Source organism: Eublepharis macularius, chromosome 4, assembly GCF_028583425.1.
Source record: "Eublepharis macularius isolate TG4126 chromosome 4, MPM_Emac_v1.0, whole genome shotgun sequence".
Lineage (NCBI taxonomy): Eukaryota > Metazoa > Chordata > Lepidosauria > Squamata > Eublepharidae > Eublepharis > Eublepharis macularius.
Genome location: NC_072793.1, coordinates 166,455,183 through 166,519,865, shown reverse-complemented (window position 1 = coordinate 166,519,865; position 64,683 = coordinate 166,455,183). Strand labels below are relative to the sequence as shown.

At 46.4% G+C, this 64,683-nt stretch overlaps 2 protein-coding genes and 1 pseudogene across 3 annotated transcripts; all 3 read right to left on the bottom strand.

The window, feature by feature from the left end:
- Positions 1–6,984: 6,984 nt before the first annotated feature.
- LOC129329379 (zinc finger protein 883-like) lies at positions 6,985–37,761 on the bottom strand. Of its 2 annotated transcripts, none has more exons than XM_054978926.1 (4): positions 37,684–37,761; positions 33,847–34,017; positions 12,582–12,708; positions 6,985–9,706 (listed from the first exon to the last, which is right to left on the bottom strand). In XM_054978926.1, the coding sequence occupies exons 2-4, from the start codon at positions 33,919–33,921 to the stop codon at positions 7,845–7,847; spliced, it is 2,064 nt and encodes a 687-aa protein (XP_054834901.1). In that variant the 5' UTR covers positions 33,922–34,017; positions 37,684–37,761; the 3' UTR covers positions 6,985–7,844. The 2 variants fall into 2 exon arrangements, with proteins under 2 accessions (XP_054834901.1, XP_054834902.1); XM_054978927.1 differs by lacking the exons at positions 33,847–34,017; positions 37,684–37,761 and adding exons at positions 12,805–12,975; positions 16,098–16,175.
- Positions 18,759–33,657, bottom strand: LOC129327007 (zinc finger protein 850-like). The gene is made up of 3 exons (XM_054975376.1): positions 33,624–33,657; positions 26,950–30,746; positions 18,759–19,189 (listed from the first exon to the last, which is right to left on the bottom strand). Exons 1-2 carry the CDS (start codon positions 33,655–33,657, stop codon positions 28,297–28,299), a joined length of 2,484 nt encoding a protein of 827 aa, XP_054831351.1. The 3' UTR covers positions 18,759–19,189; positions 26,950–28,296.
- A 5,722-nt stretch (positions 37,762–43,483) lies between the features above and the next one.
- On the bottom strand, positions 43,484–63,465 carry LOC129329414 (E3 ubiquitin-protein ligase TRIM41-like; annotated as a pseudogene).
- Between the last annotated feature and the right edge of the window lie 1,218 nt (positions 63,466–64,683).

Sequence of the window (64,683 nt, the reverse complement as noted above, 5' to 3'; positions counted from 1 at the left end):
GCTTGCTGCCTATGTTGGTCACTGCTGAATAAGTCCCAGTTTATTAATTCAGTAAGGGAAGACCTTTTCATGGACAGTCTACAGGCAAGGCTGGGGCATATCTGAACACTTTCCAGGAGTTCACCTTTCCTATATTAGGGCCTGCAATCAAAGAATGTGGATCCCACCATGACAGAAACCAAAAGCCATTTTTTTCTGAAAGGGACACTTACATGTTTACAGGCAGTCTGTTACTATATTTATCATGTATGGTAAGTTTTAAGGACCTGAAAATTGCACTAGAATTATTTTCTTGCTACAGCTTTAGAATATGAATAAATAAAAATAAGTATTCCATTGGTGGTGAAAGGTGTCCTCAAGTCAGAGTTGACTTAAGGCAACCCCGGGTGAGGTTTTTACGACAAGAAACACACACAGGTTTGCCATTGCCTGCCTCTACAACTCTAGTCTTCAGTATAGGTCTCCCATGCAATTATTAACCAAGGTCCACGTTGGTTAGCTTCTGAGATCTGATGAAATCAAACTCACCTGAGCTACCCAGATTGGGGCAATTATTTCATTAGCAGTAGAAAATAAGTAATTGTTCTGAAAACCCTGTATCCCATCTAAACTAGTTCTGCCTCTCACTGGAGCTACATATCCTGCTGGTAGACACAAACTGCTGTAGATAAAGCTCCCTGCATGCAGAAAAATAGTATATCATGGAAGAAACTAGACTGAATCTTCCCCTCTTGGCATGCTAAAATTTCTTCTGTGGATTTTTTTGGCCCCCCCCCCCGAGGATTTACAGGCTCTCTCAAAGTCCAGAGAGGACCCAACCATTTCCAAGCTTTGCAAATACCTAGTGGGAATTTTACAAAGCAACATACCATTATAATGACCTTTTAAAGCAATTACTAATTTACAGACTTTTTTAAAAGTAAGCTCTTTTCATCAAAGGGTTATGCGAGAAATGGTACTGGCTACATAATGCTCCTTATAACTCTGCAACAAAAAGGAGAGTTACTTTTTAAAAAATGAATCTGAGAACTGGTCCATTGTTGTAATGGGCAGGGGGTGTGGTGGTAGAGAGTGTCCTCAAGTCATAGCTGACTTATGGAGACCCCTGGCAGGGTTTTCATGGCATAGGTGGTTTGCCATTAGACAGGGGGTATAGACGTTTTAATATCTAAAACTATAGTGGTCTGTTTCCAGTTTTTAAAATCCCTCTGGTGGTGGTGGGAGGAATGGCATCAGTGTATTTCTCTTCCCCTTAATTTTAATTTTTAATATCAATCATTCATGGACTGTATTACAGTCAGTTCCTGGTCTTGTTTTAGCAGAGAGAATAACACTTCTCTATCAGCAGAGAGCTGCCGTAGCATAGTGGTTAAGTAGCTGGGTAGCAAATCAGCACTCTGCTCATTCGACTCCCACTACTGATAATCTCTTACCTTGAAAACCTTATGATGACACAATCCAAAATGAAAGAAGATATAGTGCTGGAAGATGGGGGGCCCTGATTGGATGACACTCAGAGCTAAGCTACAAGTGACGCCTGACACAGGTTGGACACTTGTCAGCTTCCCTCAAGTTTTGATGGGAAATGTAGGCATCCTGGTCTTGCAGCTGTAATGGAGAGCCAAGCTGTAAAACCAGGACGCCTACATTTCCCATCAAAACTTGAGGTAAGCGGACAAGTGACCAACCTGTGTAAGGCGTCACTTGTAGCTTGGCTCTCAGTTGGCTACTGGGGAAAAGCAGAGGACAAGTACGAATAGTGCTATTCTTAATGATGGTGATACACATAACAAGAGCATGGAATGTGAGAAGTATGAAACCAAATAAGCTCAGAATCATAAAACAAGAAATTGAATGTTTAAACACATCTCAGGCATGAGTGAACTGAAGTGGACTGGATTAGGACAATTTCATTCAGAAAATTACGAGCCTTACTCTGAAAATGATGAACTCAAAAGAAATGGCATTGCTGTTATAGTGAGGCGAGATTTAGCACAAGCAATCAGGAGGTATAATGCACAGTCTGACCAAATAATATCTGATACCAGGGGAAGCCTAACAACATACGGCACCTCCACACGTTCATTGGGTCTGCAGGACTGGAAAGAGATTGAAAGGAAAAGGGGGAATTCCTTGTTGCATCCCCTCGTTTGGAGATATTAAGGTGAAAAAAGGATATTCAGTCTGGATCCATCTTTTGCGCCATAGTGGTGCCACAAAGCTGTGGATCCATGGTTTGTGTGGTTCAATCAGGCACTGCAGTGATGTATGACTGGATGGTGAGTTTTGGTGATCTCTGTATAAAAATCATGTTGATCCATAAGGAACAGTGCTGCAAGTCCTATTTTTGTAGGGAGGGGGGCACAAACCAGTGAATCCATCTTTTTGGTGGTGCAGTCTGTAGTGACCCCATGTAAAAACCTTGAATGAGAGCAGATCAATGTTTTTAGGCAGCTTTTGCAAGCTGCTCCACAAAGCACTGGATTCATTATTTTTATGATGTTTTTCCGAAATGGGCAGTGTAGTAGCCAAGAATGCAAATACCCAGATATTCGGGATGGTGAAAACCAAGACCAACTGAGAAGAGCTAGAGGAGGAGCTCTCTGCATTGGGGGAGTGGGCAACCATGTCGCAAACTATGACAAGCCACATCTTCTCCGTATGTTCCTGCCTGGGAATTAAGATCACAAGGAGAGGCCCAAATGACTGTCCCATCAGCTAAAGAAGCTCACCTGGTGGGTACACGAAAGGGCCTTTTTGGTGGCAGTCCCACAATTATGGAACAGCCTCCCAGACAGGGCCCCCTGGCCCCCTCACTGCAGATCTTCAGAAGGCAACTGAACATGTTTTTATTTAGGGCTGCTTGTAATTAACTTTGCTTCTATGTTTCTTTGTCATCCGAAACTGTATTTTTATGCATTCTGTGATTCTTATTTTATTTATAGTGTAAGCCACCTTGAATTCCTGCAAAGCTGAAAGGCAGCTAATAAGTATTTTTAATAAATACATTTATTATTCTTAAAGAATAGGGGTAAGTGTAAGGTGATACACACTGGAACAAAAAATCCATGTATGCTGATGGAGTCTGAACTGGCTGAGGCTATATAGGATTCTAGGAATTGGCCTTACTGTATGAGACCTTTGGTTCTTTGAAGTCAGTAGACAGACAGTGCCCGTCTACTCAGATAGGCAGTGGCTCGCCCAAGCCTTAGGCAGCGGTCTCTCATGACATCACCCACTACCACAACCTTTAACTGGAGATGCTGGGACCTTCTGCCTGCCCAACGGATGCTCTACCACCAAGCCATGCCACACAAACACCCATGTCTGGAAGAGACCTTCGGGCTGTACTGGAAAACTTGATGAAATGTCAGTTCAGTGTGTGGCAGCAATGAAAAAGGTAAACTCTATGCTAGGAGTTATTAGGAAAGGGATTGAAAATAATTGGTCAATATTGCAATGCCCTTGTGTAAAGCTAGGGCAAGGCCTCATTTGGAATATTGTGTGCACTTCTGGTCATTGTGTCTCAAAAAGGACATTGCAGAGCTGGTGAAAGGTCAAAGGAGGGCAACCAAGGTGATTAGCGGGTTTCTGGTGGGCATTGGACTTTTCAATCTAGAAAAAAGACAGCTATGGATAGACATTGTAAAGGCTTTTCAAAGCATGCATGGGGTGGACAAAGAAAGCTTTTTTCGGTTTTCCTATAATACTAGAACTTAAGGGCAACACAATGAAATTGTTGAGAAATATGATCAGGACAGACAAAAGGAAACGTTTCTTTACTCAACAAGTAATTAAACGGAGGAATTCTCTGCCAGTGGGCAAAGCAACAGCTGTAAGCACAGATAGCTTTAAAAGGTGGTTAGTCAGATTCCTGGAAAGGGGGCCCATCAACAGCTGTTTGCCATGGTAGCTCAATGGAACTTCCATATACAGAGGCAGCAACCGTCTGAATCTCAGTGAAACTCAACCTCAAGTGTTCCGATTGTTTGGCCCCCCAAGAAACTGCTTCGCCACTTCATGAAACAGGAGACTGGACTGTTTTTAGGTTCCATTATCCACTTACCCAGGTCTATTGTACTTTATAAACAGGGGAGATAATGGGTAGCAAATTATTAATGACCACTCAGAAGGCCCTATGGCCGAAACATGTATAGTCTGGTGATTGTGTCTGGTCATTTGAAAGAGATCTGTTCACACCCTTGTATGCATTTTAGATGTGTTCATTTTTTGTACTGTGCAAGGGAAAGGTGCCCAAACTGGCCATTGTTTTAATTTTACTTTACCATTGTGGGGAAACAATACAATGGGCTCTAGAAAGGACAGAATAGAGACAGGCATTGCCCCCTCTGCCCTGATCCAGTGAGGAGGGCAGGGCAGCCAGGCAGGCATTACCTCCCTCCCCAGCGCCCCGTTGGAGGGAGGGCAGGGTGGCTGGAGCACTGTGATGGCAAGTGGGCTGGAGGCATGGCAAGGGGGGAGAGAAGGGCTCTGCTGCACCTCTCAGCCACCCAATCTGGGTTGGAGTGGGTGGGTGGGAGGGGGAAGAGAGAAGGAGGCAGCCGGGCTGCTGCACCTCTCAGCCACCCAGTGTGCCCCAATCGGGGTTGGACTGGGTGGGTGGGCTGGAGGCACAGGGAGGGGGGAGAGGAGGAGGCAGCCAGGCGCTGCTGCAGCTCCTGGCCACCCAGTGCGCCCTGATCCTGGTCAGACTAGGCGGGCTGAAGGTGCGGGGACTGCAGCCAGGGAAGGGGGAGCGGAGCTGGCAGCCAGGTAGATCCTGTGCCTGGCTGCCACTGGATTCAGCCCTGACAGCTGAACCGTGCGGTTGGAGAAGGGGGAGGGGAGCAAGAAGTGTGCTGCTGCTGCGCTGGCCTCCTGGGCAAGCTGTTTCTGAAGACTCACCTGTCATCCCCACTAGGGGCGCAAGAGCGCACCTGTGCTGTGGGATCTGGGTGAGTTGTCGGAAACCTACTTGTTGAATTATGTTATAGGATAGTCTATTTAGATATTTGTATTAGTGGTTCATTGGTTTTGTGTGTTTTTCTCATCTTTTTTGTGTTACCCAATTCATTGTTGACTTTATTTTTCTTTGTCCAATAAAAAAAATAGTATTATTACTAATATTAAATTTTATTATTAATATGATGATTAAAATGGCTACATGCTCCACTACTGAAGTAGTAGTTACTAGGATACAAAGGAAAAGAGCAAGAGTCCAGTAGCACCTATAAGACTAACAAAATTCGTGGTAGGGTACGAGCTTCCATGAGCCACAGCTCACTTCAGATGCAAAGGATTCTTGTGATTCCAGTGGGTTCCCAAACACAGCACCACAGTTTAGAGTCACAAATTCACCCATTTATGAGTTACTGAGCCTGCTTTGGGTGTGAAAACCACCTCCAGAAGTACACTTCCTGTCAAGCATTTTAACTTTTAGTAACTTATTGAGCCCCCAAACAGTATCCGCCTAAGCAGGAAAAGCAGTTGTTCCCATTCCCTTTTGGTGTCTTCCCAGATGAAAGTTCATGACCTTCTCTATGGGACTGTCTCTCTGCAACCCTGGAATTGTTTTCCTGGCCTGAAGAGAGACTCACAAGTGTACACCTGGGTTTCCCCAACAGGCCTCATAGCGCATCCCTGTTTAAACATTACACAGGACGTCAAACCCAAGCTGTGCACTTCCATAAATTATGAAGAGATGCTTCAAACTTTACATCCTTGTGAACACAAGGAGCAGACTTGGAAAAGCCTATCACAGCCTCCCATCTGCCTGACAGTTATGATGGGGATAATCCTGACACGCTTTATACCCTGGGGAACCATAGGTTATTCTTCATAAACACGTGGAGGGAGGCGGTAAAATTGATCTGTACATGTGGTTAAAAAACCCCCATAACTGATCTTATATGAAATGAGATTTTGAGTTTCCCAAGAAACTTGGGATAATAGATAGAGACTAGTGTCATGAGCCTGGGCCTGTGGGCCTCAAGGAAGCCTGAGACCTTGAATAAATTTCCAATAGGCCTGATTGGCAATTCCCCTACAGGAATACATTCCTTCCCTGCATTAGGATTGGACTGTGGGGAATTGGAGGGGAAAGGAGGGCCAATCGGAAGCAAAGAGGCAGAGCCAGGGAAAAAATAATATATGGTCTTGGGTCCCAGTGAGAAAGGCAAATTATGAATAAAAATAAATAAATGTATCTAGAGAAAACGGTGCATAACAAGATACGCTGCATGAGATATAGAATTTGGCCTCAATGAAACCTATACCTCATGCAACATCATAAATTTATCTCCTAAGCTAATACAATGTCTGCCAAGTGTTTTCTGCGCTCTTTTTATAAAACGGATTGTGAATGTCATGAGTTTAGGGAAAACATTACACACTTGTTAGACTTTACATATAGACTCTGTGTTTAGAGCAACTCTCATCTAAGGTATGCACTTTATACTGTACCAAGCACACAGACACTCCCCAGCTAGCTGAGCAATCTGTTGCTTCACAGGCTACAGCTTGTGAAGCCCTAAAAAGGGTGAAAAGTGGGCATTAAAGGAAACTGTAAAAGATTCACTATACCTCCTTGCCATGACAATGTCTTCTAGTCCGTCCCAAGTACAGCTGTTGATGTGTGAAGCAAGGCCTTCTCCCTCCCAAGCGCTTCTCAGGACCTGCAACAATCTATGAAAGGAGCCAGACTAGGCTACAAATGAAAGTAAGTACAATGTTTTGGTTACAGTGTTAGATTGGGGTTGGGAAGGCTTGGATTCAAATTCACCTGAGTCATAAAGTGCACAAGGTGAGTTTTAGACCCTGAATTTCTCCCTGTCTGGCCTGTCTTTTAGGGTTGTTGGAAGGAGAAACCTAAGCGGTAAGAGAATGGTGTATGGGGAATTTCTACTGGAAACAATTGGATAAAATAGTATAAAATGTATAGGTATTAAACATTTGAAAGTGTTGTAACTCAAGAAGGCACTTTTTATAAACGACACCCTGGTCTCCCACAACCGGTACCAACATTATCATCACTACAATACAATGGCTATCAAACACACTAACAGAGAAAATCAATGATTGAATTTGCCTGCCTATACATTTCAGAAATTAGACAGGCAGATACCAATAAAAATCAGAAACAGAAAAGCATACCATACCTCAGTTCTTGTGTTACGTGACTCCAATAAATAATAAACACATGCTGTTGCTGAATAGATACTTCTGGTCTAGATGTTTCACCCCTTAAATGTCTATACAGTTGCTTTATTCATAAATATCATAACAGATTTACTTCAATCAACCTCCCAGTATTCTGTAAAGTTTCCAGTTTCCATGATGCTCGCAGCTGTCAACAAATTCAACATCAGTTACCTGCCATTTCGTAGCACTTTTGTTGATGTAATCCAAATTATAGCTAACCTAGAAAGGAAACCAACTACAAGTATACATAACTAACATAACATGGCTCTAATGAAAGAAAGGTTGTTTACAAAAAGCAACAAGATAGACAAAAAGCCCTTCTTATAATAGAAAATAATTGTGGATTTCTGATGTAGCAATGACAGATATGACTCCTTTGCAACAGAGAGCATCTTCATTTGCACAGATTCTCTCCGGTATGAATCCTTCAGCGAGAAGTAAGGTGTGAGCTGACACCTCTTTCCACACGCCAAACATTTGTACAATTTCTTCCTGGTGCGAATTCTCTGATGAGAATTTAGACGGTCCCTCTAAATGAAACTCTCTCCATACTACAAGCATTTATACAGTTTCTTCCAGTGTGAATACATTGGTAAATAATGTTATGAGCTCTGACTGAAACTCTTTCAACAAACCAAGTATTTTTACAACTTTTCCACCGTGTGAAACCTTTGATGTGAAGTTAGATTGGCCCTCCGACTGAAACTCTGTCCACACTCCAAGCATTTGTACGGTTTCTTTCCTGTGTGAATTTTTTGATGAGTAGTTAGACTGTAACTTCGACTGAAACTCTTTCCACACTCTAAGCATTTATATGGTTTCTCTCCTGTGTGAATTCTTTGATGTAAAGTTAGATAGTCTTTCCGAATGAAACTCTTTTCACACTCCAAGCATTTATACAGTTTCTCTCCCATGTGTATTCTTTGGTGAGAAGTAAAGTGTGATCTCTGATTGAAAGCCTTTCCACACTTCATGCGTTCATACATGTTCTCCCCAGTATGATTCTTTTGATGCATAGCAAGGCTTTTGCTGTGACTGTAGCTCTTTCCACACTCCAAGCACTGATATCGTTTCTCCCCTCTGTGAATTCTGTAATGTGATGTTAGACAGTCCTTCCTACTGAAACTCTTTTTACACTCCAAGCATTTATACGGTTTCTCTCCTGTGTGAATCCTTTGGTGAGATGTAAGGCATGAGCTGTGACTGAAACTTTTTCCACGCTCCAAGCATTTATACGGTTTCTCTCCTGTGTGAATCCTTTGGTGAGATGTAAGGCATGAGCTGTGACTGAAACTTTTTCCACACTCCAAGCATTTATATGGTTTCTTGCCGGTGTGAATCCTTTGATGACTATTAAGTTTTATGCTCCTGCTAAAGCTCTTTCCACACTCCAAGCATTTATATGGTTTCTCTCCACTATGAATCCTTTGGTGATAAGTAAAGTACGATCTCTGCCGGAAACTCTTTCCACATTTCAGACATTCATACGGTTTCTCCCCAGTGTGAATCCTTCGGTGGATAGTGAGGTATAAGTTGCAAATGAAACGCTTTCCACAGTCCAGGCACTCATATGGTTTCTCCCCAGTGTGAATCCTTTGGTGAATAGTAAGGTATGAGTTCCGATTGAAACTCTTTCCACACTCCAGGCATTCATATGGTTTCTCCCCAGTGTGAATCCTTTGGTGAATACTACGGTCTGAGATCTGACGGAAACTCTTTCCACACTCCAGGCATTTATATGGTTTCTCCCCAGTGTGACTCCTTTGGTGAATAGTAAGACTTCTGCTGTAACTAAAGATCTTTCCACACTCCAAGCACTTGTATCGTTTCTCTCCTGTGTGAATTCTTTGATGTGAAGTGAGATGGGCCCTCTGACTGAAACTCTTTCCACAGTCCAAGCATTTGTACGGTTTCTCTCCTGTGTGAATTCTTTGATGTGAAGTTAGGTTGGCCCTCCGACTGAAACTCTTTTCACACTCCAAGCATTTGTACGGTTTCTCTCCTGTGTGAATTCTTTGATGTGAAGTTAGATTGGCCCTCCGACTGAAACTCTTTCCACACTCCAAGCATTTGTACAGTTTTTCTCCTGTGTGAATTTTTTGATGTAAAGTTAAATGGTCTCTCCGACTGAAACTCTTACTACACTCCAAGCATTTATATGGTTTCTCTTCGAAGTGAATCTGTGAATGAATAGCAAAGCTTTTGCTACTATAAAAGCTCTTTCCACACTCCCAGAATTCATACAGTTTCTCTCCAGTGTGATTTCTCTGGTTTTCTTTAAAACTTGATTTGCAGTCTGGTCTTTTCCCACTCAGAGGATACTTGTTCCTTCTTCCCCCCTCCTGTATTTTGCCTTCAAAGAGGATTTCCTGGACATCCCTCCTTTTGACAGTGAATGACTTCTGCTTTCCTTCTCTCTTCTGTCTGCCTTGATTCCCAGCTTCTTTGACTTCTACCTCCTGGTCTCTTCCTACATTCACTGTATTTGGACCCTGTTCATCACCTTCTGGAATACAGAGAGAAACCCAATAAAAGCCCAGGAAGCAGTCACCACATATCAGGAACAGTCATATGTGAATGGGGGCTGGGGGAAGAGCGGCTAATAGTTGTGTTTCAGTTCTCACAAGAAAAGCAGCCACGTAGGTCAAGATTATGTTTGGCTTATTTACAGATTAGAAGTGAACAGAGAAAGGGGAAATTAGCATCTATATCTGAGTTCTACATCTCTTACTTTGCTCTCTATGAAGCACAAGCCTCAAAGGAGAAAGTGAGCCCTCCATTCCAGAAAAATGCATTTCCGTCACTGAGCAGAACCCCACTCTGGCTCCTCCCCTTCCTGTCACCAGTCTGTCCTTTCTTGTGGCACCAGCACAGTGAGTCCCGTGGAGCCACATAGGTGTTCAAGGTGGGACCAGGTTTTGCAAACATTGAAAACCACTCTAGTTCACATGCAGAGCAAATCCTAAGCAGAGTTACTCCAGTCTAAATCCATTGATGTCACTGAGCTTAGGCTGGAGAAACTGCTTAGCATTGCACTGATGAAGACCTAAAGTTCTCCGAGGGCCAAAGCTTTAACAAAAAATTAGGTTAAGCTGAAGGACTTGAACCAATATTGAACTAAAGGCCTTCTCAGCTTTTCAGCTGAGGTTGGTTTATTTGTATGAGAAAAGGAATGAGTGAATGCATCTTTGGTCTCTGACATCATATTAGGATACAAAATCTTGATGTATTTGCACCAGAAGGATATAAAAAGCATAGATTTGCAGTTCTTAAAGGAAATGTAACAAGTGACATTATAGGGTAAAGTGCTGAAGGGAATCACTGGGAATCCATAACCACTACACCACACTGCCATGCTTCACTGCATAAGAGGGCCTCATCCTGATGTTACCTTCTATTCCATTTCTATCTGGCCATCAGGTTAAGAGCTGCTTCTCAAGCTGTGCTTTTTATGACCCGGCCCTTAGAGGGGAGGTGGGTGGCAACGAGCGGCAGGGCATTTTCTGTTGTGTTTCCTCACCCTCCCCTTGGCTCCTACTTTACTTTCTTTTAGGCATCGGGCCAATACACATCTTTTATCTTACAAACTTGTCAAATCGTTTTGAAAAGTTTTATAGATTGCGTTTATGCTGTTATAGATTGTGTTTATGCTCTTACTGCTCAATGGATTCTTACTGGCTTGTTTTCACGTTACATTGCTTTAATTGTAAGCCACCTCAAGCAGGTGTCTGAAGAGATGTCATACTTTATTTATTTACTTCATTTATCTCCATCTTTCTCCCCAGTGGGTTCCTGATGGTTTACACAACTCCACTCCTCACAACAACCTTATGAGGTAGGGTGGAAAAGGGAGGGACTGTGGCAGGGTATACTGCCATGGAGACTACCCTCCAAAGGAACCATTCTCTCTAGAGGAATTGGTCTGTGCAGTATAAAGAATCAGGGAAATCTGATTCATATATTATGCCTTGTCTGTTTTTCTGATATCACTATCAAGGAAAGTCGCTCTCACCCAGTTCTGTCAGGAAAGAAATGTTCGCTTGAGATCCTCCCGGTAAACATACTGGCATGTCTCCAGATTGAAGGCCTTCCCCTGAAGAACTCTCCACTAGACATGGGCACGAACAGCATTACGAACAGAAAAAACCAACAAACAGCCTAATCTGCTGTTCTCGAACAAGCTGTTTGTGAGGCCCCATCGCAGTTTGGCAAGCCAGACAGTCTGGCCCCTGCTGCAATCAATCCCCTTGGCAACCAGAGGCAAGGAGGGACTGAACTCTGTCTGAACTCCTTCTGGCTTTAACCCTTCAAAGTACCTCCAGCAGAGAGACCCGGTTTTTGCCACTGTGAAGAGAAAATGACAGCCAACAGGGAGACCTGTGGATCATGCCTTTCCCAGGATGCAACCTCTCTGAAACTTGGGGGGTCTTCAGAGGACAGTGAGGTTTATGTCCCCTGCAAATTTGGTGGGTATTGGACATTGGGAAGGTCACTTTTGTAATCCCTCAAACTAGCTGCCAGCAGACTGCTGTTTTTTCCAGGACAGGGCCCTTTAAACTATCAGCTAGCAGGGGGATCTTTAAAGGGCCAGGTCAGTGGATTTGAGGGGAGGGTGGCTAAGTGGGGGGGTTGGGGCTGGGGGGGTTCTGGCCCCCACGAACAACCAACATGTCCAGGAACAGTTCATGTTCGTCCATGTTCGTGGATAGCACCGAACAATGATCAGGGTGTTTGTGGGGGAGTGGGGGTCCATTCGTGCCCATGTCTACTCTCCACCCTCATCTCTCTCATGATTGACTGTTCTTTGAAAACCTGAAAGATGGGCTTATTTGTCCAGCAAGAAAGGGAATCTAAGGAAGGAGAAACTATGTCTTGACTTACATAAGATGGAGCCTACAATCCCAGCCCATAGAAAAGGAATATGGATTCCCTATTATTATTAGCCTTTCAATCATGAGGGGATGATACGCAGCTACAGAGATGGTCAATGGAAAACCCCAGAGGCAGATGGATCAAAATATTCTGAGTAGAATAAGAGCAGGACAAACATTCTCAGAAACTGAAGGTTTAAGGAAGTACTTGTGGAGATGTTCATTTTGTCAGAGTACTGAACAAACACCCAACTTGCCTCTTCCAGCCAGGAGATGAAGTCAGGCTTGCAGGTCCAAGAAAAGCAACACAAACTGACTAGTCACACCTCTGATACTTCATTTCCTCTGCAAATTATCTAGCTTAACAATGATTCATTAAAGAAATCTTAATGAACTGAAATTTTGAGGGAAACCGAGACAAGGAAGAGACAGGGATCTCTACCAGAGAATTCTCAGAACATTCACAAAATGCCTCATGCCCTTTCATCCACCAGCCAGCCTCTTGCTTACCCAACGATGACACGGTGCAAAAATTCTCCACCATGACTTCTCTGTACAGAGCTCTTTGGCCAGGATCCAGCAGAGCCCACTCTTCCTCCGTGAAATATACTGCCACTTCCTCGAAGGATACAGGGCCCTGGAAAAAGGAGGATGAGATCTTTATCAACAGCGAAGTCCAGCGCAAGAAATGTACTTCCTGAGGGAAAAGGGGGAGGGGGAGGTTGCAGACTACCTTGCTTTGACGTCTTGAATCAGCTGAAAGCCCCCCATGAGAAAGAAGGGGAGACACAGGCTGTTCCTGGTTCATCTCCCTGACCCGAGCGAGCCTTAGGCAGAACGGCTGTTTCCACTGCTCTGCAAAGAGGCCGTGATCCGGATCAGGCCTGGGACGTCTTTCTGTTGTCTGTGAGCAACACAAAAGATGGGGGAAGATGTCTCTCCAGTTTATTTTTACTTCATTTAGACCCCACCTTACATCATTCTCTTCTCCTCAGTTTTTGCCTCTCAACAACCCATGAGGTAGATTAGGGTAACCGTACATGATTGACCCAAGGTCACCCAGAAAGCTGCCACAGCAGAGCGAGGGATCAAACCTGGGTTGCCCAGATCCTATTAATTCTAGTCACTACACCATGCACTCATAGATCCCATTTCTACTCCCCTGTCCATCTTTTTTCACCTTCCATGCATTCCAGGAGCAATGAGATTCTACAGGGCAGCTGTTTACACATCCAACTATATCCACAACAAATCTTACTGCTCATGTGGCCTGGCATAGCAGTGATAAAACTTCCATACTTGTACTGTTTTACAGGAGTTCTTTACAGAGTGGCTATTCATAAATATCTATGTAATGAGAGAAACAGGTGCAATTTTGTAACACAGAGATGGAGAAGGAAATCATCCAGGCAAGCAGCTGATGAACTTCTGAACGTACTAAGCTGCATCCCCAATAACTCAATTCTGATTCAGACTGATCCTCCCTTAGTTCTTTGGCAGAGGTTTGTAACATCTTTCTTTAAAACTGAAACGGAGAGCACATGCATGCACATAAGGTAAAGGTAATCCCCTGTGCAAGCACCGAGTCATTACTGACCCATGGGGGGCACAGTTTTTGTTATGGGGTGGTTTGCCATTGCCTTCCCTAGTCATCTACACTTTACCCCCAGGAACCTGGGTACTCATTTTCCTGACCTCGAAAGGATGGAAGGCTGAGTCAACCTTGAGAAAGCTAATTGAACCCGGCTTCCGCCAGGATCGAACTCAGGTCGTGAGCACAGCTTGGGCTGCAGTACTGCAGTTTACCACTCTGCGCCACGGGGCTCTTCATATGTGTGAGATAATGAGCGAATGAATAAGGGGGCTCTGCAGATGCGAGGAGGAGAAGAGAACCATAATCCCCAATCTCCTTGGAGAAATGACAGAATAACTACCCTATGGTAATATTACCGGAAACGAAGAATCAAGTTTCTATAAAATATCAGCCAGTGATTGAGGTGGTATTAAATACCATAAATATGATAAGCCGTAAAAACTGGACACAAAACAATTGCAATTAACATGTGGATAATGACTACTGAGGAATTACACAATTTTAAAGATGACATTGAAGAAATGGAAGTTGTTCAAGATTTTCTGTTCCTTGGCTCAATCATCAACCAACAGGGAGACTACAATGAAGAAATCAGAAGAAGATTGACACTTGGAAGTGCAGCTGTGAGGGAGCTAGATAAGATCCTCAAAGATGTCTCTCTGGGAACCAAGGTCAAGATAATCCAAACTATGGTATTCCCCATTGCCATGTATGGATGTGAAAGCTGGACAGTGAAGAAAGCTGACGGGAAGAAAATTGATTCATTTGAAATGTGGTGCTGGAGGAGAGTTTTGCAGTTACCATGGATGGCCAAAAAGACAAATAAGTGGGTACTAGATCAAATCAAGCCTGAATTCAACCTAGAAACTAACATGACAAGACTAAAGCTATCATACTTTGGTCGCATCATGAGAAGACAAGATTCTCTGGAAAAGTCAATAGTGCTAGGAAAAGTGGAAGGCAGTAGGAGAAGAGGAAGACCGAAAAGGAGATGGCTTGACTCAATAAAAGAAGCCACGTCCTCCAGTTTGCAGGATCTGAGCAAGTCTGTTAAAGACAGGACGTTTTGAAGGTTTTTCATTTATACGGTTGTCATATGTCAGAGATGACTTGAACGCACATCACACACACACACACACGTGTGGATTACCCTAATATCTTTCCCAGGCAAATAAACAGAAACTGTATTCAAAGATAGAATTATTAGGCATACAGAGGAACAAAACCTGCAAAGGGAAAATAGCATGGCTTCTGCAAAGGGAAGTCCTGCCTCACCAATTTTCTGCAGTTCTTTGAGAAAGTGAACAAGTATGTAAGTAATGGAGACCAGGTAGACATTATACACTTGGTTTTTGACAAGGTACCTCACCAAAGACTAATGGGTGAACTTAGCAGTCATGGGATAAGAGGATAGATCTATGGGGCGGCTGCATCTGGAATACTGTGGGCGGTTTGGGTCACTGTATCTCAGAGGAGGAAAAAGTACAGAAGAGGGCAACCAAGAGGATTAGAGCACTTTTCCTAGGAGGAAAGGCTGAAGAGTCTGGGACTTCTCAGTTTAGAAAACAGATGGCTAAGGAGGGACATGTTAGAACTTGCTCCTCCAGTGCTTACATACATCTTAAATACATCTATATAAATAAATGGATAAGCTGAAGCTCCTGCACACTGTCTTGCCCTCGCAGAAAGCACTGAAGGGCCGTTCTCCTGCCCCATACAAATTCGCCTTCTACATAATAATGCCTCGTTGATCCCGATTCATTCCAGAGGCAACTGGCCATTTTGGTTCCACGGAGCTGGGGCGGGCTACTAAAACAGCCACCGAGAAACCTGTTCTTCCAAAGGGGCTGCCGGCTCAAAATCGAACTGGCACTTTTGGGAGAACGTCTTTCTTCCTTGCCTGCATGCATCTATATACTGTAAATAGAACAGCCTTCTCGGGAATACTTTATTTTTTCTTTTTGTTCTAGTGTGCAGCTGGCGGGGAGCTGCACTTGAAGGTAATTTCATGGCGGGTTTGTCATCCACCAGGGATATAGGCCTAAGCGGGCAGGGAGCCTCGTGCAGCAGGGTTCTCCACTGGTGGGATTTTAGACCAGGCTGAGTGGGAACGCCTGGCCCGACGACATTAAACATGTGAACCCCCGTGGCTCAAAGCCACCAGGAGCCGTTGCCCGGCGGGGAGGCGCAGGCAAGGGGCTGCACGGCGGCACACGGACCTCCCCCTCCGCCCCATTAGCCTCCCGGGGCGCCCTCCGCTCCAGCCAAGGCCCCGCACGGAGCACAAGCCGAGCGAGGCACGCCGAAGCTTCCCTCCAAAACGCCGTCAGTGAGCGGCTCAGACGCACCCGCCAGGGGCTGCCGCGGGGCAGCCCCAGCCCCACCGAAGCCCCGCGCGAGTCCGGCTGCAGCCCCGCGGGGGGCCCCTTTACCTGCCCCAAGTCGCTCGGAAGGCCCCGGAGGGCCAGGAAGGAGGAAGCCGCGGGACCGAGAAAGCGGAGCGCCGCCGAGCTCAGGAGCCGAACTGACCGCCGAAGGGACGGACCTGAGGAGGGGCTGGGAGCTCAATGCCAAGGCGGGTCAGGGGGCGGTGGGCGGGGTCGAGAGGGGCGTTCCCCTGTAGCGGGAGCAAAACAAAACCTGGGTCCAGCCGCGCCTCAAAGACGCGCGCGTTTCCCGGGGTCGACGCTTTCCCGAGTCAGGGCTCAGTGAGACGAGCCCGGAAGGGTGCAGAAGGCTCGGGCACCCTCGAAGGCAATCCGGGCTGGGGACACGGGACAGCAAGATACGGGTCCAGTGGCGCCTTAAAGACCGGCTCGAGTTCCAGCATATGAGCTTACAGATACTTGTGGAAGAAGAGTTAGCCGTGTTAGTCTGTAGTAGCAAAATCAAAGAGTCAAGTAGCACCTTTAAGACTAACTAATTTTATTGTAGCATGATCCGATCATGCATCTGACGAAGAGAACTTGATTCTCGAAAGCTTATGCTACAATAAAATTAGTTAGTCTTAAAGGTGCTACTGGACTCTTTTTGATTGCGGAAGAAGTCTGTTTCTCCCCCCAGAAGATGCGAGGAGTGGTTAAGACAAGGGCTTAAGGCATTCATGGTTCTTGGCCCCCTGTCCCTGGGAAGAGACGGCTTTTATTTATTCGCTCGGGGCAAGACTCTACTCACTCCATTTGCCAACCTGGTAGCTGACCTCGCTTGCGGTTTTATTTTATACTGCGCTGAATATACTGAATTTCACTCCACCCAAGTCCTAGATGCTTAGGAGAAAGAAGAGCTTATAAATAAATAAATGTAAGTAAACTTTGCTAGTCTTTACCCACCTGTGTGCCATTTTAGAGAAGACTCTCAATCCCAGTGCTGGGAGCTAGAGGAGGTGGTGGCGAGCTGGCGGGCAGGTGCTTGCACGGCCTTTTCGCCGCCCCCTGCCGTGGGGTCCCTCCGTCCTGGTGCTGGGACCTGGAGGAGGCTGCGGTGGAAGGGCGCCCACATGGCCTCTTTGTGGAGCCCGCCAGGCAGCCTCTTGTTCCCTGTGCCAGGAGCTGAAGGAGGAGGTGGTGGCAGCAGTGAGACAAAGCTATATCAATGGAAGTCTGTTTCTTTATAATGTGACCATTCCCCAAAGACAGTTTACATGCTAAGTGGTATTTATTACAATTATTTTCATTTCTTTCCATTTGTAGTTAAAAAGCAAATTATACCATTTAAAACAATGGAAATTTAATGGTATCTGCTAGGGTAGATATATCAGGGTTGAAATACAAATGAACCTAAGCCAAGGAGATCACGGGCATTTTACTGAAGAGGTTTTCCTTGTGCAACTTGCAGTTGTCAGGAATATATGACTGTCCTTGATAAATCAGACCAACATTCATTTTTTAAATCTAGTTTTCTCCTTCCACCAATGGAAACAGCAGCCTGTTGATGGTTCAGAGTTGACTTATGGCAACCCCTGGTGGGGTTTTCATGGCAAGAGACTAACAGAGATGGTTTTGCCATTGCCTGCCTCTGCAACTCTGGTCTTCACTGGCGGTCTCCCTGGTCTTCACTGGCGGTCTCCCATCTAATTAATAACCAAGGCTGACCTCACTTAGCTTCTGAGATCTGATGAGATCTGGCTCACCCAGAGGTGGCGCCAGGGTTCCTGGCGCCCGCGGCTGCCCCTACGTGCCTGCGCACATGGAGCACATGCACTTCCCCAGACTGCATGATGACATCACCACATGATGACATCATCTCGCAGCAAGCTGGCCCCGTTGGCCGGCGGGTGGCTGGGACAGTGCACGGAGGCTGCCCACACTCCCAGTTGGGTGCGGAGGGTGACTCGGGAGATTCCACACGCCACCCCGGATGCCTGCCGAGCCTGGCCCGTGGCTGCTGCACCTGGCCGAGGGCGTGTGTTGGTGGCAGCAGTGGTGGCGGCGCTGGGCTGGCCGGCTGCAGCAGCTGCGGGCCAGGCACGCCAGCTCCATGGTGCATGCCCCCGGCCCCGGCACCCCCTCCAACACCTCAGCACCTGCCGCGCCCGCCTCACCGCCTCAATGGTGGCACCGGCCCTGGTCTCACTACCCACAGCATGAAATATTCCAAGTCATGACAACTTCCATACCAACATGGCTTGCTTCCAATGTTATTATTGTCAATTTTAGTCCTTTAATTATTGTTTCATCATCTTCAGCCATGTCACTATGTCATGCAGTGCTTCTCTTTAGCAAAATTGTGGCAGTATATGAATAGGCTTCAGCTGTTTTGTTCAGGTGTATTGAATCTCTCACTCTCTCACAAACACACATATTTGAATATATCAGCTATGGTATCTTTGAATTTCAACCTTACAAAGTTGTGATTTGGAATTGGAACCACAGGTGCGTGCACACATAGTGCACATGCGCTTCACCCAGACTGCGTGATGTGAAATTCACAAGGGTGTTTGTGAAAATAATTGTTGGGGTGGGCAGAGGTCTATGCATTCTGACTACAGGACAGTGGCCTGAACCTCTGCAGGCATTACCGCCTCCCCAGCGACTGGATGGGGGGGAGGGCAGGGTGGCTGGAAATGGCACTGCTGCCTCCACTGCGATCGCAATAAGAACAAAGGGGGGGACTTGTAACCCCACAGGAAACTGAAAGAAACTCACTATCCAATGGGCTACTTTGAGTAATAAAGTGAAATTTTTTAAAGTGCAAGTGCTAATTATACCATTTAACAACAGTTCTTCAATAATTATTCACAACTTCACAGAATACAAAATTAGTTCATCATAAATAGCTCTACAGACTACAAAAGATTAATTGATTGAGATAACTTCTGGGTGCAATAAAAGTCCTCTATAATTGAGAGTCCTTTTGAACGTTTCTTTCTTGTTCTTTCAATTCATGAAGTTCCCTCAATTCATTAAATTCCTCCAACAAGGTGGGTCAGGGTGTTCAGGCAGCTGGAAAAAGCCCTCCATCACTCTCGATCTGGGGCTGGCTACGAACAACTGATTTCGTGCCTACTTCTTCAGGAGCGTGCTCTCTGTTGTAAACATAAATCCATCAGCTATTCTATCCTCAGTTACCATTGTATTACATACATTCCATACTACAAAATACTGTACTTACACATCTCATGAGAGGAATAGTTATAAGATCATATAACAATCATCCCGGACCAAGGCGGTGGTGCATTCTCTCGTGCACCCGACAAACGAGGCGATTCCCTTCAAATCCCCGCTGGCTAATTAGAGACCTTCAGTTTTAATACTACAGTACATAGTTATTTCATACCTGCCATGATTACACCAGTTTCACAGATGATAACTTAAGGATAACTCATTATTTAGTCCTTTTGGCTTGACGGAATCAAGTTTAAAAATCCAGAAAGCCTCCCGGCGGAGAAGCCAGGCTTGTACAGACTCGCGGTTATTTTTATTAGCTACTTCCAAAACCACTACCTTAAAGCCATTCTCCGGATGTCCCTGTTCCCTAAAATGTTGTGTTAGGGGTGCTTCCTGAACATTATTACGAATACGTGAAATATGCTCGAGCACTCGCACTTTGATGGGTCTTAAGGTACATCCAATGTATAACAATTTGCACAGGCATTCCAAAGCATAGATGACTTCCTTAGTCTGGCAATTTGCAAAATGACCAAAGACATGCTTATTTCCCTTAAGGGAAATTTCTTTTCCTTCCCAAATCATATTACATATCTGGCAATGGCCGCATTTAAAGTTCCCATACGGTAAGCGTTGTAAACTATCCTTACCACAAATGTCGGTCCTTATCAAATTGTCTTTGAGATTGTTAGTTCTGCGCCTACCAATCTGATAGCATATTAGAAAGTTAACTTTTAAGAAAAATTTGCAGCATGAAGGGAATACAAGACATGTAGTGTAGTGTTTGTTGTTTGTATGTTGATTTTCCCTTTTCCCAGTCCTCCCTTCCCTTTTTTTCCCCTCCCCTTTATACTTTTGTAGTCTTTTGTAGTTTTTTTATGTTAGATATTAAAAAATAATAAAAAAAACTTTAAAAAAAAAGAGATTCTTAGTTCTGCGGAAGCCAAACTTAGGTCTTATTTCGCATCCTTGTATGCCCTCCACAAGTTTCCAGTGCTGGGAAATTATCTTTTTAATTTGATTAGCCCTCGGGGTGAAATCCAGTGCCCATATTATTCTATTGTCCTGGTCCCTCCTTTTTGGCTCAAAGAGGGACTCCCTATCTGCTGATCTTGCTCTCTGCCAGGCAGTTTGTATGACCTTTTGTGGGTAGTTTCTTCTGATGAATTGTTCACATAAAGCCCTACCATCCTTTTCAAAGTCCGCTGCAGATGAGGAGTTACGCTTAATTCTTAATAATTGACTGAAAGGGATATTCTCCCGTAAATGCCGGGGTTGGAAAGATTTAAAATCTAAATATGAATTTCGATCTGTTTCTTTGTTATATGTTTTAACACTGATCAGGTTTTCCTTGCTCCTGTATGTTATAACGTCCAGGTAGTTGATTTCTTGTTTACTATGTTGCCAAGTAAATTTTACATTGGGGTCCCTGCTGTTAAGCCACCCGCAGAAATCCTCCACCTTCTCTATTTCCTTATAAACAAAATAAAGATCATCAATGTATCGAAAATATTGAATGATACACGTCCCAAAGGGGTTAGATGCGTGTAAAATATACTGTTTCTCCCACCTACTGGTTTGCTATAATGGGTGCTGCAGAGCACTCCATAGCAACACCCCTGCAATGGCAGTTGGGCTGGAGGTGGGGGGAGGGAAGGGCTCTGCTGCACCTCTCAGCCACCCGATCTGGGTTGGAGTGGGTGGGTGGGCTGGAGGCAGAGGGAGGGGGAGAGGGAAGGAGGCAGCCAGGCTGCTGCGCCTCTCAGCCACCCAGTGTGCCCCAATCAGGGTTGGACTAGGTGGGCAGGCTGGAGGCACAGGGATGGGGGGAGAGGAGGCAGGCAGGGGCTGCTGTGCATCACAGCCACCTGGTGCTACCCGATCGGGGTGGAACTGGGCAGGCGGGCTTGAGGCGTGGAGAGGGGAGGGAGGAAAAGAGGCAGCCGGGCTGCTGTGCCTTCCAGCCACCCTGTGCACCCTGATCTGGGTTGGATTGGGCATGCTGGCTGGAGGCGCAGGGAGGGGGGAGAGGAGAGGAGGAGGCAGCCAGACACTGCTGCGCCTCCTGGCCACCCAGGAGGGTCAGACTGGAGGTGCAGGGACTGCAACGGGGGTGAGAACTGGTCCATTGTTGTAATGGGCAGGGGGTGTGGTGGTAGAGAGTGTCCTCAAGTCATAGCTGACTTATGGAGACCCCTGGCAGGGTTTTCATGGCAGAGGTGGTTTGCCATTAGACAGGGGGTATAGACGTTTTAATATCTAAAACTATAGTGATCTGTTTCCACTTTTTAAAATCCCTCTGGTGGTGGTGGGAGGAATGGCATCAGTGTATTATTCTTCCCCTTAATTTTAATTTTTAGTATTAATCATTCATGGTCTGTATTACATTCAGTTCCTGGTCTTGTTTTAGCAGAGAGAATAACACTTCTCTATCAGCAGAGAGCTGCTGTAGCATAGTGGTTAAGTAGCTGGGTAGCAAATCAGCACTCTGCTCATTCGACTCCCACTACTGATAATCTCTTACCTTGAAAACCTTATGACGACACAATCCAAAATGAAAGAAGATATAGTGCTGGAAGATGGGGGGCCCTGATTGGATGACACTCAGAGCTAAGCTACAAGTGACGCCTGACACAGGTTGGACACTTGTCAGCTTCCCTCAAGTTTTGATGGGAAATGTAGGCATCCTGGTCTTGCAGCTGTAATGGAGAGCCAAGCTGTAAAACCAGGATGCCTACATTTCCCATCAAAACTAGAGGTAAGCGGACAAGTGACCAACCTGTGTAAGGCGTCACTTGTAGCTTGGCTCTCAGTTGGCTACTGGGGAAAAGCAGAGGACAAGTACGAATAGTGCTATTCTTAATGATGGTGATACACATAACAAGAGCATGGAATGTGAGAAGTATGAAACCAAATAAGCTCAGAATCATAAAACAAGAAATTGAATGTTTAAACACATCTCGGGCATGAGTGAACTGAAGTGGACTGGATTAGGACAATTTCATTCAGAAAATTACGAGCCTTACTCTGAAAATGGTGAACTCAAAAGAAATGGCATTGCTCTTATAGTGAGGCTAGATTTAGCACAAGCAATCAGGAGGTATAATGCACAGTCTGACCAAATAATATCTGATATCAGGGGAAGCCTAACAACATACGGCACCTCCACACGTTCATTGGGTCTGCAGGACTGGAAAGAGATTGAAAGGAAAAGGGGGAATTCCTTGTTGCATCCCCTCGTTTGGAGATATTAAGGCGAAAAAAGGATATTCAGTTTGGATCCATCTTTTGCGCCATAGTGGTGCCACAAAGCTGTGGATCCATGGTTTGTGTGGTTCAATCAGGCACTGCAGTGATGTATGACTGGATGGTGAGTTTTGGTGATCTCTGTATAAAAATCATGTTGATCCATAAGGAACAGTGCTGCAAGTCCTATTTTTGTGGGGGGGGCACAAACCAGTGAATCCATCTTTTTGGTGGTGCAGTCTGTAGTGACCCCATGTAAAAACCTTGAATGAGAGCAGATCAATGTTTTTAGGCAGCTTTTGCAAGCTGCTCCACAAAGCACTGGATTCATTATTTTTATGATGTTTTTCCGAAATGGGCAGTGTAGTAGCCAAGAATGCAAATACCCAGATATTCGGGATGGTGAAAACCAAGACCAACTGAGAAGAGCTAGAGGAGGAGCTCTCTGCATTGGGGGAGTGGGCAACCATGTCGCAAACTATGACAAGCCACATCTTCTCCGTATGTTCCTGCCTGGGAATTAAGATCACAAGGAGAGGCCCAAATGACTGTCCCATCAGCTAAAGAAGCTCACCTGGTGGGTACACGAAAGGGCCTTTTTGGTGGCAGTCCCACAATTATGGAACAGCCTCCCAGACAGGGCCCCCTGGCCCCCTCACTGCAGATCTTCAGAAGGCAACTGAACATGTTTTTATTTAGGGCTGCTTGTAATTAACTTTGCTTCTATGTTTCTTTGTCATCCGAAACTGTATTTTTATGCATTCTGTGATTCTTATTTTATTTATAGTGTAAGCCACCTTGAATTCCTGCAAAGCTGAAAGGCAGCTAATAAGTATTTTTAATAAATACATTTATTATTCTTAAAGAATAGGGGTAAGTGTAAGGTGATACACACTGGAACAAAAAATCCTAATTTTAAATGTATGCTGATGGAGTCTGAACTGGCTGAGGCTATATAGGATTCTAGGAATTGGCCTTACTGTATGAGACCTTTGGTTCTTTGAAGTCAGTAGACAGACAGTGCCCGTCTACTCAGATAGGCAGTGGCTTGCCCAAGCCTTAGGCAGCGATCTCTCATGACATCACCCACTGCCACAACCTTTAACTGGAGATGCTGGGACCTTCTGCCTGCCCAGCGGATGCTCTACCACCAAGCCATGCCACACAAACACCCATGTCTGGAAGAGACCTTCGGGCTGTACTGGAAAACTTGATGAAATGTCAGCTCAGTGTGTGGCAGCAATGAAAAAGGTAAACTCTATGCTAGGAGTTATTAGGAAAGGGATTGAAAATAATTGGTCAATATTGCAATGCCCTTGTGTAAAGCTAGGGCAAGGCCTCATTTGGAATATTGTGTGCACTTCTGGTCATTGTGTCTCAAAAAGGACATTGCAGAGCTGGTGAAAGGTCAAAGGAGGGCAACCAAGGTGATTAGCGGGTTTCTGGTGGGCATTGGACTTTTCAATCTAGAAAAAAGACAGCTATGGATAGACATTGTAAAGGCTTTTCAAAGCATGCATGGGGTGGACAAAGAAAGCTTTTTTCGGTTTTCCTATAATACTAGAACTTAAGGGCAACACAATGAAATTGTTGAGAAATATGATCAGGACAGACAAAAGGAAACGTTTCTTTACTCAACAAGTAATTAAACGGAGGAATTCTCTGCCAGTGGGCAAAGCAACAGCTGTAAGCACAGATAGCTTTAAAAGGTGGTTAGTCAGATTCCTGGAAAGGGGGCCCATCAACAGCTGCTTGCCATGGTAGCTCAATGGAGCTTCCATATACAGAGGCAGCAACCGTCTGAATCTCAGTGAAACTCAACCTCAAGTGTTCCGATTGTTTGGCCCCCCAAGAAACTGCTTCGCCACTTCATGAAACAGGAGACTGGACTGTTTTTAGGCTCCATTATCCACTTACCCAGGTCTATTGCACTTTATAAACAGGGGAGATAATGGGTAGCAAATTATTAATGACCACTCAGAAGGCCCTATGGCCGAAACATGTATAGTCTGGTGATTGTGTCTGGCCATTGGAAAGAGATCTGTTCACACCCTTGTATGCATTTTAGATGTGTTCATTTTTTGTACTGTGCAAGGGAAAGGTGCCCAAACTGGCCATTGTTTTAATTTTACTTCACCATTGTGGGGAAACAATACGATGGGCTCTAGAAAGGACAGAATAGAGACAGGCATTGCCCCCTCTGCCCTGATCCAGTGAGGAGGGCAGGGCAGCCAGGCAGGCATTACCTCCCTCCCCAGCGCCCCCTTGGAGGGAGGGCAGGGTGGCTGGAGCACTGCGATGGCAAGTGGGCTGGAGGCATGGCAAGGGGGGAGAGAAGGGCTCTGCTGCACCTCTCAGCCACCCAATCTGGGTTGGAGTGGGTGGGTGGGAGGGGGAAGAGAGAAGGAGGCAGCCGGGCTGCTGCACCTCTCAGCCACCCAGTGTGCCCCAATCGGGGTTGGACTGGGTGGGTGGGCTGGAGGCACAGGGAGGGGGGAGAGGAGGAGGCAGCCAGGCGCTGCTGCAGCTCCTGGCCACCCAGTGCGCCCTGATCCTGGTCAGACTAGGCGGGCTGAAGGTGCGGGGACTGCAGCCAGGGAAGGGGGAGCGGAGCTGGCAGCCAGGTAGATCCTGTGCCTGGCTGCCACTGGATTCAGCCCTGACAGCTGAACCGTGCGGTTGGAGAAGGGGGAGGGGAGCAAGAAGTGTGCTGCTGCTGCGCTGGCCTCCTGGGCAAGCTGTTTCTGAAGACTCACCTGTCATCCCCACTAGGGGCGCAAGAGCGCACCTGTGCTGTGGGATCTGGGTGAGTTGTCGGAAACCTACTTGTTGAATTATGTTATAGGATAGTCTATTTAGATATTTGTATTAGTGGTTCATTGGTTTTGTGTGTTTTTCTCATCTTTTTTGTGTTACCCAATTCATTGTTGACTTTATTTTTCTTTGTCCAATAAAAAAAATAGTATTATTACTAATATTAAATTTTATTATTAATATGATGATTAAAATGGCTACATGCTCCACTACTGAAGTAGTAGTTACTAGGATACAAAGGAAAAGAGCAAGAGTCCAGTAGCACCTATAAGACTAACAAAATTCGTGGTAGGGTACGAGCTTTCATGAGCCACAGCTCACTTCAGATGCAAAGGATTCTTGTGATTCCAGTGGGTTCCCAAACACAGCACCACAGTTTAGAGTCACAAATTCACCCATTTATGAGTTACTGAGCCTGCCATGGGTGTGAAAACCACCTCCAGAAGTACACTTCCTGTCAAGCAGTTTAACTTTTAGTAACGTATTGAGCCCCCAAACAGTATCCTCCTAAGCAGGAAAAGCAGTTGTTCCCATTCCCTTTTGGTGTCTTCCCAGATGAAAGTTCATGACCTTCTCTATGGGACTGTCTCTCTGCAACCCTGGAATTGTTTTCCTGGCCTGAAGAGAGACTCACAAGTGTACACCTGGGTTTCCCCAACAGGCCTCATAGCGCATCCCTGTTTAAACATTACACAGGACGTCAAACCCAAGCTGTGCACTTCCATAAATTATGAAGAGATGCTTCAAACTTTACATCCTTGTGAACACAAGGAGCAGACTTGGAAAAGCCTATCACATCCTCCTATCTGCCTGACAGTTATGATGGGGATAATCCTGACACGCTTTATACCTTGGGGAACCATAGGTTATTCTTCATAAACACGTGGAGGGAGGCGGTAAAATTGATCTGTACATGTGGTAAAAAAAACCCATAACTGATCTTATATGAAATGAGATTTTGAGTTTCCCAAGAAACTTGGGATAATAGATAGAGACTAGTGTCATGAGCCTGGGCCTGTGGGCCTCAAGGAAGCCTGAGACCTTGAATAAATTTCCAATAGGCCTGATTGGCAATTCCCCTACAGGAATACATTCCTTCCCTGCATTAGGATTGGACTGTGGGGAACTGGAGGGGAAAGGAAGGCCAATCGGAAGCAAAGAGGCAGAGCCAGGGAAAAAATAATATATGGTCTTGGGTCCCAGTGAGAAAGGCAAATTATGAATAAAAATAAATAAATGTATCTAGAGAAAACGGTGCATAACAAGATACGCTGCATGAGATTTGGAATTTGGCCTCAATGAAACCTATACCTCATGCAACATCATACATTTATCTCCTAAGCTAATACAATGTCTGCCAAGTGTTTTCTGCGCTCTTTTTATAAAACGGATTGTGAATGTCATGAGTTTAGGGAAAACATTACACACTTGTTAGACTTTACATATAGACTCTGTGTTTAGAGCAACTCTCATCTAAGGTATGCACTTTATACTGTACCAAGCACACAGACACTCCCCAGCTAGCTGAGCAATCTGTTGCTTCACAGGCTACAGCTTGTGAAGCCCTAAAAAGGGTGAAAAGTGGGCATTAAAGGAAACTGTAAAAGATTCACTATACCTCCTTGCCATGACAATGTCTTCTAGTCCGTCCCAAGTACAGCTGTTGATGTGTGAAGCAAGGCCTTCTCCCTCCCAAGCGCTTCTCAGGACCTGCGACAATCTATGAATGGAGCCAGACTAGGCTACAAATGAAAGTAAGTACAATGTTTTGGTTACAGTGTTGGATTGGGGTTGGGAAGGCTTGGATTCAAATTCACCTGAGTCATAAAGTGCACAAGGTGAGTTTTAGACCCTGAATTTCTCCCTGCCTGGCCTGTCTTTTAGGGTTGTTGGAAGGAGAAACCTAAGCGGTAAGAGAATGGTGTATGGGGAATTTCTACTGGAAACAATTGGATAAAATAGTATAAAATGTATAGGTATTAAACATTTGAAAGTGTTGTAACTCAAGAAGGCACTTTTTATAAACAACACCCTGGTCTCCCACAACCGGTACCAACATTATCATCACTACAATACAATGGCTATCAAACACACTAACAGAGAAAATCAACGACTGAATTTGCCTGCCTATACATTTCAGAAATCAGACAGGCAGATACCAATAAAAATCAGAAACAGAAAAGCATACCATATCTCAGTTCTTGTGTTACGTGACTCCAATAAATAATAAACACATGCTGTTGCTGAATAGATACTTCTGGTCTAGATGTTTCACCCCTTAAATGTCTATACAGTTGCTTTATTCATAAATATCATAACAGATTTACTTCAATCAACCTCCCAGTATTCTGTAAAGTTTCCAGTTTCCATGATGCTCGCAGCTGTCAACAAATTCAACATCAGTTACCTGCCATTTCGTAGCACTTTTGTTGATGTAATCCAAATTATAGCTAACCTAGAAAGGAAACCAACTACGAGTATACATAACTAACATAACGTGGCTCTAATGAAAGAAAGGTTGTTTACAAAAAGCAACAAGATAGACAAAAAGCCCTTCTTATAATAGAAAATAATTGTGGATTTCTGATGTAGCAATGACAGATATGACTCCTTTGCAACAGAGAGCAGCTTCATTTGCACAGATTCTCTCTGGTATGAATCCTTCAGCGAGAAGTAAGGTGTGAGCTGACAGAAGCTCCATTGACACTATGAACTTTTATACAGTTTCTCTTCTGTGATTCCTTTAATGCATATCAAGGCTTATGCTGTGACTGTAGCTCTTTCCACACGCCAAGCATTTGTACAATTTCTTCCTGGTGCAAATTCTCTGATGAGAATTTAGACGGTCCCTCTAAATGAAACTCTTTCCATACTCCAAGCATTCATACAGTTTCTTCCAGTGTGAATCCATTGGTAAATAATGTTATGAGCTCTGACTGAAACTCTTTCAACAAACCAAGTATTTTTACAACTTTTCCACCGTGTGAAACCTTTGATGTGAAGTTAGATTGGCCCTCCAACTGAAACTCTGTCCACACTCCAAGCATTTGTACGGTTTCTCTCCTGTGTGAATTCTTTGATGTGAAATTAGACTGCCACTTCGACTGAAACTCTTTCCACACTCCAAGCATTTGTATGGTTTCTCTCCTGTGTGAATTCTTTGATGTGAAGTAAGATTGGCTCTCAGACTGAAACTCTTTCCACACTCCAAGCATTTGTACGGTTTCTCTCCTGTGTGAATTCTTTGATGAGTAGTTAGACTGTAACTTCGACTGAAACTCTTTCCACACTCTAAGCATTTATATGGTTTCTCTCCTGTGTGAATTCTTTGATGTAAAGTTAGGTAGTCTTTCCGAATGAAACTCTTTTCACACTCCAAGCATTTATACAGTTTCTCTCCCATGTGTATTCTTTGGTGAGAAGTAAAGTGTGATCTCTGATTGAAAGCCTTTCCACACTTCATGCGTTCATACATTTTCTCCCCAGTATGATTCCTTTGATGCATAGCAAGGCTTTTGCTGTGACTGTAGCTCTTTCCACACTCCAAGCACTGATATCGTTTCTCCCTTCTGTGAATTCTGTGATGTGATGTTAGACAGTCCTTCCTACTGAAACTCTTTTCACACTCCAAGCATTTATACGGTTTCTCTCCTGTGTGAATCCTTTGGTGAGATGTAAGGCATGAGCTCCGACTGAAACTTTTTCCACACTCCAAGCATTTATACGGTTTCTCTCCTGTGTGAATCCTTTGGTGAGATGTAAGGCATGAGCTCTGACTGAAACTTTTTCCACACTCTAAGCATTTATATGGTTTCTTGCCGGTGTGAATCCTTTGATGACTATTAAGTTTTATGCTCCTACTAAAGCTCTTTCCACACTCCAAGCATTTATATGGTTTCTCTCCACTATGAATCCTTTGGTGATAATTAAAGTACGATCTCTGCCGGAAACTCTTTCCACATTTCAGACATTCATACGGTTTCTCCCCAGTGTGAATCCTTCGGTGGATAGTGAGGTATAAGCTGCAAATGAAACGCTTTCCACAGTCCAGGCACTCATATGGTTTCTCCCCAGTGTGAATCCTTTGGTGAATAGTAAGGTATGAGTTCTGATTGAAACTCTTTCCACACTCCAGGCATTCATATGGTTTCTCCCCAGTGTGAATCCTTTGGTGAATACTACGGTCTGAGATCTGACGGAAACTCTTTCCACACTCCAGGCATTTATATGGTTTCTCCCCAGTGTGACTCCTTTGGTGAATAGTAAGACTTTTGCTGTAACTAAAGATCTTTCCACACTCCAAGCACTTGTATCGTTTCTCTCCTGTGTGAATTCTTTGATGTGAAGTGAGATGGGCCCTCTGACTGAAACTCTTTCCACAGTCCAAGCATTTGTACGGTTTCTCTCCCGTGTGAATTCTTTGATGTGAAGTGAGATGATCTCTCAGACGGAAACTCTTTCCACAGTCCAAACATTTGTATGGTTTCTCTCCTGTGTGAATTCTTTGATGTGAAGTTAGATGAGCCCTCTGACTGAAACTCTTTCCACACTCCAAGCAACTATGTGGTTTCTCTCCTGTGTGAATCCTTTGATGTGAAGTGAGAAGATATCTCTGACGGAAACTCTTTCCACAGTCCAAACATTTGTATGGTTTCTCTCCTGTGTGGATTCTTTGATGTGAAGTTAGATTGGCCCTCCGACTGAAACTCTGTCCACACTCCAAGCATTTGTACGGTTTCTCTCCTGTGTGAATTCTTTGATGTGAAATTAGACTGTCACTTTGACTGAAACTCTTTCCACAGTCCAAGCATTTGTACGGTTTCTCTCCTGTGTGAATTCTTTGATGTGAAGTTAGGTTGGCCCTCCGACTGAAACTCTTTTCACACTCCAAGCATTTGTACGGTTTCTCTCCTGTGTGAATTCTTTGATGTGAAGTTAGATTGGCCCTCCGACTGAAACTCTTTCCACACTCCAAGCATTTGTACAGTTTTTCTCCTGTGTGAATTTTTTGATGTAAAGTTAAATGGTCTCTCCGACTGAAACTCTTACTACACTCCAAGCATTTATATGGTTTCTCTTCGAAGTGAATCTGTGAATGAATAGCAAAGCTTTTGCTACTATAAAAGCTCTTTCCACACTCCCAGAATTCATAGAGTTTCTCTCCAGTGTGATTTCTCTGGTTTTCTTTAAAACTTGATTTGCAGTCTGGTCTTTTCCCACTCAGAGGATACTTGTTCCTTCTTCCCCCCTCCTGTATTTTGCCTTCAAAGAGGATTTCCTGGACATCCCTCCTTTTGACAGTGAATGACTTCTGCTTTCCTTCTCTCTTCTGTCTGCCTTGATTCCCAGCTTCTTCGACTTCTACCTCCTGGTCTCTTCCTACATTCACTGTATTTGGACCCCGTTCATCACCTTCTGGAATACAGAGAGAAACCCAATAAAAGCCCAGGAAGCAGTCACCACATATCAGGAACAGTCATATGTGAATGGGGGCTGGGGGAAGGGCGGCTAGTAGTTGTGTTTCAGTTCTCACAAGAAAAGCAGCCACGTAGGTCAAGATTATGTTTGGCTTATTTACAGATTAGAAGTGAACAGAGAAAGGGGGAATTAGCATCTATATCTGAGTTCTACATCTCTTACTTTGCTCTCTATGAAGCACAAGCCTCAAAGGAGAAGGTGAGCCCTCCATTCCAGAAAAATGCATTTTCCGTCACTGAGCAGAACCCCACTCTGGCTCCTCCCCTTCCTGTCACCAGTCTGTCCTTTCTTGTGGCACCAGCACAGTGAGTCCCGTGGAGCCACATAGGTGTTCAAGGTGGGACCAGGTTTTGCAAACATTGAAAACCACTCTAGTTCACATGCAGAACAAATCCTAAGCAGAGTTCCTCAAGTCTAAATCCATTGACGTCACTGAGCTTAGGCTGGAGAAACTCTGCTTAGCATTGCACTGATGAAGACCTAAAGTTCTCCGAGGGCCAAAGCTTTAACAAAAAATTAGGTTAAGCTGAAGGACTTGAACCAATATTGAACTAAAGGCCTTCTCAGCTTTTAAGCTGAGGTTGGTTTATTTGTATGAGAAAAGGAATGAGTGAATGCATCTTTGGTCTCTGACATCATATCAGGATACAAAATCTTGATGTATTTGCACCAGAAGGCTATAAAAAGCATAGATCTGCAGTTCTTAAAGGAAATGCAACAAGTGACATTATAGGGTAAAGTGCTGAAGGGAATCACTGGGAATCCATAATCACTACACAACACTGCCATGTTTCAATGCATAAGAGGGCCTCATCCTGATGTTACCTTCTATTCCATTTCTATCTGGCCATCTGGTTAAGAGCTGCTTCTCAAGCTGTGCTTTTTATGACCCGGACTTTAGAGGGGAGGTGGGTGGCAATGAGCGGCAGGGCATTTTCTGTTGTGGTTCCTCACCCTCCCCTTGGCTCCTACTTTACTTTCTTTTAGGCATTGGGCCAATACACATCTTTTATCTTACAAACTTGTCAAATCTTTTTGAAAAGTTTTATAGATTGCGTTTATGCTGTTATAGATTGTGTTTATGCTCTTACTGCTCAATGGATTCTTACTGGCTTGTTTTCACATTACATTGCTTTAATTGTAAGCCACCTCAAGCAGGTGTCTGAAGAGATGTCATACTTTATTTATTTACTTCATTTATCTCCATCTTTCTCCCCAGTGGGTTCCTGATGGTTTACACAATTCCACTCCTCACAACAACCTTATGAGGTAGGGTGGAAAAGGGAGGGACTGTGGCAGGGTATACTGCCATGGAGACTACCCTCCAAAGGAACCATTCTCTCTAGAGGAATTGGTCTGTGCAGTTTAAAGAATCAGGGAAATCTGATTCATATATTATGCTTTGTCTGTTTTTCTGATATCACTATCAAGGAAAGTCGCTCTCACCCAGTTCTTTCAGGAAAGAAATGTTCGCCTGAGATCCTCCCGGTAAACATACTGGCATGTCTCCAGATTGAAGGCCTTCCCCTGAAGAACTCTCCACTAGACATGGGCACGAACAGCATTACGAACAGAAAAAACCAACAAACAGCCTAATCTGCTGTTCTCGAACAAGCTGTTTGTGAGGCCCCATCGCAGTTTGGCAAGCCAGACAGTCTGGCTCCTGCTGCAATCAATCCCCTTGGCAACCAGAGGTAAGGAGGGACTGAACTCTGTCTGAACTCCTTCTGGCTTTAACCCTTCAAAGTACCTCCAGCAGAGAGACCCGTTTTTTGCCACTGTGAAGAGAAAATGACAGCCAACAGGGAGACCTGTGGATCATGCCTTTCCCAGGATGCAACCTCTCTGAAACTTGGGGGGTCTTCAGAGGAGGTTTATGTCCCCTGCAAATTTGGTGGGTATTGGACATTGGGAAGGTCACTTTTGTAACCCCTCAAACTAGCTGCCAGCAGACTGCTGTTTTTTCCAGGACAGGGCCCTTTAAACTATCAGCTAGCAGGCAGCAGGGGGATCTTTAAAGGGCCAGGTCAGTGGATTTGAGGGGAGGGTGGCTGTGGGGGGGTTGGGGCTGGGGGGGTTCTGGCCCCCACGAACAACCAACATGTCCAGGAACAGTTCATGTTCGTCCATGTTCGTGGATAGCACCGAACAATGATCAGGGTGTTTGTGGGGGAGTGGGGGTCCATTCGTGCCCATGTCTACTCTCCACCCTCATCTCTCTCATGATTGACTGTTCTTTGAAAACCTGAAAGATGGGCTCATTTGTCCAGCAAGAAAGGGAATCTAAGGAAGGAGAAACTATGTCTTGACTTACATAAGATGGAGCCTACAATCCCAGCCAATAGAAAAGGAATATGGATTCCCTATTATTATTAGCCTTTCAATCATGAGGCAATGATACGCAGCTACAGAGATGGTCAATGGAAAACCCCAGAGGCAGATGGATCAACATATTCTGAGTAGAATAAGAGCAGGGCAAACATTCTCAGAAACTGAAGGTTTAAGGAAGTACTTGTGGAGATGTTCATTTTGTCAGAGTACTGAACAAACACCCAACTTGCCTCTTCCAGCCAGGAGATGAAGTCAGGCTTGCAGGTCCAAGAAAAGCAACACAAACTGACTAGTCACACCTCTGATACTTCATTTCCTCTGCAAATTATCTAGTTTAACAATGATTCATTAAAGAAATCTTAATGAACTGAAATTTTGAGGGAAACCGAGACAAGGAAGAGACAGGGATCTCTACCAGAGAATTCTCAGAACATTCACAAAATGCCTCATGCCCTTCCATCCACCAGCCAGCCTCTTGCTTACCCAACGATGCCACGGTGCAAAAATTCTCCACCATGACTTCCCTGTGAAGAGCTCTTTGGCCAGGATCCAGCAGAGCCCACTCTTCCTCCGTGAAATACACAGCCACTTCCTCGAAGGATATGGGGCCCTGGAAGAAGGAGGATGAGATCTTTATCAACAGCGAAGTCCAGCGCAAGAAATGTACTTCCTGAGGGAAAAGGGGGAGGGGGAGGTTGCAGCCTACCTTGCTTTGACATCTTGAATCAGCTGAAAGCCCCCCATGAGAAAGAAGGGGAGACACAGGCTGTTCCTGGTTCATCTCCCTGACCCGAGCGAGCCTTAGGCAGAACGGCTGTTTCCACTGCTCTGCAAAGAAGCCGTGATCCGGATCAGGCCTGGGACGTCTTTCTGTTGTCTGTGAGCAACACAAAAGATGGGGGAAGATGTCTCTCCAATTTATTTTTACTTCATTTATACTGCACCTTACATCATTCTCTTCTCCTCAGTTTTTGCCTCTCAACAACCCATGAGGTAGATTAGGGTAACCGTACATGATTGACCCAAGGTCACCCAGAAAGCTGCCACAGCAGAGCGAGGGATCAAACCTGGGTTGCCCAGATCCTAGTCTGTAACTCTAGTCACTACACCATGTACTCATAGACCCCATTTCTACTCCCCTGTCCATCTTTTTTCACCTTCCATGCATTCCAGGAGCAATGAGATTCTACAGGGCAGCTGTTTACACATCCAACTATATCCACAACAAATCTTACTGCTCATGTGGCCTGGCATAGCAGTGATAAAACTTCCATACTTGTACTGTTTTACAGGAGTTCTTTACAGAGTGGCTATTCATAAATATCTATGTAATGAGAGAAACGGGTGCAATTTTGTAACACTGAGATGGAGAAGGAAATCATCCAGGCAAGCAGCTGATGAACTTCTGAATGTACTAAGCTGCATCCCCAATAACTCAATTCTGATTCAGACTGATCCTCCCTTAGTTCTTTGGCAGAGGTTTGTAACATCTTTCTTTAAAACTGAAACTGAGAGCACATGCATGCACATAAGGTAAAGGTAATCCCCTGTGCAAGCACCGGGTCATTACTGACCCATGGGGGGCAGTTTTTGTTATGGGGTGGTTTGCCATTGCCTTCCCCAGTCATCTACACTTTACCCCCAGGAACCTGGGTACTCATTTTCCTGACCTCGAAAGGATGGAAGGCTGAGTCAACCTTGAGAAAGCTAATTGAACCCGGCTACTGCCAGGATCGAACTCAGGTCGTGAGCACAGCTTGGGCTGCAGTACTGCAGCTTACCACTCTGCGCCACGGGGCTCTTCATATGTGTGAGATAATGAGCGAATGACTAAGGGGGCTCTGCAGATGCGAGGAGGAGAAGAGAACCATAATCCCCAATCTCCTTGGAGAAATGACAGAATAACTACCCTATGGTAATATTACCGGAAACGAAGAATCAAGTTTCTATAAAATATCAGCCAGTGATTGAGGTGGTATTAAACACCATAAATATGATAAGCCGTAAAAACTGGACACAAAACAATTGCAATTAACATGTGGATAATGACTACTGAGGAATTACACAATTTTAAAGATGATATTGAAGAAATGGAAGTTGTTCAAGATTTTCTGTTCCTTGGCTCAATCATCAACCAACAGGGAGACTACAATGAAGAAATCAGAAGAAGATTGACACTTGGAAGTGCAGCTGTGAGGGAGCTAGATAAGATCCTCAAAGATGTCTCTCTGGGAACCAAGGTCAAGATAATCCAAACTATGGTATTCCCCATTGCCATGTATGGATGTGAAAGCTGGACAGTGAAGAAAGCTGACGGGAAGAAAATTGATTCATTTGAAATGTGGTGCTGGAGGAGAGTTTTGCAGTTACCATGGATGGCCAAAAAGACAAATAAGTGGGTACTAGATCAAATCAAGCCTGAATTCAACCTAGAAACTAACATGACAAGACTAAAGCTATCATACTTTGGTCGCATCATGAGAAGACAAGATTCTCTGGAAAAGTCAATAGTGCTAGGAAAAGTGGAAGGCAGTAGGAGAAGAGGAAGACCTAAAAGGAGATGGCTTGACTCAATAAAAGAAGCCACGTCCTCCAGTTTGCAGGATCTGAGCAAGTCTGTTTAAAGACAGGACGTTTTGAAGGTTTTTCATTTATACGGTTGTCATATGTCAGAGATGACTTGAACGCACATCACACACACACACACACACACACGTGTGGATTACCCTAATATCTTTCCCAGGCAAATAAACAGAAACTGTATTCAAAGATAGAATTATTAGGCATACAGAGGAACAAAACCTGCAAAGGGAAAATAGCATGGCTTCTGCAAAGGGAAGTCCTGCCTCACCAATTTTCTGCAGTTCTTTGAGAAAGTGAACAAGTATGTAAGTAATGGAGACCAGGTAAACATTATACACTTGGTTTTTGACAAGGTACCTCACCAAAGACTAATGGGTAAACTTAGCAGTCATGGGATAAGAGGATAGGTCCTCTTATGGGTTAAAGATTGGTTTAACAACAGGAAGCAAAGAGCAGGAGTAAATGGACAGTTCTCACAATGGAAGGAAGTAAGCAGTGAGGTCCTCTAAGAATCTGTATTGGGACCAGTGCTATTTAATTTGTTTAGAAATAATCCGGAATGGAAAGTGAACAGTGTAGTGGCTGAAACTGCAAATGATATGAAACTATTCAGGATGGGGAAAATGAAGGCTGACTGTGAACGCCTCCAGGAGGATTTCCACAAAATGAAAAGTGAGTGGGCAACAACATGACTAGTGAAGTTCAGTGTAGGCAAGGGTAAGATAATGCACAGTAGAACAAAAAACAGCAACTCCAAGTATGTGCTAACGGGGTCTGAACTTGCTGTAACAGAGAAGGAAAGAAACTTTGGGATTCAGGTGGAGAGCTCAATGAAAGCATCAACCTAGTGTGTTGCAGCAATGAAAAAGGCAAACTCTGTGCTAGGGAGTATTAGGAAGGGGTTGAAAATAAAACAGCCAACATCATAATGCCCCTATAGAGATCTATGGGGCGGCTGCATCTGGAATACTGTGTGCGGTTTGGGTCACTGTATCTCAGAGGAGGAAAAAGTACAGAAGAGGGCAACCAAGAAGATTAGAGCACTTTTCCTAGGAGGAAAGGCTGAAGAGTCTGGGACTTCTCAGTTTAGAAAACAGATGGCTAAGGAGGGACATGTTAGAACTTGCTCCTCCCGTGCTTACATACATCTTAAATAGATCTATATAAATAAATGGATAAGCTGCAGCTCCTGCACACTGTCTTGCCCTCGCAGAAAGCACTGAAGGGCCGTTCTCCTGCCCCATACAAATTCGCCTTCTACATAATAACGCCTCGTTGATCCTGATTCATTCCAGAGGCAACTGGCCATTTTGGTTCCACGGAGCTGGGGCGGGCTACTAAAACAGCCACCGAGAAACCTGTTCTTCCAAAGGGGCTGCCGGCTCAAAATCGAACTGGCACTTTTGGGAGAACGTCTTTCTTCCTTGCCTGCATGCATCTATATACTGTAACTAGAACAGCCTTCTCGGGAATACTTTATTTTTTCTTTTTGTTCTAGTGTGCAGCTGGCGGGGAGCTGCACTTGAAGGTAATTTCATGGCGGGTTTGTCATCCACCAGGGATATAGGCCTAAGCGGGCAGGGAGCCTCGTGCAGCAGGGTTCTCCACTGGTGGGATTTTAGACCAGGCTGAGTGGGAACGCCTGGCCCGACGACATTAAACATGTGAACCCCCGTGGCTCAAAGCCACCAGGAGCCGTTGCCCGGCGGGGAGGCGCAGGCAAGGGGCTGCACGGCGGCACACGGACCTCCCCCTCCGCCCCATTAGCCTCCCGGGGCGCCCTCCGCTCCAGCCAAGGCCCCGCACGGAGCACAAGCCGAGCGAGGCACGCCGAAGCTTCCCTCCAAAACGCCGTCAGTGAGCGGCTCAGACGCACCCGCCAGGGGCTGCCGCGGGGCAGCCCCAGCCCCACCGAAGCCCCGCGCGAGTCCGGCTGCAGCCCCGCGGGGGGCCCCTTTACCTGCCCCAAGTCGCTCGGAAGGCCCCGGAGGGCCAGGAAGGAGGAAGCCGCGGGACCGAGAAAGCGGAGCGCCGCCGAGCTCAGGAGCCGAACTGACCGCCGAAGGGACGGACCTGAGGAGGGGCTGGGAGCTCAATGCCAAGGCGGGTCAGGGGGCGGTGGGCGGGGACGAGAGGGGCGTTCCCCTGCAGCGGGAGCAAAACAAAACCCGGGTCCAGCCGCGCCTTAAAGACCCGCGCATTTCCCGGGGCCGGCGCTTCCCAGAGTCAGAGCGCGGAAGGGTGTACAGGGCCGGGGCACCCTCGAAGGAAATCCGGGCAGGGGCTTTTTGTGTAACTGGGCAGCAAGATGCGGGTTCAGCGGCGCCTTCAAGACCAGCTCGAGTCCCCGCGTATGAGCTCTCGTGACTCCCTTCTTCAGATACTTGTGGAAGAAGAAGCACGTCAGGTTTTCTCCCCCAGAAGATGCGAGGGGTAGTTCAGACAAGGACTTAAGGCATGGACGGCCCTTGGCCCCTGTCCTTGGGAAGAGACGGCTTTTGTTTATTCGCTCGTGGCCAGACTCCGCTCAGCCCGTTTGCCAACCTCTGGGCGCCAGAGAAGGAGGTGATGGTGGGCGGACAGCCGAGTGGCCTCCCCTCCACGTCCGCTGTGCTGTCCTTCTGCCGAGAGGAGGCGGCAGGGGTGATCAGGCACCCGCACAGCCTCTCTGCCGCACCCGCCGTGGGGTCCCTCCGTCCCAGAGCTGGGAGCTGGAGGAAGAGGCAGCGGCGGTGAGACAAAGCTGTATCGACGAAATTCTGTTGCATTATAATGCTGCCATTCCCCCAAAGACATTTTACATGTTGAGTGGTATTTATTACAATTATTTTAATTTCTTTCTCATTGTCGTTGAGAAGCACATTATACCATTTAAAACAATGGGAATTTAATGGTATCTGCTAGGGTGGTTATCAGGATTGAAATACAAAAGAACCAAAGCCAAGGAGATCACGGGCATTTTACTGAAGAGGTTTTCCTTGCACTACTTGCAGTTGTCAGGAATATATGGCTGTGGTGGATAAACCGGACCGACATTCATTTTTAAATCTAGTTTTCTCCTTCCACCAATGGAAACAGCAGCCTGTAGATGGTTTTGATGTCAAGCTTATCAACTTAGAGAAGCATGTCCAGGGGTCATTTCGTAGAAAAAGAGCTGGAGGAACTCAGTAGCACAACTCATTAGCATATGCCACGCCCCTTGACATCACCAGATGTGTGCCATTGGCATAACTGATTTGCATATGCCACGCCCCTTGACATAACCTATCCTGGCTGTTTTGAACCTAATCCTGGCCGTTCAGGGCCAAAATTGGGCCCAAAATGGCAAAAGGGGGCTGAAAATGGCCAAAAAGAAGCCCGAAATGGTCAGGATTGGGCCACTGCTGAGCAAGAGAGTGATCCACCACCTGTTAGAGGCCCGATCCAGGCCATTTTGGCCCCCATCCCAGACAAAACAGGCCCAAAATGGCTGAGAGTCAAGAGGAAGGGGCCACCTGTCATGTGACCTCTTTGGGGAACTGCTGGAACTGCGTTCCTGCATGTTCCCCCTCGAAATGAGACCTGAGAATGTCCCATAGTCAAAACCTGGTGCTGGTGGTGGAGAGTGCCCTCAAGTTAGAGTTGACTTATGGCAACCCCTGGTGGGGTTTTCATGGCAAGAGACTAACAGAGATGGTTTTGCCATTGCCTGTCTCTGCAACTCTGGTCTTCACTGGAGGTCTCCCATCCAATTAATAACCAAGGCTGACCTTGCTTACCTTCTGAAATCTGATGAGGTCTGGCTCACCACCTACGGCATGAAATATTCCAAGTCATGACAACTTCCATACCCACATGGCTTGCTTCCAATGTGGTTATTATTGACAATTTCTGTCTTTTCATTATTGTTCCATCATCTTCAACTATGTCATGCAGTGCTTCTCTTTAGCAAAATTATGGCAGTATATGAATAGGCTTCAGCTGTTTGAATCTCTCGCTCTCTCACAAACACACATATTTGAATATATCACCTATGGTATCTTTGAATGTCAACTGTATAAAGTTGTGATTTGGAATTGGAACCACAGGTGAAACAAGGGTGTTTGTGAAAATAATTGTTGAGGTGGGCAGAGGTCTGTGCATTCTAACTACAGGACAGTGGCTTGAACCTCTGCAGCATTTATACCACTGAACTTAGTCACCCACCCTATTAGTGGGTGCAAGAGGGAGAGAACACAATACACAACCATGTATGAATGACTGTTGTTTTTAAGCGAGAGATGATACAAATTAATTTGTAGTTTGTTTGTATGTTTGTAGACTGAAACACATTTTTTTTTAAAGGAGGCGCACTCACAACTTTCATACAAGTTATTGTTTCAGTTCATGAAATAGATTTTTGGCTCACAACACTGCACAGCTTAGAGGGAACATACATCTAAGTTTTACCCCCATGGATACCAGTTCTTTGAGTGGACTTGAGAAAACCCGCCCACCTTTCCTACAGGAGGTGCTTTTTCTTCCTGCAGTATTGACTTTTGGAAGGAACTGAGTAGGAAAATGAGACTTTCCCTCCCTGGGCATGTGCAGTTGAGGTTGTGCCCTTGAGTGGAAAGGGTTTTCATGTCTAAAAGCTAGCTATAAAAGTTTTCAAACTGATGCTCTGAACAGGCACAAACCCATCAGAGAATGCACAAGGAATATCAGTTACAGGTTAGCAACCTGTTTTCCCTGCCTGAGAAAAGCGTTCCATGGAGAACCTCTACCAGTCAGAATAGACAGTGCTGAGAGAGAAGGGATTCAGGTCCAGTGGAACCTTAAAGATTGGTCTTTAAAATACTATTGGACTCGAATCTTACTCTTCTACTAAAAACCAACATGGCTACCCACCTGAAACTATGGTCTAATATATGTAAATCTGGGTCCTATTTTGGCCCAGTGGGCCATGCTGAACCAGTGAAGAACATGGTAATTTATGGAAACGAATTGCAGAGTTTAATGATGAACACTCACTTTTAACGATACAGTGAATGTAAGAACCATGAGGACTCTATTCAGAACCAAAACACACCAAAAAAGCAGAGCCACTTACCACAGAAACAGCAGCAAAAACAGTGAACAAAATGGAGCTGTAAAGGTTCAGGAGAAGGAAGGCGACATGGTGTAGCTTGATCTTGTCAGATCTTGGAAACTAAGCAGGGTCGGAAGATGGGTAGGCAACCACCAAGGAAGTCTTTGCAGAGGAAGGCAATGGCAAACCACCTCTTCTTTCTCACTTGTCTTGAAAGCCCCTTGCTGTGGTCACCACCATAACTCTGTTGTAACTTGACAGCATGTACATATATGTAAGCCGGTACAGGGGAAAGGGTTTGGGGCCTAGGACCTAGGTCCGTTTAGTAGACTGCAGATACTTAGATAGACCATAGGCCAGACCAGAGTATCTGATAACTGAAGTGTACATAGGTTTGTGTTAATTTGCATGTCTAGCAAAGGCTCATAGGGCATGTGTTCGAAAAGGTTACCATGACTAGGAGAGATGGTATAATGCAGGACTGGGCTAGCTGAAAAGACTGTGAAGCGGGGAGGATTACTGAAGCTAGTGCTCTTTGAAAAGCAAAGCTTGTTTCCAAGCTTTGGAGCTAAGAAGGACACAGAGCTGAAATCACTAGCTGGGAAGAATTGAACACTTGGGAAGAGCAAAGAGCAAGCATTGCTGAAGCTGAAACCTTCATTGACTGCCTGGGCCAAACACCCTCGTGTAGATCTGCCCCACTTAGTCTTGCCAGGAGAAACGGGGAGCTGCTCCTAGGGCAACGAACAAGCTCGATGATTCATACACCATCTTCAGAAAAAGAGTCCCAGCTGTTGCAAGGCCTTCTGGATATTTGGGACTTCGTGACAGGCATAGCCTCTGGCCAAACCCACAGAACTGTCTGCGCCTGCTACAAGGTGGATTGTGGGTAGGACTCTGCTCTGGGGTCACTGGTTGGTGTGCCAGTGTTGATAACTTTGGGGACGTTTTCATAGTTGTGTTCTGTTGTATTTATATAAATTGGATTTGTATTTTGAATTTGTGGACATTGCCCTGGGGGTTAAACTCAGCCCTTGGGACTCTGAGGGTTACATATATATAAAGGTTCAGAGGAATACAGTGGTGAGAAGAGACAAAACATACTGTAAAGGTAAGGCCCAATAAAAATTGCCCCCCAATTTAGTATTTGGGGGTCTATTTTTACTCAGTGAGCCCCCAGCATAACCCGTTACCTCATGGGCTCAAGGTTAGTGCCCCCCCAGCGCAATTCCCTCCCATGACCACCCATCTCCCACTTTCACCCCAGGGGACCTGCCAACCCTAGAAAACCCCTGAACCACAAGTTGGTTAGGACTCTATCACTCAGTGGGATCCAACAAGTTGAGCTGTTTACCTTTTCAAAGACATTGTTGGCTGAAAGTTTCTGTATGGTTGCACTTACGAGTTTAGTTAAAGAAAAAATAGTTATGTTGTATTAATTGTTAGAAGTTTTTATTTTTTTTCCTTAACTTGCAATTGTGTGAAAGTTTGCTTCCTAAGCCCCATAGAACCCATACGAAGACAAGTTACACTTGGCTTTATTTTTCCCTGCTGGGGTCAATGAGTATTAAAGACTATAGCTTTGCCCCTGATCCTGCCACAACATTTTGTTTTTAAGCCTGTCTAATCATACAATCTTACGTATTCAGAAGTAAGCCCCCTCCCCTCCAGATACAGCAGGGCATTGTTTTAACTTTGTTTCACATCAACAACGACAACAACATTCGATTTATATACTGCCCTTCAGGACAACTTAATGCCCACAGTTTACAGCAGTTTACAAAGTATGTTACTATCACCTGCATTCACTTGTCCTCAAAGCAATTTACTTTGCATTGTGCTCTATATATTACGAATGATGGGCTGTTTTTGACTGCTTGGACAAATGGACAGAGGCACAAACAGATCTAGCTGGCTTCCTCAAAAACGGCACCAACCACTGGAGGAGTGGTAGATCATGACATGTGAATAGAGAGGTTACATGAACCCATTGGGGCTTCTAGGGAGCAGGGGTGCAGGGGCAGCCCCCCAACTTTCCACCCTAGCACCCCATAAACTCAAAAACCTTTCCTATTATCCACGGGGCAAGCAGGGTTTGTAGAGGGGTCACATGAACCTGCTAGGCCCTTCCTATCTCTGGCAGGTACTGCTTCTGGGGGCAAGGGGTGGGTCTTAGGCCCTAAAAGGGGGTGGGGGCATCTGTCACTTTTTTTCAATGATCTAATGTATACTTCATATTCTTCTGTGATCTTTAGGGTCTTCTTCACAGCTGGCAGAGTCTTTGTGGGGGAGGTGGGCATCGAAGGCACGATAGTCACAGAGGCTGGAGAGGGCCTGATGGTCTAGTCAGAGCTTTTCTGTAGAATAAACCTGTTATGAATATGTCACTACTGCTAAGAGCTTAGCAGGTGGCCTTGGGTAAGCCACTCCCCTCAGCCTCAACTCCCCAGTTTTATTGGAGGGATAATAACACTGACTTTGTTTACCACTCTGAGTGGGGCAGTAACCTACCTAGAAGAGTGGTATGTAAGTGCAGTTGTTGTTGTCCCTTTAAGAAATAAGGTACAAAGAAAATAGGAAAAAACAATCCCCATTTTACTTAAGTCAGTTTTGGTGATTGGGAAGGCTGTAAAGGCCTTTGCAGAACCAAAAAGTGGGTCCTTGAGAAATAATATTTTGTTATTAATGGTTCTGGCATGAAGAGAAGGTCTTAAGAAGAAAGTGTGAGGTGGCCTTTTCCACCAACCCAAAAGAAGGGCAGGAGCGTCTCTCCACGGAAGGAGGCTCCAGAGAACTTGTAGAGAAGGGTTGCTCTGTCAGCATCGAAAAAGGCCACTCGCCCCACAATATAGTTCAGACACACACGGATCCTCTTGAGCTCCCTACTATTTATGATGGCCTTGGCTTGGCTCTTCCAGTTCCCCAACACCCAGATCCCTTCCTCAGGACTAAAGTAAACTTTTCCCTTCCTCCTCACAGATTTTCTGGCAACTCCCACACTCCACTCTCCCTCACTTCCCACAAGGACTTCCCAGAAATGGCAGCCTGCTGTGAATCCCTCACGTCCCAGCACAACACTGCAGTGGTCAAATCTCTTAGGATTGTTGGGCAGAGTTTGAGCGTTTTCTGCTAGGCTCACTCTTTTCCAATCCTCAGACAGGATAAGTTGTCTATGGGCTGTCTCTGGATCCAGAGTCACATTTACTGTTGGGGAGAAATGAGAAGAAAGAAGAAAAGCAGAATCAGCTGAGAGATCAACAGAAGTCACTTCACACATCCCCTTAACACCACGTCCCTCTGTATCAGTCAGTTCCCTGTGGATTTCCCTGTCAATGTTATTTGCTTAGTAACTCCTCTGCCTTGTTCTGCTTCCTCCTTCTGTCAATCTTGGTCTGTTCCCATCTCCTCTTTTTAGTTTTACAGGCTCTCCTGAAGGCAGAACAGACTTCCTGGCCCTGAAGAGAAGGTAGCTAACACACAATAAATCCCCATGTGAGTACAACCCAGGGCTGGTGTTAGCACGTCCTCAGGAGGGGCCAGGGGCAGGTGGTGGAGACCAGAGCTTCTCACTGGATCCATTGTCATTGTTCCAGCACCCATGCACCTTCTCTGGAAGTGTAAGCATCCTCATGCCCTTCCCCACCCATACATTTGCAAGTACTCCACCACCCATTCTCCTAGCTGCCCTGCACTGATGTGGAAATGCTTGCAGGTGGTAGACAGTGGCAGCACTCCCAGCTGTATACACCAGCCAGTGCTGTTGGGGAAAGGGTATGAATGTGGTGCAGGCAGTGAGAGGAGGGCCTGTGAGTGGGGGAAGGATACACAGTAGGGGGGGGCAGAGGTAGGTAGGTGGAAAGGGAGACGTGAGAGAAGGCTGGCGGTGGGGAGAAGGGCTTCTTGACCCCATATACCGAGTGCCCCCCACCAATCTGGAACTGGCACTAATGCAACCTACCTATTACTACCACCACCACCCCACACACATCCCACCCTAAAGAGAGAACCCTGGTGGGGGCCGTCTTAGACTACTGTGCAGAATCTCATCCTGGGGAAAGGATGGATCTAAGCTTTTAGGGAGCTTCTGTGGAAGGGACTTTTCTCCCAGCTAGACACAGAAGCTGCTCACCTCTGACTGAAAACTAGAGAAAACTATTAACTACAATCGAGAACAAGAGGAAGAAATTGTCATAAGAACAAGGAACATCCCCAGGACTTGAATTGTCTCTGCCAATTGAGCAGATTGGCTATTCCAAAGAAGTCATGCCAAGGCACTCTCCTCAGCACACCAAGCCACCGAGGAAAACATCTAAGGGGGGGGGGGTGAGACTGCCCCCACCCCACCCTAAGACCAGCAAGAACAGAAATTCACAGTAAAAAAAAAGTAAAAGAAAAAGAAATAAATAGCAAGTGAACAAACTTTCCTGTCTCTGGTGATGCTATTGGGACATAACAAAACTGCACTCTTCAGAGGATGGGGTGTGATCCCTGTAAGACGGTCCAAACTGATCCAAACCATGTAAGCAAGAGTGATACAACCTTCAACCCATCTACCCAGAATAGAGGGGAGATGGTGGGCCCCATGGAATTCTTACAAAATGATACAAACATGGAGCCCCAGCTTCTAAAGACATTCGTTCTATCCATATAGAAAATCAGGATTCTCTTGACATCCAAAGAGTGCCACTCTTTCTCCTAAAGAATGTTTGGGGTTAGGGCAAAAATATGGTAATATCAACTCAATCACCTTCCCCTCCAAACAGAGCTGTAAATAAGTTGTTTCCATAGGAGCAAGAGAGGACAGGAAAAAATACCAAAGAGATTCTGGTCAGTTCTAGTTTGCTCTGAAGCACCAGGTTCTCCGTTGAAGTCAGAGATTTGGTTCACACAGAAGCTTAGAACAGCTCTGAAGTGGAGAGACAGAACACGCACAGGGGTGACCACATGGAGGAAGAGTGTATGCGTGTGTGAGTGTGCATGCATGCGTGCAAACTCTCCCTCATGATGTGCATAGTCGCACCCAGCAGACAACTGTGCAATTGGGGGCAGGATGGTGCAGTCATGCCTGCTCTCCCTCCCCACACATTCAGTGAACATGGGCTGTCCTGTGTATGGGGCTAAAGTTTCAAGGGATCATAAATCCCACTCTTCTCTGCAACAGCCTTTCTCCACCCCCACCCCCCACCCCCAGCCTACGTCCAATCTTAATGGGTTTCTTTTCTCACTTTCTGGCGTCAGAAGTTACCAATACCCCCCAAGCCAAGATTCCCATATGACCGCTGTGGGAAGGGGAACAGGAGAAGGTAGCATCACTAGAGGCAAAGAAAAGCTGTGGAGGTTCACTGCTTTGGCTGACAGCTTCTCCTTCCCCCAAAAAGGGGGAGTGCTAGGTGGACATGTGTGGCATGTTGTTGGCAAATTTGGACAGTGGGATGTACTGTACCCTGTTATCCTGCTGGAAGTTGATGAAGCATTGTAGGTACTTCTCCTGAATGGCATTGATCCACTCTTTGTGCCCATCAGTTTGCAGATGATGGGCTGTGGCTAAATGGAGACAGACACCCATTGACGTGAACAGGGCTTTCTAGAACCAGGAAGTAAATTGCGACCCTTGGTCTGAAATCATGCATTCAGGGAGCCCATGTAGGCAGACAACATGTTGAAGGGTGAGTTCCACCACAGTGCATGCTGACAGGGTTCCTCGGCAGGCCACAAGTGAGCCATCTTGGTAAGGGTATCTGCTACCACCATGGTGGTGGTACATCCCTTGTATGGTGGTAGCTCAGTTATCAAGTCCATTGAGAACAGGGCTGGGGAGGAGTAGGCAAGGGGTGCAGTAATCCTTTGGGATTTCTGGAGTGATTTTTGGCCCTCCCTTTCTCCTTGGTTACCACTGAAATATGGTGGCAGGAATACGCGTGGAGGTGGTTAATGGAGGACAGATAATCTTACAGAAAGGCAAACTATCAGTAATGTAAATAAATAAATATCCAGAAAAGGTGCTAAGTAGACAAACAGGAACTGTAGAAGAAACATTGTAGTTTACAAAGAAATATCTAGTGCATGAAGAAAAATGTACCTTTCTGCAACAGAAGTCCAGAGGTCAGAGTGTCTGAGGAAGAGAAAAGAACAGAAAGTGACCAGCAGGCCCTTGTGCTTACCACAGATTTTGTAATGCAAAGATCAGTTTATACCACCACTGACTATTTTGTTTTTAAACTGAAGGATTAAGTAGAAGCTAGCAAAAACCTTTTTGGGGGAAATTATTTTTTGCAAATATTCATACTTGTCTTGACTTAATGCGAATTATATTTTCTAAATTCAGCAACAGCTATAATTGGAAATGATGAACAAAGAGAAAAAATATATCAGATTTAGAAAACCAATACTTAATGATACTTACAGCCAACAAACAGATTCCCCTACAGAGACCCCTATATTTGCCCTCCCTAGAAGGCTTTCTGACTTGGCTGCCAGGGGCCTGAATGAAAAACCCTGTTTAATATCAAACGGTGATATTTGGATGTAGGCGGAGGTTGCCACAGGGCACTGCAGGCTGGGAATAGTCTGCCTGCCTGAAAAGCTCCACAGAAACATTAATCAAGGGCCCATTCAGATGCTGGAGTTGCCCCAAGCCCTTTTGACCATCCTACTATATAACTGAGTAAGCGTGTTTCAGACAACTCACTTTATACCCTGGTGCACTACCAGAGGGCGCTGCTGTGGAGGGAAGCCCAGGCAAGGCACCATGTCCCTCCAGAAAATGTGCCGTGGCAGGAAGGCCGGGCCAGGATTGGGAAGGGAACAGATGGCAATACCAGCCCTCTGCTTTTACCCAGCTGCTATTAGTAGCGGAACAGGTGGCAATACTCACCCCCACCTTAACCCAGCTAATATTAGGAACAGAGCAGGTGGCAATGCCCACCCCCACCTTAATCCACCTGGTATTAGGAGCGGAGCAGGAGGCAATGCCCATCCAATGTCTTATCCCAGCTGGTATTAGGAGCGGAGCAGGAGGTAATGCCCACCCCCGCATCTTCACCCAGCTGGTATTAGGAGCAGAGCAGGTGGAAATGCCCACCCCCCTTCAGCCAGTTAGGATCAGGAGCGGAGCAGTGGCAATGCCCACCCCCACCTTACCCAGCTGGTATTAGGTACAGGGCAGGTGGCACTGTCTGCTCCCCTTCAGCCATTTGGGACTAGGAGCAGAGCAGGTGGCAATGTCTGCCCTCCCACCTTCAACCAGCTGGTATTAGGAGCAGCGCAGGTAGAAATGCCCACCCACCACCTTAACCCAGCTTCTATTAGGAGCAGAGCAGGTAGCCAAGCCCACCCACCCCCTCAGCCAGCTGGGATCAGGAACGGAGCAGGTGGCAATACCCATCCCCAGCCTTACCCAGCTGGTATTAGAAGCAGAGCAGGTGGCAATGCCCACCCCCTGCAATTCCCACCCCTGCCTTAACCCAGCTAATATTAGAAGCGGAGCAGGTCTTAATGCCCCCACACACACACTTTAACTGAGCTGGTATTAGGAGCAGGACAGGTGGCAATGCCCGCCCCAAGCACTTCCCACACCCCACATTAACCCAGCTAATATTAGGAGCGGAGCAGATGGCAATGCCCACCTCTGCCTTAACCCAGCTGGTGTTAGCAGCAGAGTAGGTGGCAATGCCTGTCCAAAGCCTTAACCCAGCAGGTATTATTAGCGGAGCAGGTGGTAATGGCCACCCCACCTTAACCCAGGTGGTATTAGGAGCGGGACAGGTGGCAATGCCCGCCCCCCCTTCAGCCATCTTGGATCAGGTGCAGAGCAGGTGGCAATGCCCACCCACCGCCTTAACTCAGCTGGTATTAGGAGCAGAGCAGGTGGCAATGTCCACCCTTCTTCAGCCAGCTGGGATCAGGAATGGAGAAGGTGCCAATGTGTGCCCCCACCTTACCCAACAGGTATTAGAAGCAGGTGGCAATGCCCACCCCTGCCTTAACCCAGCTGATATTAGGAGAGGACCAGATGGGAATGCCCACCCCGCTCCTTAACCCAGCTGGTATCAGGAGTGGAGCAGGTGGCAATACCCACCCCCCTTCACCCAGCGGAGATCAGGAATAGCAGAAGGCAATGTCTGCCCCACTTCACCCTGCTGGGATCAGGCGCCAAGCAGAGAGCAATGCCCATCCCCCTTCAACCTGCAACAATCAGGAGCAGAGCAAGTGGCAATACCCACATCCCCTTCACCCATCTGGTATTAGAAGCAGAGTAGGTGGCAATGCCCACACCCCACTATAACTCAGTTGGTATTAGTAGCAGAGCCAGTGGAAATGCCTGCCCCCTTCACCCAGCTGGGATCAGGAGTGGAGCAGTGGCAATGCCCATCCCATGTTTTCACCTGGCTAGGATCAGGCGCAGAGCAGGAGGCAATACCCTTCTTCCCTTCCCAGCCAGGATAAGGAGCAGAGCAGGTGGCAAAGCCCACCCCCTTCAATCTACTGGAATAAGTCACTGAGCAGGTGGTCACGCCCACCGCTGCCTTAAGCCCGCTGGTATTAGGAGTGGAGCAGGTGCCAATGTCCACCCCCTGCCTTAACACAGCTGGTACTAGGAGCGGAGCAGGTGGCAATGTCCATCCCCTGCCTTAACACAGCTGGTATAAAAAGCAGAGCAGGAGGCAATGCCCACTCTCACTTCTGCCAGCTGGGATCAGGAGTGAAAAGGGGAGGGATGGCAAACCCCATAACAATCTGGTATGAAAGAAAGGGCAAGCCCACGGGGAATACAATGAAACAATGCTTCACAAAGTGTTCAATTTTTAAAGTGCCAGTGCTATATAATTTAAACATTCATACATATTTGTGCAGTTCTTTCAGGAACAAGAATGAATCCAACATACAAAAAGTGCATTCAAGAATATTACAACATGTCCGGGTGTAATAAAGTTTGTATAAATTTAAATCCTTGCATTAGTCTCTTTCCTTCTTTCTGGTGACCTTTCCATGCACAGAGCAAACACAGAGGTGGGATAGATGTAGAAATCCTCCTCAGGCCCGATCTGGGGCCGGCTTAGAAACCACAGATTTGGTGTCCTCTTCTACGGGAGCACTGCCTCTGGTTCCATATGCTTGGAGATTCTCATATGACATCAACCGGATTGGGCGGCCGTCTATTCCAGAGTGGAGCAGGTGGCAGTGCCCACCCTGCACCTTTACCTGGCTGGCATCAGGTGCAGACCAGGAGGTAATGCCCTTCTTCCCTTCATCTAGCCAAGATAAGGAGCAGAGTAGGTGGCAATACTCGTTCCCTTCAACCTACCGGAATAAGGCACTGTGCAGGCAGCCATACCCACCCCCCTTCACCCATCTGTAATCAGGCGTGGAGCAGAAGGCAATGCCTGTTTCCCCTTCATCTGTCTGCGACCAGGAGCAGAGCAGGTGGCAATGCCACCCCTCTTTACCTGGCAGTATCAGGCGTGGAACAGGTAGCAAAGCCCCCCACCCCTTCACATGACCGAGATCAGGTGAGGAGCAGGTGGCAATGCCCACTCCCTCATTCATCGGCCAGGATCAGTGATGGAGGGGGAGGGAATGCCTGCCTATCCACCCTCCTCTTTCTAGAGCCCGTTGTATTTTTTCCCACAACGGACTTTGTTACTAGTAAGAAAAGATCCAGGAATGAAGTAAAGCAAGTTTCCCAGGCTGGAAGTTCTTCCCTTCCCCAACCTGATTCTACCAAGAAACTGGGAGAACCATCAAGCCTCCACTCTGTACAACGATGTACAATCGTTTTGAGAAAACCCAGAGAATGTCATGCTGAGCTAAATCCAAGGGAGGAATTTGGTCAGAAAACTTTCTATGGTAAATTTAAATAGCCTTCTGAATTGGCATAAGAATCCCTTGTAGTCCTGGCCCTGCCGGTGATACATGAGACCTGGAAGGTTCCACATTCACTCCTGGCCCCAGTCTGAATCCCCTGCAGCCGTTCTTCATTACCTTCGAACTGCTTCTTGACACTATCCAGAAGAGAATTTAGATCACAGAAGTCCAGTACGAGAGGAAAAATATTTTCCTCGAATGCCTTTTCTTCATACCTTGTGCTCAATCACCATGTATCCCGTCCAGAATTCCCACCACACTAGTGGAGCAACTAAATGTATGTAGAAATAAGCAGAAGGCCTAGAGACACAGGTGGATGCCAAAAGCAAAGAAAGATAGGAAGCTCTTTAGAAAGGTGAATCTAACCTCTCACTGTTGCTTCTAAGATCCCAAAGCCAGGCCTCCGAAGGACTACCTTGTTATCATGAGGAACAGGGGTCTTTCTCTAAGAGCAACATCCCCACAACCCTGCTCCCATGTGCCTAGAGGAAGAAGAAAGCTTTTGTGGCTGTAGAATTTAGACAGTTCGGCTAAGACGGTGTGTGTGTGTGTGTGTGTAGTGCTATCCAGACGCAGGTGATAGAGAGAAAACATTTCATATGGCATCACTGTCATGGATGTGGCTAGAAATATAGGGGAACTGTTGCTGGATTTGACCAAGAAGATCATAGAAGACTGCACACAGGAGCAGGGCTACTGTGGCTCCACAGCTAGACATGGGTGAAGTTACCATGAGAGTCCACACATCGTTTAAGAAAGCAACACCTGGTTTTTAATTTTAAATTTTATTATTATGACTGGATGTGTGTATATAATATTATATTGACCACTGAGAAAGGCCTTAAGAGAGAAAACATGTCATATGACATCACTGTCATGGGTGTGGCTAGAAATATAGGGGAACTGCTGCTGGATTTGACCAAGAAGATCATATCAGTAGATACTGTGTGTTGAAGCCCAGGTACAGAACACATCTGAGAATGGCAGGAAGGTTTAACATCACAGAAGTGGAGGTATAATTCAAGGATGGGTGTATTCCTTGAGGGCCAAAAGATATTCATCCATATGGAAAATTCATATGTATGGAAAATGTATGGAAGATAAAAATTAGCAAGAATGAACTAACAATTTTTATGCACTTTAAGACGATGTTTCATAACCTTGTATGGTGTTACCTAAGATGATGTTTCATAACCTTGTATGGTATTTGAAGTAATAAAATAATTAGCCAAGAATGTGAGCCCTTATCAAGACTGTTAGTTATTGTTACGGGATGGTTCTGAAACCCTATAAATATGAGAAGCTGTTTGAGAGCTTCTTTCTAAAAAGCGTTCCTTACCCGGGGCCTATTTATCTTTGGGTAAGATACGTTCTTGGACTCATGTAATTGCTCTCCTTTATGATCTATGTAGTATAATGGATGGTATGATTTTTAGTTGATTGAACTAATAGTAAGAATGTTGAATAACTATGGTTTAATAAAGGCTTAGAATGGAAGCCGAGTTGTGTATAATACCCGGTAATGAACCTAAAACATTATTTGAGGTGTACCCCTTGCCAGAAGTTAAACAATTTGATATAGGAAAGCTAGCTAGGTGCTTAGAGCTTCTTAAATGCACACCTATGTCTGAATCAGGCCTGACAAGAGTGATCAGGAACATCACTGTTCTCAAACACATCCCTTCTTCTGTTCCTTTTAAGCGCCTGCCACTTGTGAGAAGTATGGAAACTCTGATCTCAATAATGTCATGTGATGTTCCTTCTTCCTCTGAATGCATCTGGGGAGATGTCTAGCAAAGGGGCAACATTTCTGATCAACAGCAGTGAAATCCCCAACCAGTCTAGTGTGAGCAAGAGCAACATTTTTAAGTGCCATGAGGCAGCAGGGGTGTCGATGGAAACATGGAGCATGCCACAATTCCTTCTTTCTCATGAGTAGCCTATTTCACACAGAGAGCACACTGGATTGAGTGGGGTGTCACCACAGAGCTTGACCCTCAAGGGGCCCTTGGGGCAGCCCAGATGCAAAACAGGACGCTAGTGGAGCCCAACAGCAATTACCCCCAGCTATTTCATGGAACTGCTAAGGAGATTAAAGTCAAACCGTGTATTTCTTGGGGTGGGGGTGGCTTGTTGCACAAGAGAAGACCACTCCTGCTTCAGCACCTCAAGTCTAGCTGGACCTTCTAGAGATCCACAGCCAGGTGTTAACCCTGCCCCCCTCCCCTCTGCTGTTTTGGGGCATGATTTTCTGCACGCATCCACAAATGTGGGGAGTTCTGAGGTCCTAGCCACATCTGTTTGGGTCTGGAGCCAGAAGGACCCCTTTCTTCATGTGCTACCCAGATCTGTCCCAGCATCAGAAGGGTCATGAGAGAGATCCACTCACCTCTTCAAGGTACTTTTGACATCCTAGAAAGAGAGAAAAATTAAGAAGAGAAAATTCAACAACTGCCATATGCCACACAGACAAGACCCCTCAGACCCCAGAGAGTGATGCATTCCGGCTCTTTTGTGTGTCCCACTTAAGGACTGGAGCTGCATCTTCATAAAGTGGGACAGCATCTTCCTGAGGGAATGACAGTGGTAAAGCCAATTCAGAGGAGAGCTGGGTGATTGAATCGACAACTCAACAGTACGCAATCTATTGCCACCTCTAGCAAAACCCCTCCTTTTAAAAGCTGCTGCAGAAGATCTCACATACAGACTTCATTTCTGGTTGTTTCAAAGAGCTACCAGATACTACTTATCATGCATCTGATGAAGAGAACTGTGGTTCTTGAAAGCTTATGCTATTGTAAAGTTGGTTAATCTTAAAGGTGCTACTGGACTCTACTATTTTGCAACTACAGACTAACACAGCTAACTCCTCTGGATCTCTGATATTACTGGCATTTGTTGTCTCTCTCACACACACCCTTCAGAGATTCCTCCATCTGCTATCTTCTCCTGCAGCTCTCCAACGACTCAACCAATGATGTTCCTTCATTCTCCACCCCAGGGCTCCCTCTAGACCAGTGGTTCCTAATCTTTTTGGTATGGGGGCACTGAAGTCCAAATTTACTTGGTATGGTGACCCACCCAGGGCCGGCCCAAGAGACTGAGAAGGTGGGAGGGGCCTACTGGTTTGAAGAGATGTGGGAAGGTGTAACGGAATGGTTTCCAGGGGTCAAATGAGTGCCAGTTGCTGTTAATCTGTCTTTAAAGAAAGGGGAGGAAACGTTCCCGCTGAGGGCTGATGGGCTGTGAGGCCAGGGAGAGGCCTGCAGGAGTCTTGGTGTGGGACACCCTTCTTCCTGGACTACAACTCCCAGCTGCCCTGGGCCAAGAAAGTGCAGGAAAAACATTGAGAGACTCACCGCCTGACAAAGAACAGACATTTCTTGCTAGCTTGCTCCTTTTTTCTGATTGGATTGTAGTTATAGTTATAACTGGCATTATGGCAGACAAGTAATTCAAAAATGTGAGGACTGTGGAACCAAGAACAGGGGGAAAATGTCAGTTAGGCTTCTTGGTTGAAGAAGGAGAGGCTCCTGCTGCTGGGCGAAACCCGGGTGCCTAGGCTCTAAATGTGGAGGGCCTGGGAGGCAGCAGAAAGGAAATAAAAGGTGAACTTTCCCTCAGACCACCAGCCCCTTAAGGTAGAGTAGGGAACAGTGTGGTAGGGAAAGCAGACAGCGGTTCTCTTCAGTTTGATTTTCTGCCCTATGAGTTCTGAACAGGGGAGTCTACCCCTATGTGTTGTGCCTTTACCTGCTTTGTATATAGTGCTCTGTACATAGTTATTAAATTATACTTTTTTGGAATATAAAGGACCTTGTGATGCTCTGACTATGTAAGCTCCCCCACTTGGCACGCTACAGGAAGGGAGGGAGCCCAGGAGAAACTGATCAGGCCAGACCTTGTTTGGTTGCCAATTCTCCAGGGCCCACCCAAAGATTGGGGAATTCACTTCCCAGTAGGGAAATTCAGCCAGAGGGGTCGCACTGCTCCTCAGTCAGGCGGTGTACAATTCAGTGAGTGGTGGCAGCGACGAAGAGTGTGAGCCACGCCCACCAGGGACAGTGGGAGGTGGATAGCGGGGCTAGCAGGCCATTGACGGCGGCTCAGTTGCCCGGACTGAGAGCCAGCGCCCGTTCCGCCCCAAAAGGTGACAGAGGTCAGCTAAGAGGTGGGTGACAAGTGCCTCAATGAAGTACACCTTCCAAAGCAAGAAGAGGGCAGTGGGGCACTGCAGGGGGCTGGGAAAGAGGTTGGTCTGCTAAGCAACACATTTTAATTCTTTGTTGATATTTTTTTCAAGAAAAAAGAGAGAGATCATGTGGTATAGCGGTTAGAGTGTCAGACTAAGACCTGGGAGACCCACGTTCGAATCTCCACCACCATGGAAGCTTGCTGGATGACCCTGGGCCAGTTCAACTTCACAGTGTTGTTGTGAGGATAAAAGGGTGGAGGAGAATGATGTAAGCTGCTTTATGTCCTCAATGGGGAGAAATGTCGGTGTGTAAAAAAATAAAATAATAAATAATAAAATGCATAATGACAGAGGATGGAACAGCACACAGGCTAGAAAGGAAACAAGAACTTACAAGCAGCCTCAAGCGGGTTCATTGGCTTTTTGCCTAAGTGAAGGAGGCACAGAAAAGAATTGGAGCCAGCCTTCTCCAAAAGGGGAGCCGAGGGTGGTCCTGCCGCCCCCTTACCTGCAGGAGGTCACTGGCTGGTTGCTGGATCTTCTCCTCCATCTCCTGGATGAGGCTCTCAAGAGAGGAGAGTCCCTCAGACAGCTCCGCCAGGTGCTGGTCCCTTTGGCTTGCTACCTCCCTCTCCGCCTCTTCCATCTGGGCCAGCAGAAGTTTCTCTTGTTCCTCCAGAAACTCGTGTAGTTGGCTGAACTTGGCTGTTGTTGCTCGCTTCTCTTCTTTGCTTTGCTTCTGAGATGGAAAGAGAAGAAAAGAAGGCCAACATCAGGAATACAGCCAGTCTTAGCTGTAGGAGGGAGTACTTTAGGCCAAACCTATTGGAAGAGCACTTTTACCTTTCACAGAGATCACATCAACATTCATTAGGGAAACCATTCTGAGAGCAAAAGTACACATGGATCTCACTCCTAGAGGAGTTCTTTCTATTAGGAATTAGTTGTATTTCTAAACTTATGAGGAAACTTCGAGAGGAAGATATGGAAGAGTATATAACAAGTTGGGAGAAATTTAAGAACTATATAGAAAAAAAGTGGGACATTAAAGGGAAGGTGTGGTCTTTGGATACTTTCTGAGGGGAGGATAGTGTTCTGTTACTTTGAATTAATACAGAGGTAGTAATCATAATACTATATTAGAGGTAAAAAATCTAGTTTGTGATAATATACCATTTTATTGATATATGTAGGTACAATATGTACTAATTTACTAGGTTATAACCTCATGAATTGGATAACAATATAAAGGATATTAATAATTTTGAACACTATAGATATGATAGATTTGTGTAATAGTGCTATCTAAAGATATGTAATGGTATAGAATATATTACTATGACCCATTCTTAGAATGTAGTATATAGCTATTAATATAGGGGGCATATTATATTGTAGGTTATTGGATATTATTGATAGATAGTACTAAAAGATATGGAATGTTAGATACTGGTATTTATCATTAGATAGGTATTATTATTTTGTATAGAGTTTAGTTTGGTTAAGATTTTATCTAAGAGGTAATAAAGGGAATGGAAAACTGTCGGAAGTCAATGGAAAAGGGGAGGGAAAGGGTGGGGGGCATTATAATATGATGGAAAGTTTCTATATTTGTATAATGACCCATCCAATAAAAATTTGTTTAAAAAAAAAGAAGAGTCATTTGCCCTATTAATAAACCACGGCCTGAGTCTGGCAGCGAGGCTGCATGCAGGTCTGTGGATGAGGCAGGAGAATGGCAGGAGAATCACATCCTCCTCCTTGGAAGACTATGAGGCAAGAAGAGGAGAAATCTCCCAAGAGACGGAGAAGTCAGGCGTTTCCACCTTAGACAAAGAGAAACAGTTTACTTAGCAAGAGTGTTACACATACAGACAGAAACATGCAGCACCCCCCAATGTCCAAGGCATGCTGAGTTGCCTATTCCATCACTTTTAACCAAGGAAGATTAATTCTGCAGCAGAAAGCACAGAGGGTAGAAGGAGTATTTTGAGCCCTTCTGTTCCCCCACTAAAACTCCCTCCATAGGCTGCCTCCCACCTTCCCAACGGGGGACGAGATAGGATGTCAGAGTAGAAAAACCACCGAGGATAAAACACACATAAGGAGCCCCTTCCCCCCCCCCCCAGTTGGTCTCCCAGTCTAATCTGCAGCTTCTCTGACTGCATTTTGAGCAAGAAGAAACTACAGGGCCTTTTCCACACATCTTACCTTTTGCCGGCACGATGTGGAAGACAGCGTCTTCACGCGCAAAATCACACCAGGAAGACCCTGTTATCGCGCAAAATCGTGCGAGAAGACGCTGTCTTCTGCAATAATAATAATAACAACAATAATAATAACATTTGATTTATATACCGCCCTCCAGGACAACTGAATGCCCACTCAGAGCGGTTTACAAAGTGTTATTATTACCCCACAACGATCACCCTGTGAGGTGAGTGGGGCTGAGAGAGCTCCAGAGAACTGTGACTCTCCCAAGGTCACCCAGCTGACTTCGTGGAGGAGTGGGGAATCAAACCCGGCTCTCCAGATTAGAGTCCCGTGCTCTTAACCACTACACCAAACTGGCGCGATTTAGCGCGCGAAGACGCTATCTTCCGTGATGTGCTGGCAAAATGTAAGACGTGTGGAAACGGCCCAGGAAAAAAGAGCTACACACTACCAAATATCCCAAGCACTTTCCCTCTTAGAATTAGCAATGGCTGAATGCCACTTGGCTCAATTCAGGATTGCTGGGGTACCCATGAGCATTTCTAGCAAGCCTTATGTGTGTGTGGGGGGGGGTACCCTCATATCTTTTCTCCTGGCATGTGCACCAATGTGTCCTGGAAACACGTTACTATACAGCGCCTGGGAGTACTAATTTGATTTTCTCTGCCCAGGACTTACACACACAGCAGAAAGTAACTTTGAAAGTCAACTGATTCTGCCCCCAGACAAAAGCACATGACAGCAAAAAAAGGTTCAAGATCTGGATGGACAACCAGCAGTGGCAGCCCACCCATTATGACTCTAAGGGATTGCCTAGGGTGCCAGAGGGCAGGAAGCACCAGGGGCACCAAAAGTGGGCAGTCCTGCACGCCCATAGTTGCCAGTGCCCAGGACATCAGACATCATGCCCAGGTACACCCACCAGGCTGACTGGCTAGCAGCTTGGGCACCCCCCTCCCCAGCAGCTCAGGATGCACACGCCAGCTGGACGACGGTGCCTCTAGGCACAAGTGCACCCACTGGCTGGTGACTTGGAGCATGCCTGAGCTGGCTGGTAGGGAAGGAAATTCATTTTTTGTTTTAGCTCAGTTTTCCAGCCTATCAAGATCATCCTGTATCCTTATTCTGTCTTCGACCGTATTTGCTACCCCTCCCAATTCAGTATCATCTGCAAATTTAATCAGCGTTCCGTCAAGTCTTTCATCCAAATCAATTATAAAAATATTGAACAGAACAGGTCCCAGGACTGATCCCTGAGGAGCTCCACTTGTCACTCTTCTCCAAGAGGTTGAGGAACCATTAACAAGCACTCTTTGGGTGCAATCTGTCGATCAGTTACAGATCCACTTAATAGTAATAGATGGTTCCAAGTGATCTTTCACCAGTTTTTTTTCTGTGGGAGACCAAGCAATTTCAGACTTTGGAGGGAAGCTGCCTCAAAGGTTAACTTTTTTGCCCATTTCTACTCCTTTTCTTTTTTAAAAAAAATACTGGCTGTAGAAACTGTTAATTTCCCAGCCATAGCAATACTTACAAGCAGCTCTTCGCTTTCCTTCTCTACCTTTTCTTTATTCACCGGAATTCTTTTTTTCTCTTCCTTGAGAATCTTCAGATAGCCATTGAAATGATCCTGGGGAGGAAATGAACCAAAATTGAGGTTTGTTCATTTTGCCAGGTTTGCTATAAAACATAAGATAAGCAAAACCGTCATTCAGAGCCAAACTAGATATAATTGCCAGCTGTCCATAAGAGGATCTTCAACGACATTGTCTAGATAGGTTCTGCATGGGACTGGTGCCCCATTCTGCAAGGATATTCGCAGCAGCAATGCCGCTTGCGCAGGGAGATTTAATGTGTGCTTTACCCTCCTGCCTGGGAAGGAAGGCAGCATGGAATAGCCTGTTCTCATCAGATCTCAGAAGTTACGCAGGGTCAGTCCTTGGATGGGAGCACACCAAGGAAGACTCTGCAGAGGAAGGCAATGGCAAACCACCTCTGCTTCTCACTTGCCTTGAAAGCCCCAGCAGGGGTCACCATAGGCCAGTTGTGACTTGATGGCACTTTACACACACACCCTCCTGCCCACCATTCCTTTCCCCCCACCCTTAGCTGGGTCTCTTGCATTATAAAAAAAAATATCTGAAGTCATTATATCATTATGGCATGTTATATACTGTACTGACAATTTTTTAAAAAATGGCAAAATATTCGTTGATTGGGGTTGACAGGCAGGAAAGTAAATGGTGCTGGTTTGGGTACAGTCTTCCAGGAAAGATTGTACCAAAGGAGGGTTGGTGGGGAAACGGCAAACAGCCAAGGAAAAATGGGAAAGTGAGTGGAAGAACAGGAATGTTGAGTAGAAGCTGAACTTAAATCCATTGCATGTTGGAGGGGAACTGTGAGGCAAGAATTCCATGTGGAAACAACCAAAGTTGTGGGGAAGGGGAGCGGGAAACGATTCCTAGTAGTGTCAGAGTGCAGTAGAGGGGGTCTGGCTCAGTTGCTGAGCACCTGCTTTGCTCTAACCCTGGCATCTCCCGTTGAAATGATTAGGTAGCAGTTGATGGGGAAGACCTTCGCCTGAAACATTGGAGAGCCACTGCCGGTCAGAGGGAACCTTGAGAGACCTGTGTTGCCAGGTCCCCCTGTTGGGAAGTGGGGTCCCTGGCATCTACCTTTAGTGTCTTCCCTGTTGCATGTGCTATGCATGCACGAGCTCCTGAGCCTGCATGATGATGTCACTTCCAGGAAGTGATGTCATTGCACAGGCCATCCCCGCCCCCGGGAACACTTCTGTGCTCTGTGTGGGGCCAATTCAGGCCCAAATCAGCCCAATTCAGGCCGATTTGGGCCTGGATCGGGACTGTGTCGTGCTGCCCAGAAACACGCCCTCTGGAGGCCTGTGCCTTCCCCACCAGCCAGGTAGGAGGGAGCAGGGGCAGGTGATGGGACAGGAAAATCCAGTAGGGGAATTGGCAGGGGATTGGCAACCCTAGGTCTGACTCAGAATAAAGCAGCTTCATGTGTAACTCTGTCCCCCACCCAATATGCTTCTTCTCATTTAAACTGCTACCATTCAGCTACTGCGTGCAAGTGGTGGGAAATTTATGGGAACCAAAAGTGCACGTGCTCTTCCCCAGCCCCAAAGCAAACAGCGGCTCTTGGACAATGATTGAAATTGGGAAAGCAGTGGAGGTGGGAAGGGTCTGAAGTCGGGCTGCCGCCCCCTTGTGGCTCAGCAGGGCAATCACCTGGCCAGACACCAACACAGGACAGGAAGTGAGTCCACGGCCTGCATGTTAGCCTCATCGGGAAAGGGGGAGACAATTACCAAGGGAGTTGCCAGGCCAGGAAGTGGGCACCAAAGGGGTGTTTTCGCTCCCCAAATTGAGCCCGGAGACTGGGGAGAACCTGGAGGAAATTTCCCCAGCAAGAGACCAAGGAGCAGGGAAGGATCCATGGCTCTTCCCCACCAACATCTACCTTGTAGATTTCCTACCTTGTACTCTTGGGAAGCCTCCTCAAGAGGAAGGATTTCTTGATCTGTGTGCTGTCGGGATCCCTCACAAGCCACACAGATGGGGGCTTTATCAGCCTTGCAGAAAAGCTTCAATAGCTTCTGGTGTTTCTGGCAAACAATCTCCTTTCTAGCTGCCACAACTGGCTGTAATCAAAGGAATTGTATTCATTTAATTCTGCCCCCACTCCGAAGAACTGTGAATCTCTCTCCTTGTGAATGACTGGATAAGATCAATGCCTCATTCAGAGGTAAAATAACCCCAAGGTTTTACATAAAAAGCTAGATGTTTTTATTAAGTCTCATATTCCTTTGAAAGTCAGTGATCAAATCACAATGCCTGGTTCCAAATAAACCACTTTCTTCTTGCACCCATTTTGAGCTGCCATTGGCAACAAACCAAAGGAACCCCCTAACCCTTTCCCCATTCCTTTCTTGCAGTGCATACTCGGGGAAGCCTTTCTGCCAGCAGATCTACAGTCAACATTCTGCTCTAAGTTTTGGCCTTCCTGAGCATGGGAGAATGCTCAGAGGTGCTTTTCAAGCCCTCCCCAGATCCCTCCTGCTCTCAGTCCTTCCCAAACCTCTCCTGTGTCTCAGCCCTCCCCAAGCACCCCTTGCCCTCCCTATCTGCCTGCCATCCCCAGACCCCTCCTGCCTCTCAGCCCTCCCCAGAACCCTCCTGCTTCTCAGCCCTCCCCAGAACCCTCCTGCCTCTCATCCCTTCCCCAGACCCCCTTGCTCCCCTACCTGCCAGCTCTCCCCAGACCCCTCCTGTCTCTCAGCCCATCCCAGACTCCCTTTCCCCCTACCTGCCAGCTCTCCCTAGACCCCTCCTGCCTCTCAGCCCTTCCCAGACCCCTCCTGCCTCTCAGCCCTCCCCAACTCCCCGTTGTCCCTCTACCTGCCAACCCTCCTCAGACCCGTCCTGCCTCTCAGCCCTTCCCAGACCCCTCCTGCCTCTCAGCCCTCCCCAACTCCCCGTTGTCCCTCTACCTGCCAACCCTCCTCAGACCCGTCCTGCCTCTCAGCCCTTCCCAGACCCCTCCTGCCTCTCAGCCCTCCCCAACTCCCCGTTGTCCCTCTACCTGCCAACCCTCCTCAGACCCGTCCTGCCTCTCAGCCCTTCCCAGACCCCTCCTGCCTCTCAGCCCTCCCCAGACCCAACTTGGTCACCTACCTACCAGCTCTCCCCAGACCTTCTCTCTCAGCCCTTCCCAGACTCCCTTTCCCCAGACCCCTCCTGCCTCTCAGCCCTCCTCAAACCCCTCTTGCCCTCCCTACCTACCAGCTCTCCCCAGACCCCTCCTGCCTCTTAGCCCTTCCCAGACCTCTCCCGCCTCTCAGCCCTCCCCCAACCCCCATTGCCCCTCTACCTGCCAATCCTCCCATCCTGCCTCTCAGCCCTTCCCAGACCCGATTTCCTCTGACCTAACAGCTCCCCCTAGACCCCTCCTGCCTCTCAGCCCTCCCCAACCCCCCTTGCCCTCTCTATCTGCCAGCTCTCCCCAGACCCCTCCTGCCTCTCAGCCCTTCCCAGACCCCCTTTCATTCTACCTACTAGCTCTCCCCAGACCCCTCCTGCCTTTCAGCCCTCTCCAAACCCCCTTTCCCCCTACCTGCTAGCTCTCCCCCGACCCCTCCTGCCTCTCAGCTCCCCCCAACCCCCCATTCCCCCTACCTGCTAGCTCTCTCCAGACCCCTCCTGCATCTCAGCCCTCCCCAAACCCCCTTGCCCTCCCTACCTGCCATCCCTCCCGAGACCCCTTTGCCTCCTACCTACCAGCTCTCCCCACACCCCTCCTGCCTGTTAGCCCTTCCCAGACCCCTCCTACCTGCCAGCCCTTCTTAGACCTCTCCTCTCAGCTCTTCCCAGGCCTTTCCTGCCTCTCAGCTCTCCCCATCCCCTTCCTGCCAGCTCTCCTGACCCCTCCTGCCTCTCAGCCCTCTCCAGCCCCTCCTGCCTCTCAGCCATCCCCAAACCCCCTTGCCCTCCCTACCTGCCAGCTCTTCCCAAACTCCCCTGCCTCTCAGCCCTCCCCAGACCCCCTTGCCTCCTACCTACCAGCTCTCCCCAGACCCCTCCTGCCTGTTAGCCCTTCCCAGACCCCCCTGCCTGCAAGCCCTTCCTAGACCCCCTGCCTACCTGCCAGCCCTTCCCAGCCCCCCACCCCACCCCGCCAGCCCTCCCCAGTCCCAGCTTTCTAGAGCCCATTATATTTATTTGCACAACGGGCTTTGTTTCTAGTTTCCATATATTAAGTGGGATGTCTAAAGGCAGCGCAAGGCTAAGCAAATTCCAATTTGCTATCAGGCAGTTGGTTCCTAACTGTAATTGATTTAATAGCTGTCATTATTTGCATTTAAACTAGGACTCTTTTCACTGGACCAAACCTACAGGGAAACCAAGAAGCTACAGACCTCAGCAAGATCCACTGAGATTTCTCACCTTATTTTCTTGGGCTGGCTCTTCCAGAAGAATAACCTCGTGGTCTTTGTGCTCCTTGGATCTTCTGCAGACCATGCAGACGGGGGCTTCTTCATTCTTACAGAAAAGTTCCAGGGGCTCCTGGTGCTTCTCACAGACTCTCTCTTTCCCTTCAGCCACCTTTGCTTCTCCCTCCTCTCCTTTCGAAGGGCTGAGTTTCTTTATTATTTCTGCCAAGTTGGCCAGCTGCCAATTTTTTTTTAGGTTCTTCCACCGAGTAGTTGTTTTGCATAGGGGACAGGAAAAGTTTTTTCCCAGGACTCTTGATGACTGATTCAGGCAGGCTCGGCAGATGTTGTGGCCACACTCTGGAACTGTGACAGGATCCTTAAAATACTCCAGGCAGACAGGACACGTGGCTTCCTCTCAGAGCTCCTGGATTGGACCTCCAGCCGCCATGGCTGCTTAGCCAAAAGGAAGTGAGTGCAGTAGAGTCAGTTTCACTTTCTCGCTTTTCAAGGCAGTGAGGGAGAGTTTGATTATATGCAAATGACTCTCACAGGATGTGGAATCAAGGCTTGGTGACAGCTGCTCTGAGCTACAAAAAAAATGATAGAAAAAGGATATAAGGGCGGAGACAGTGTGGTATATTGGTCAGAGTAGGATCGGCAGATCCAGGTTCGAATCCCTACTCTGCCATAGAAGCTAACTGGAGTCTTTGGGCCAGTCACACAAAATGAACATAACCTACCTCAACTTAACCTTGTGAAGATAAAATGGACTTGAGAAGAATAATGTAAACTGCATTGAGTTTCCACTGAGGAGAAAGGCATGGAATAAATGAATAAGGCTAGAAGATCTGTCCATTTCAATTCCACCACTCCAGCCCTTTCTCCGCTGCTCTGAACCACTCCCACAACACGTGTCCAGTCACATTTCTGAAAGCTCCCCCGTTTCAAAGAAAACAGCACAGTGAAGAAAGGGCTGCTAAAACCTTGCTTCCTGATGTGCTTTAGGGGAGACTCTGCCCCACCCCCAAAGTAATCAAATGGAACAACCAGGACTATTTTTCAGCTGGAACGTGGTGGAATGGAGTTCCAGCACCTCTTGGAAATGGTCACGTGGCTGGTGTCCCAGCAATCTAAACTCCCCTCTGTCTGTAGATCAAGGGGCAGGGACACCAGCCACATGACCATTTTCACCAACAGTGACTTAAACTTTAAAAAACTCCCCCCTTGTTCCAGCTGACCCAAAGTGACATCATTGTGCGGTCCAGGGGCACCACCTCCCGCCCAGAGTTGCCCCCTGTGCTGGCAACCCACTGAATTCCATCACCTCTTTTCCCAGGAGGAATTTCTTGAATTAGGAGGTGGGTGAATTGGAAGACTTAATAACAACAACAGCAAGTGTGCTTATATGCTACTCTTCTAGACAGAGCTGTGCCCCACTCAAACTCAGTATTATCACGATCCTCACAATACATTCAGGGAGCTGGGGCTGAAAGGATAAAGATTGTTCTGTGGGTTTTTTTCTCTCTTAACAAAGGGGAGACCAGACCCTCTCAAAGGTCTAGGGACGCCTAGCTCGCTTTCCGCTGATGAGATGCCTACATAAAAAAATCAAGACTGGTCACTATGGTTTGGTGTAGTAGTTAAGAGCAGCAGGACTGTAATTTGGAGAACTGAGTTTAAT

Excerpts from the sequence above, each read along its gene's own strand:
- LOC129329379 (XM_054978926.1), bottom strand. The coding sequence starts at position 33,921 with ATGAACCAGGAACAGCCTGTGTCTCCCCTTCTTTCTCATGGGGGGCTT. Across the intron at positions 12,709-33,846 it reads ATTCAAGATGTCAAAGCAAG|GGCCCTGTATCCTTCGAGGA; the intron begins GTAGGCTGCAAC and ends TCCTTTTTCCAG. Across the intron at positions 9,707-12,581 it reads TTGCACCGTGTCATCGTTGG|AAGGTGATGAACAGGGTCCA; the intron begins GTAAGCAAGAGG and ends TCTGTATTCCAG.
- LOC129327007 (XM_054975376.1), bottom strand. The coding sequence starts at position 33,657 with ATGGTGGAGAATTTTTGCACCGTGGCATCGTTGG. Across the intron at positions 30,747-33,623 it reads TTGCACCGTGGCATCGTTGG|AAGGTGATGAACGGGGTCCA; the intron begins GTAAGCAAGAGG and ends TCTGTATTCCAG.